The sequence below is a fragment of the Aphelocoma coerulescens genome, chromosome 1 (genome assembly GCF_041296385.1).
Source record: "Aphelocoma coerulescens isolate FSJ_1873_10779 chromosome 1, UR_Acoe_1.0, whole genome shotgun sequence".
Taxonomy (NCBI): domain Eukaryota; kingdom Metazoa; phylum Chordata; class Aves; order Passeriformes; family Corvidae; genus Aphelocoma; species Aphelocoma coerulescens.
The window spans coordinates 8595343-8666734 of NC_091013.1; the positions used below are offsets into that span (position 1 = coordinate 8595343).

Below are 71392 nucleotides of genomic sequence, written 5' to 3' on the forward strand. Positions count from 1 at the left end.
TCTTTCTTCATTTTTTGGCAAACAAGGTGGTCAAAACAGATTATTGAACCCAAGCATACTCAGGCAGCACCTGCAGTGGGCAGAGCAACTTGGAGAACAGTTTGTGCTGAGGCCCCAGTGCCCACCCAAACCCATTAAGTATTTTACTCAGAAGGAGCTCTAGCTTGGCCCTGGGGATGTAGGAGATGCACTCCTGTGCACATTTCAGTCTCAGACACCAAATTAGTGAATCCGAGTGGGGAGGTATCTGGGGGTACTCCTGATCCAGAGGAAAATTCAGATGAGAAAAAAATGCTTTGGAGAAAGCTCCCAACACAGCACCCACACAGATTTTTATTCTAGCTGCCAGCAAGATCACACTTAGGCCACTTTGGTATAGCCACCCTCAAAATGCGGCAGAATTGGCACCTTTTTCTGTTTCCAGACTAACATTTCCCCTTGAGATTACTCTCTCCCCTCTGCAATTCCATGTCCCTTATTTTTAAAGAAGTGTTCCTTTCCTGACTAGGTGGTATTTCCCTCTTTGTCCAGGAAACAGCACAGAATGTGGGAGGGACCCTCAGAACTCCCTGGGCTCGCTCCCCTGTACTACCCCAGCACACAAACTCTGGCTGGGGCCAGGGCTTTTCTCACACTTTCACCAGTTTAGATTGCACATTAAATGCTCATGGTAGGAAGTGCAAAAAGACATAAGCCCCAAATCTACCCGTAGTCAAGCTGCAGGGTTGACAGATGTCAAACGTAAAAGCATTGGAACATATGATGCTCTGCCTGAAGCCTCCACTTCCATAAGCTTGGAGTGACTGGGGAATTCGCTTTCATGTGAAAGGCAGGAAAAAAGCCTCTAGTCTTTGTGGTTATGGAACAAAGCCTGAAAATGTAACCCCACAACACTTTGGCAGCTCAAAAAGTAAATGAGAAATGTGATGACTCCAGCCTTTTTTTTTTCTTACTCTCATGACTTAGGGATTCTTTTATTAACATTTAAAGCTGGCCATCTGCAGACTGCTGAGCAACCAGAGCAGTTCATCTTGAGAAGTGCAGTCTGTTTCCTTGCATCACTGCCTGCAAAACTCCAGGCCTGCGTGGCAGGCATGGCCACCTGGGATGGGATGGGATGGGATGGGATGGGATGGGATGGGATGGGATGGGATGGGATGGGATGGGATGGGATGGGGGCTGTCAGCAGAAGGTGTCCCCACAGAGGTCCCACCTCGCCAGAAAAGTTACTGGAGGGAGCACGAAGGGCTCATCCTCCCCATCCTGCCCTTGTTCACTGGCAGCCTCCGTGCCTCGGAGGGACAGATGGGAGGACACCGGTGACAGACACACTGTCCCAGCCAGCTCAGTGCCCTGGTTGAGGTCGGGGCTCATAGCACCGAGCAGGGACACCACACCTGGGCTGCAACAACAGCAGCGTGGGCAGCAGGTCCAGGGAGGGGATTCTGCCCCTCTGCTCTGCGCTGGTGAGACCCCACCTTGAACAGTGCATGCAGCTCTGGGGACCCCAGCGCAGGAAGGACATGGATCTGTTGGAGCGAGTCCAGAGGAGACAGCGGGTGTGGAACTAGGCGATCTTTATGGTCCCTCCCAATCCAAATCATTCTGATTCTGTGATCTCTCTCCGGGCCAGGGCACCACCGGGCGATGCCCGGAGGCCGCGTCGGAGGGCAGCGGGCGGCAGGAGCCCCTCGGGGGACAAGGCGTGCAACAGGCGACACCGGAGCCCCGGCGGACCCCAAGCACCGGAGCGCCTTGCCGGGAGGCGAGGCGGGGCCGGGCAGCGGGAGGAGGAGACTCCGGCGGCGCCCGGGAGCCGCTCGGAGAATGTCCCCGTCCCACTCCTCCTCCTGCCCCTCCTGCTGCTCCTGCTCCTGCCCCTTTGCCGCGCCGAGCCGCCGTGTGGAGCATGGGGAGCTGCTGGCTGCGCCTCGCCGCGCTGCTCGCCCTGGGCGCCCGGGCCAGCCTGGAGTACGAGGGTAGGGCAGGGGAGGAAAGGGCAGGGCAGGGCAGGGGGGAAGGGGCGGCGGGGCCGGGGCAGAGCCGGGCCAGGGAGCGGGGCCGGGGAGCGGGGCCGGGCCGGGGGCGGTGGCGGGAGCGCCGCGGTGGCCGCGGCAGCCCGAGGGGCCGGGGGCCCGTCCTGCTCGCTCGCTCCCCGCCCGCAGCGCTTTGTGCCTCGCTCTGTGTCTGGTCCAGCCTGCGGCTCGTCCCGGGACGACCGTCAGCGCGGATGAAACCGCATCCTGGGTGGGGAGTGCCGGGTTATTGCTGGAGTGGGTTCGATTAAAGCTTCCCCCCGTGCCGGGTTTAAGCGCTGCTGGTGGCAGCCCGGCGCGTTCCCTCACCGGGTGTCTCCTCTGCACCTCCGTGCCGCCACCTTGGCGCTGGGAGAGAGGAGGTGACACCCGCTCAAAGCTGCTGAAGGAGAAGAGAGGTTCTGTGCTGTCCTTAATTGTAAAGGAGCGGCGAGGGTGAGTCCGATGGGCCAGCCCTGCCCCTTGGACCCTGGCACTTCGGAGCCTTTCACCAGTTTTTGGTGCCCGGGTGAGACTGTGCATGCAGCAAGCTAATCTCAGTTTTCAGTGTGAAAAATGAATGGGTGAATCTGGCTGGGTTCTTAGGCGTCTAGTAAATAAAAAAATGTATGCTGATGCTATTTCACGTCTAATTGTTTGCATTTCCTGTGGCAAAATTGAAATGAGCTCAAATTTATGTTCCATTTCCATGCAAAAGGAAAGGGGTATGTGGGTTTGCCTGTTCTAGAGCAGCTGTGTCTTGTCCGATTAAACACGTCTGATTTGGCAGACATTGCAAGCAAAGCCAGTGTAAACTGTCATGCCCTGGTGGTGGTTTAACAGGTGTAGTCTGTGAGAATCTGTGGTCAGAACAGAGCCTTCCAAATAAGTGGGTATGGCTTCAAATTGAGGTGTGTTACTGTGGGTTGAAAGGGAAGAGCAGCAGTGAGCAGGAGAGAAAGGTGTCTAATACAACTCAGTTGCGTGTTGGTGATACCCACTTTTTGTTTCCTGGAGCTGTCCCTACTTAAAACATAGTTCTGTCCATGGAGGGGTGTAAAATGGCATAATGGTGGTATTTGTGAGTTGAGGTTTAGCTTTCCTTATTTTCGTTGGCGGGCTCTAAGTGGCTTCGTTCCAACATGAAAAATGTTGGAACACACGTTTATGCTCTTTCTTTACCAAACACGAAGGTATTGGACACATCAGTTGCTAAATCAACAAAGGAAACAGAAGTTTCTGTCCTGGCATTTCTCTGAGGATTATTGTACTGCCAAATTCTCTTTATTTTCTTAGGAAGATGAGTGAATGCTTTAGTTTGCGGTTCATGTGAATGTTAGTGTTCAAGTAGTTTATAGAGGATGCTAATATCCTATCCTCTGTTTTCCTAAAAGGCCAAATGTAACCTCTCTAATCTCAAAAGTCTAATTTTTGCATGTAATCTTCAAGTGGGCTGCACAAAAGCCTGCTTGTTACGTGTTTCACTCATTTGAAAGTCCAATTTCCCCCTTATGCTTAGTGTCAAAGGCTCCAAAGAGCTTAAATCATCAGCAGCTGTAATTGTAAACCCTAATATAAAGTTAATGTTTCCAGTTACTTTTCTTCTGTTTGTTTTTAGTAGAGAAATGTGATATTCTTTCAGATCTTTATTCCCAGTAAGAAATCTAGTGAAACTGTAAATAGATATTTTCTCTAATGGTACTGTGTTGGTATGTAACCGTGCACATTAGGTACAGAATGCCATTAAGTAAACTAAAATAGACTCAAAAAAAAAAAATATCTACAGCACGTGTGTTTGGGGCCCTCTTGATTATACAGGCACAAGCTTATTTAATGCTTACCAAGATGTTGGCACTGGACTACTTTGTAGGCAAAGCCAAGCAGGCTGTTTTGGACTGATGCAAAATGCTTGTATTCGATAGTAGATTGTTCTTTAAATATCAGAAGTAGTCTAATCTGCTCTTGAATTCATAATTTGGTAACACTGAAATTTTTGGTGTAGGACATTTGTGCTCCACAATCCAAAGACTATGTTAAACACCACACCAAATCGGTATAATTTCCATGCACTAAGAGTTCTGCTACCAGTTTTTTGATGGCAGGCAAGTAGGAATCAAGCCAGTATTCCACCTGTGAAAATGTAATTGAACTAATTATCTGCTTGGCATAAGGAGAAAAACTGAAAAATATCCAAGTAATTAAAATTCTTAAAATACTTAAAAGCCTTTGAAGCAGCAGCTGTTTTAACTGTAACTGTATTTTCAAATTTATAAAGGATGCTGTGGTATTCTCACGTTGGTACGTTCAAAGCTAATGAGGTACTGACAGAATCTCTCTGGTGGCACAACTCAGAGGAAAGTCTGTTTTCTCTTCAAGAATAGTTTAGAGATGCACCTTTTTGGAAGTTAAAACAAGCATAAAACCCTTTTCCTAAGGACTGAAGAGGGAGATGTGATCTTTGAGCTCTTCATTGACTTTCTGTGGTGTTGAGGAGGGTACAGCTGCCCATATGTACACATGGAGATCACTTGTTCAGTACTTTGGGTATGTGAAGGTGAAATCAAATGACACTGTATGATATAAGGTTCTGGTATTTGTCTTACACTTCTGGTAGATGAAAAGAAGAGCTTATCTATGAGAGAATGAATGTGAACTGTGCATTGGAACAGGGTATTGGTGTGAAGGGGCCATGAACCTTGAGAGAGATGTCATTAAAATCCCTTGAAGACCATGTAGTATTATGGAACTGTTTTCAAAGCTGTATGGGATTTAATTCAAAGAAAACAATATATATATGTGTGTGTAGTATGCTTATAATCCATGTATATTATGGATTAAATATGAGTAGATGGAAGTCAGACTGTGAAAAGGGTAGCTCTTCTCAAAGCTGTGTTCTTGATCAAGGGTGCAGCTGTGGGTGAGACTTCTGAGTGCTTCAGCTGTTCAGAGAGAGGCAGTCCTTGCCCAATAGTTTATACCATAAATAGACAAAGGATAGGAAGATGAAACTGAAGGAAGAAAGTATTTAAGATTTCTTAAAGTCAAATGGCAGACTTTAAAAAATATCACAATAATTTGATTTCTACTGGTAGCTCCTCTCCATCAGATCAAGCTGCAGAATGGTCAAGAGGCAGTCTCCAGAGCCCTGAGCAGCTGGGTGCTCTGCAGTGCCAAGGGTGGGGCCTGTTGTGTCAGCTGAGAGTCCTTTTGTTGTGTTTTTCTTTTAAACGCAGCTTGCTGGCTGCCTGTCAGTCCTGGGTGACAATTTGTATGTACAGGATCCATGTGTGGAGCTGCAGGTGCCACTCATGACCCGTGCTGGCCAAATACAGCACAAAAGCCAGCAGGTGAATACTCTAAGGAAAGGTGCCCCTGTCCACAGCAGGGAGTTGGAACTAGATGAGCTCTAAGGTCCCTTCCAATCCAAGGCATTCTGTGATGTTCTGAATACAAGCAGGTAAGTGTGTTCTAAGGCACAGCTTTACCCACAGTTGTGCTTTGGATGGGCTGGCTCTGTCTAAACAGGCTCCAGTTAACCTGGATAGTTGCATATGAATAAGACTTCCAGCAGCAGAGAAGCCCAATAGAAATGACATTCTCAGGTGACCTCAGGCATAACAGATATGTCATGTTTATATCAATCAATGTTAACTCATCTCCTGACACTGCTTTTATGTATTCCTGTGTGAAGTGGACCATTTTCATGAGCTGTGGTAATTCCCTACTGAAAACTCCTTGCGGCTTTTTAAGCATTATCAAAGCACTACATTTCTGTCTGAGTGGTCCTTAAATAATCAGGTCATTGCATCCTCTGTGCTCGGCCTGCTCACTCTTCAGCAGCACCTGGGGTCTTCAGTGCAATCTCCAGGGTGAGATCACATAAACAGAGTGAAATTAAGGATATTTCAATGAGTTGTTGAACTGCCCTTTCTCTCACAGTGGAATACACCTTGCCAAAAAGCACAGACAAACTAACTGCATTTAATGCCTTGGGTAGTTAAATCTGGGGAATCATTGGAGGTGGTACAGGAGGTGCAGTAGAACCATCAATGACAGGGTTTTTTCATGCCTGCAAGCTGCTGTACCCCTTATCTTCTTGGTCCGCTGCAGTAGTAAGTGCTGGCAGATGTGACATGGGCTTCCCAAACATCTACAGTGTGGAAACACTGTGTTTATAAAAGCTTGCACTTGAGATAGCCATCAGTATGTGTGGGGTTCTTCCTGTGAAAAATATGAATGTGCTTATAATTTGGGTTATCAAAAATTATTCTAAAAGTAATTTGGAAGTGTTGTTTTACTTTTGTCTCCTTGTCTCTCTGACAGTTGAATTGAGTAGTTAGAAAGGAACATTAGTGAAATATGATTTTATTCTCTCACTCTAGAGCTATGAATGGAATGGGTGCTGACTGGTCAAATTTGTGGCTGATGAAGGTGCAGGGAACAAGATTTGGCAAGTTCTTGTGTTGGCATTCAGTTGAATAAGCCACTGATTTGAAAATTCACACTCCATACACATTTTACATCTAGCCTTAGGCAAGCTGCTTAGACTTTGCAGAGTTTGGAGATGGGCATGGGGTTAAGCCCACACTGAGATGTTTTGGTGCAATGTTGATAAATAGGAGTATCTTTGTTGGGAGAGACTGTTCCCAAGGCACAGATCCCCAGTCCAGCACTGTGATTGTGAAAAGCAGTGAAGAGGCAACCAAAACCCATCCCTCCCTCCCTGTACCCCCATCACACTACTAATTTTTTGCCCAAAAAGCATATCAGTAATCTAATACTTCATAAAATTCTAATATGCAGTGCACTGTAATACAATTTAATATTGGCAATATTTGTGTCTTTCTTGGTACATCTGTAAAACCTCTGAAAGTACACGTTTTCCCCTAACTGGCATAACAAGTTACATGTTTCTTTAAATACTTGACTAATTTTTTCTGCTTCTAAAATGGCTGTTATGATTGATTTGGGTTTTTTTTTCTTTGAATTTGCTGTTTCAATTTATGTTATAAGTTAAAAATTACAGTGTGTGTGTATCACCCATTTCAGGAGGCATTCACTTAAATTTTTTTAACACAGTAAATGAACATCTCGGCATACAGGACATGTCTGGCACTTCTCTGCCACTGTTTCTAACTATTGATTGTATTTAAAGGGCACTGTTAAGTTTATTCAAACTGAAAATTTGTGCTGCAGTACCTTGAAAATGGCTCCAAATTATAGGTTTTAAATTTAACTATTTTGATCTTTCCTGTAACTTGAAATAGCCACTTAAGATCTCTGCCTGAGTTTGAAACCACTTTGACTTGTCATTTGGCATATCTTCATGTGAAAAGAGTTTTCTGGTTTTGTATATGAGACACCCAAGGAAAAAAAAGTATGTTTCTCCAAGTTAATACATATTGCAAGCACAGCTTTGCCAATATTTTCCTTTGAATTGCCTGAACAATCTTGACGAGATTTGTTGTGCCTGAGGAAATAAATGGTGTCTTTGGCATGTACATTACACACAGAAATGTGGAAGGAGTAGTTACATAGAGAGTAAAGCTCTGTCAAATGCAACATCAGGATGATAAGAAATCCCTCCCCAGCCCACCATTACCTCTTGGCAGCTTTATTTCTTGGCAGCTGCAGGGATTTTCCCTGAGAGAAATGTCTAAAATTACACTCCTTCTTCATTTCTCTGAAGATGGAGGGAGAATGCATTTAGCATGGGAGCACGTTAAGAGCCTGCTACCAGCCTGCAAAAGCGAGTCTGTCCAAATACCCTGGTGCTTGGCTACTGTTAAAATGAAACCCTTCTGCTGAAAGGCTTATTTGGGGAGAAACTGTTGCTGGTGAGTTTTTGCTTGTTTCCTAAATGGAAGTTACTGGACTGGCTGACTGGGCCTTATCATCAATGTTCTTGATTTTAATTTTAGTACTGTTCTTGTGCTTTTCCTCTAGCACTTAGCAGATGCTACTTGAAAATGCAGCTACTTTGCCTTCCTTCATCCTGTCATTCTTCTTAACAGTATCTCTTAATTTGATTGCTTTTGGGAGTTGAGTGTTCCCTCCAGGAAACATTAGGCAGCTGTGGCCTGTTGCTGATCCTGGTGGACTCTGTATTGTCCTCATGGCTGTCCTGGGCCTCCTCCTACCCATCCCTGCTGCCTCTTTCCTGGCATACAAGACCTTGGGCAGGATCCTTTGCCTCAGTCTCTGTTCAGGTACTGAGACTACATGGCCCAGGTCCAGACCCTGACCAGGGCTCCCAGCCATGTCTGCAGTGTGGGGAAGATTTCCAAAATAGCTTTCTCCCAAAACTATTTTGCACTGCTGGAAACATCCCCTCTTCTCTCACCTGGGCAGCAGTTTTCAGCTCTTTGCTACTCTCCTGTTTGTGTATTTTAACTCAACCCCTGGACTGTGAGGTGGGCTGTCCAGCTGTCCTGCCTTCCCCTGGGTGAGCATCCCTGGCTCCCTGGGTGTGAGTGATGTGGTGGTTTCCACGGGATCACAAACCTCTGGGGAGAGGGAAGCCTGCTAGTGAGGCCAAATCAGGACATGATGCCCATAAATTTTTCTAGGGTGTTCTCCTGTGCCCTCTTGGACTATTCGATGTGAAATAAGCACTGAGAGTGGAACCCATCTTGCTGCTCTGGATGGTGCTGTCTCTTCCAGCTGGGCTTCTGCACGTCTTTACTACCCTGGTTGTGGCTGTTGAACATTGGCTCAGTATTTGGGAAGAGCTGCTGTCCCCTCCTGGCAGCATGCAGGGCAAATTACAGGCTGGGAAACACCTCCAGCCATGTCAGGGTGCTGAGCTTCTGCCAGTCTGTGCAGCTCAAGCTGAGGGCAGCTGGACATTTTTGCAAAGCTATTTGCCATTTGAGCAGACAGAGTTTGTATAACTTCAGGCTTTTTGCTTGTTCAGTGAAAACATGTTTTCAGCTGAAGGCAGATGACATCTATGGGGCTCAGGTAGGCTGCTCTAAAAGACCAAGTTTTGCCTCCTGATGCATAGACCCGAAAAAGAAAGGAGAATGCTTGAAATTATGCATATTTTGAGTTGTTCTTGTGGGACACTAGCACGTCATTATGAGCTGTTTTCAAAGAGAGAAAAGAAGACCCACAACTGAAACATGCAGGATGTGTATCATAAAGATTCTTGATTGCATTCGTTTGAAACTGGTGAGTCCATATGGGTGTATACATCTTTGATTTGTGTAGTCTTTGATTTGTGATGTGCAGCTGTGTCCTTCAGGAAGACACAGAAAAACTTCTGCAGCTTTGCAGTAAGATGTATAACATTAAATTTTATGTTAGCATTATCACTTGCTTCAGATCTTGCAGTGGATAAAAATATGCATGTGTGAGAGTACTGCACATGTGCAGTTTGGATGATTCAGAAGTTTTATAAGTTAATCTTGTTTTGAAGATTCTGAAATTACTGTGGTGTTGCTATAGAAGGAAACCCTTTCTTTCCTGTTGTATAAAATTAAAAATTCGTCAAAACTCTAAATAGACACATTTTCTTATAATTTGAGCAGTGTGACTGAAGACATCTGATCTTTTCCTTCCCTATTTCTCGCCCTCTTCTTGTTCTTTTGAGGAAATGCCATTGTTATTTAGGGTACTGGATTTAGATGTGTTGCACATACATTCACTAAGAATAGCGTTGCAGTTTGAAAGTAGTCCTGTGTTCAGGCTTCTGCAGCCATGCCTTGGGCTGCATGGTTTACCCAAAGCCTACACTTAACCACTGTGGGCTGGCAACATGAATCACTCAGCAAAGTCTGTCTCCTTTTAGGCTGTATCATGAGAGTTTTAACCTGCCAGGGTCTGTGGTGCATCCTGGTGTCCCTCAGAGGTCTTTTGTCAGCCTTCCTGATGCTGACTGGCCAGACTGGGCAAGATGCTGCTTCCAACTCCTGCCCCAGTTAAATTATGAGCCTGTGCCTGTTAGAGTTTTCTTAGGAGTTGTCAACTTCAGGGCAATGCACTAAAATATAATTACTCGGTTTGAGTCTGCTGTCTTGAGTTCATCCATTGTGGCTTTCTAGTTATACTGTGTGACTTGTAAGTAAAAGAGCCCAAAATTAACTTGCCTCTGTACAGCTCTTCCTGAAGATTAAAATCATGTTGGTTTGCAGACATTTTCTGTTCTAAACTGCCCGGGGACAGATATCAGAAACAGTACACCTGGCACTACGTTACAGTCATACTGAAATGTGTAAATAAGAAAACCAACCCAACAAATAATATAAAGGTCTTTCCCATACTTTTCTGGGAAAGAAGTGGATGTGAGTGCCGTGTGCTGAAAGCAGGTACCTTTCCTATTAGTGTAGTAAGAAAAAAAAAGGGATGACTTGCTCAAGGTATTTCTTGTGAAGGCATCTGACTGGTAGTTTGCTTCAGCTTTGTACCACTGAATTATTTTTTTGTCACATTAAGGCAGCTGGTTGGCCTGTGTCCATCCACTTTGTAATATGGTTTGTGCAGAGAGCTTTGACTGAAGACATTTATGCATCAGCTGCAGTTACTGCCATTGCACGTGCAGTGCACCATATCAATTAACACCGTGTGTATTTTGTTATGGAAATGCTGCAGGTGGCTTTTGTGTCTCTTTGGAGCTCAAAAGGGGTGATCTGGACGTGGTTGTGGCTCTGGGCATTCCTGTGTGCTCTTCTGGCTTGTCTTTCCATTGCTCTCCTTACTGCCTCAGCTAAAGCTTCTGCATGTGCATCTGTTTCAGTGGGTGTTGAGAACCATATTTTGAGTTTCTTGCTGATACTTAATATTTGTTATAATGAGATAGGAGATACATGTCTGGGACAAATGGGAGATAACCATAACTGGAAACTTGCTTTGACTTAGAGTTTAAGGAAATTTCCAGTCAAATACATCAAATCCTGAGGGGTTCTGTAATAACAGAGGGCAGCTTTTATAGGAATGCCAGCAGTGCTGTTGGTGTAACACTGGTACCTCTTTGTTTCACCAGCACTCTGGAAGCTTGCAGTGTTTGACTGTCTGACAGCTTGTCATCTTTTTGGAAATTGGAACACCTGAATTGTGTTTTGGCTCTGTTTTTAGGAGAAGTGTTTCTGATTGGGGATTCTGTACCTCTCTCCAACTGCATGTCAAAACCAAGAATATTAAACTGTACTTTTAGATGTCTCCAAGGCATTTCATACCTCTTGGATACCAGTAACAGCACAAGACATGCACTGCAGCCCTTTAAATTCTTTTGTTTTATTCTTATCCAAAACATTCTTCTGCAATATTTTTGTCTGCCATATTGTAGGCAAATTGTTAATATGTGTCATACTTATAAAATCACTCAGACATTTTAGCAGTAATATGCATTAAAAGCCATAAATATTTTGTGTGTAATAAAAGGCAACTTTTAACTCATCAGAAAGATAATATTGATTTATAGCTCACTGCCCTATCAGAAGAGTAAACCAGTTTGCCAAAACAGATCAGTCCAAAAGAACTAAAAGTAAGTGCTCCATCTGAGTTAGAAAATACTTCCCTATTTGTAAGCCCATCACAAGGAAAATGGGGTTAGATTTATTTGCAGTGGGTGAATGTCATCTCTAAAGCACAGTCCTGGTCTCTCTTTACTCTTCTGCCATTGACAAAGCTTCTCTTACTGCACAAAGACCATGACAAGGCGGGACAGGGAACAGAAAAAAATCAAGCTTGTAGTATGTGACTCATGAAAATAAACTAAAGTATTAATAATGGATTTTGTAGTGTGGAGCCTGATGGTGCTCAGGGTTCCAGTTCACAGAAGCCATGCTCTCCAAAATGTTCTTGGCCTTTCTTGTATGAAGGCACCATGGTAAGTGGGACTGACAAATGGCAACAGAAGTGCACAAAGGGAAAACATAAGTAAGACCTTATGGCTGCAAAGATGAGTAATTTAAATAAAGTTCAACTGGCAAGCCCTGTGCACCAGTTCCATTCAACAAACTCCTTCCCTCTTCCCAAGGCCTTCGCAGAGCTGATGCAGCAACTCGTATTTTGTATTATAAATAGTTCTTTTAAAACCGTGCTATTCAATTCCAGGTCACCTCTAATTTCCACTGTGGAAAGTGCTGTGAGGAATCCCTGCCATCACAGTGAGGTACTTTTTGTCTGTGTGTTTGAGCAGGGGAAGGGGAAAGTTTGACAGGCACCACAGTGCACAGCAGCTCACATGTTCAGACAGGATTGCAGCTCTTTTGGGCTTTAACTTGTCAGACACCTGCAATGAGAGTGCTCCAGCCCTGTAAGAGGCTCCTGAAAAATTCTGACAGCTGGAGCAAGCTCACATCAGGCAGCTGGCTGATGGACTGCTCCTGCTGACAGCTCCTTGCCAAGCTGGCGGGTTGTCAAGGGATGGTTGAAACAAGCCCTACTATATCTGCTTTTTCCCAGAAAATGTTTCCTGTTCCCTTAGTGAGCTGGGTTACTGTCAGATGTTGCTGGAGGTTTCCCTTGGCCTGTTTTCTTACTGGCAGATGTTGATTTTGTCTCATGTTGGTGTTGAATCCTTAACAATAAGAGCCTGTGACTGCAGAGGGGCAGAGTGGCAAGAGGCAAGAGACTGAGGAGCTGCCATGTACAGCTTGTCTGACCCCTTCTGACCCTGGCCTTCTGCCAGGACTTCCTGCTCAACAGAACATCCCATTTTCCTCGATGTAACAAGGCCAGTACAGGTCTGTGATAATAACAGCAAGGGAGTGATGCTGATTGTCTTTTGCACACAAGACACACCACACTGTGGAACTGACTATAGAGTATGTTTCTAGTTTTTTTATGTGTTACAGTAAAGTTCCATAAGAAGGGAAACTTTAAATCATGGAAAGGAATCAACTCAGAAGCGCACTTTTAGGTAGGAACTGTGTGTATCCTTTGGTTATTATTTGGTCTGTCTGCAATGGAAATCCATGTCAAATCTTTGAGAATTTTTAATGACATGGGATCAGATTTGCAAAGGGAAGGTTAAGAGCATTATATCCAGGAACGTGAGCACTTGATTTTGTGTTTGTATCTGCATGCTCCAAATCATTATGGCTTTTTGCAAAACCTGTGTAGGTTCCTCAGCTGAAGAGGTTATTTTTCTATGAAATGTGGCACCTGGTTGAGATATGTAGGAAACTGCATAACTTATATTTTTCAGTTACTAAAAAAAAACAAGCAGGAGGCTGGAATTCAGATTTCCCATTTCTACCCAGAAGACTTCAGGGTTAGGTCTGTGCTGGTTCTGTGAGGGCTGGTAGTGAGACAGGGATCTCTCCCAGTAACCCAGAGGAGGGCAGGGATCAGCTCCAGCTGCAGGGAAAGGGGCACCTCGAGGCCGAGCCCCTGTCAGGGCTGGAGCTGGTGTGAACATTATGGGTAGTGATACGTCGCACGTTTGGGTAAAATTCCACATTATTTACAGTGTATTAACTCTCAGTAACAATTTAGGCAGTGGTTTCATTTTTCCCTGAGAACTATTACTAGCTTTGTACCTTTTCTGTGGATTTTTTTTCCCCAGTGTGTTTGACATGCTCCCTTTTTGCATCCATATCTCTGGTCCACATGGCAGATCTGTAGGTTGTCAGTCTGCTTTTAATGGCAAGCCCTGAAACCTCACAAGTCAGTTTCTCAGACCTTGATGCTTCTGTGAGGAGGAAACCGTGAGAAGTACAATGGCATCCCAGTCCTGCCATTATGAGACAAACAACTGATCTTTGGTGTAAGTCTTCAGTGTCTTTGACGCTCAGTAATATTTTTATGCTCAGAAGAAACTGGTGTAACAAGAATACCAAGAAGTCTATACATCTGTTATTTAAAAACATCTATTCTGCTATAAGTTTCTCTTGTTTTGTTTTGTTTTTTTTCTGACAGCCTTTAGTTATCATCTTCAGGATGTTTATGAAACCTGAGCATTTTTTCAGTACTAAACTGATTTTGTGGACAACTAAAATTCATAGAACAGGCTATTAAAGGATAATATCCTAACTATGTTAAGTGAACCCTGACCTGGATAATTTGAAGCTGTCTGCCAGCTTTGCTTGCTGCAGCTGGTTGTTCCTGCCAGGTGTTGTTCATCAGTCCATACATATCAGCCTGCCCTTAACGAAAGGGACCTAGACTGTGGCCATCCTTAAGTCATTAAGTTGTTATATTGGTATTGCCAGGTCTCCTTTTGCCTTCAACCAGCAGTTAGGGTTCCAAAGGAGGAGAAAATTGAGTATTATTTTGATTTCTTTTTATTTACTTACTTTCTTTCTAGTTTGGGGCATTTGAAGTTTCTGAGCATTGTTTTTGGCACTATGGCTTTGTGTGTGTGTACATATACATATATACATATATATATATAAAGACTCACTATGGCTTTGTGTGTGTGTATATATACATATATATATATATATAGAATATCCAAATTAGAAAGGACCCACTAGGATTATCAAAATTCAACTCCAGGCTCTGCACAGGACAGCCTAAAGAATTATACTTGAGAGCATGGACCAAACACTTCTTGAGCTCCATCAGGCTGGTCCAGCGACCACTGCCCTGGGAGCCTGTTCCAGTGCCCAACCACCCTCTGGGGGAAGAACCTTTTCCAGATATCCAACCTAAACCTCCCCTGACACAACTTCAGGTCATTCCCTCGAGTCCTGTCAGTGTCCCCACAGAGCAGATATCAGTGCCTGTCCCTCCTCTTCCCCTCACTGGGAAGTTGTAACTGCAGTGAGGTCCCCCCTCAGCCTCCTCCAGGCTGAACACACCAAGTGCCCTCAGCCTCTCCTCATATGGCTTCTCCTCAAGGCCCTTCTCCATCTTTGTAGCCTCCTTTGGACACTCTGTAATAGCTTTATATCTTTTTTATATTGTGGTGCCCCGAACAGTGTGTATCATTAGTGAAACTGGATCTTCTAAGCCAATATCCTCTCAAATGACCTTGGTAACCGCTCTTTCAGAAGGAAATTTGTTTACCCTATTGATTTTGATGGAAGTGAGGACATTGTTCTGATGGGGATTTGGCACTGACATGAATATTAATGAAAAAAGAGCAAGGGTTTGGAGGGACTGTCTCAAATGTTCCTTTAAAATCTAATCATCATTATTTTATGCTGGCTCTGTGAAATAACTTTTGACTCTACCTTAGGATATGATTAACATTGATTATTTTGAACAAAACGAGCAAGCCACTTCTCATAAATTGGTTTATACAACTTCTCTGCTTTTGGCTATATTAAATATTGTTTGTCATGAGGCTGTTTTTAATACTATTCTTTGTAAATAAATTAAATTCCTATCTCCTGAGTCTTTTTCCTTCAATTATTAGTTTACTATTTAATTTGAAGTTCCTTTACATCTTATTTTGGATTTTGGCTTCCACATGTTTTTCTGTAGTCTTTGCTCAGTTTTTGTCCTGTTTATTGCCCTGCATGCCTCAGAGTTGTTCCTTCAGCTGTTCCTCACTGGTGTAATGCCTGCTTTTTCTCCTTTATGCTACCCATACAAAGCAGTAGTAAAGCAAGAGTAGTCCTAGACTCCTTAAAGTCCCTATTTTCTTCAAAGAAGGGTGCTCACTGCCAGCTTAGGGTTTGTAGTATTTCAGTGTTGCTTCTGACACACAGTGACTCCACTTACTAAAGAGCAGGAGGAGATCACAGTAACATCACATTTTCCCACTTCCCTTCTGTTTTCTAGGAACTTGTTGGAGAGTTTCCTTTGGATTACAGGCAGCTCCTCCTGCAAGTTTTCAAGTGTTGGTGTAGGGTCTGACACTTGAAGCTGAGATTTTTTTCTTAGGGAGCCTTTCTTTTAGTCTCCTCATAAAATCTGAAAAACCTTTTAAAAATGGCAGAGCTTCAGAAATAACATGTGTCTCAGGCATAAAAAACCCCAGTGTATCTGGTACTGTAGTATTAAAAGTTAGAAACTGAGATGTGCCAGTTTCCAGTGTCAGCATTACAAAAAAAGGAAAAAAATTTCTTCATCTGCCACCAGTTCAGAATAGATCAGGATTAGTTTTCAATCTCCTCCTTTGGAAAGTTATCCCAAAGTCCCCTGGAACTTGTCAGGGAGACTTTCAGCTTAAGTGGTCTTTATTTAATTAAACAGTTACTAGTAGTTCTACCTCTTTTCTGTCCCTTATTGGTCTTCTATAGGTGACTTTCTGGTTTTCTGTCTTTTCAATGTGCTCCTAAAATGTAGACCTATGTTAAAGACTCAATATAAGGGAAAAAAACCCATATTGAAGTGTGTTCACAGGAAATATTTCTCTTTTTTCTGCCCAAAGTCACTCCCTTCTTCCCAGAAGTGAAGTCCCTTACTCCTGATCCCAGTGATGACATGTGTGGTATGGAATAATAATGAATAACAACATGCCCACACTACTCCAGGCTCTGTCCCCTCAAGGCCACTGTGGAAAACAGCCTTTGCAGAGCCTCTTGTAGTTTGTCACACACAGAGTGCAAAGTCTTCTATAGAAGACATTCTTTTATATCCATGGACAACCCCATAATTGCTGTACCTACTGAAGGCTTAGCCAGAGTTTAAGCAGAGCAGGAAAGCACAGACACATCTGTGTTCAGGATAACAAATATATTTTGCAGTATGCAACACTGTAGCTGTGTTTTGTGTAGATTTAATACAGAACTTACCTTCCTTAAACCTGTCGATTAAAGGATGTACATTTTGTTCAGCTGAATTGATTTGCATTTTAGTGTTCATGACACTTTTTGTCCTTTCTCTAGTAACAGCCTGTGACAGTTTCTGACCATCAAGAGAGATGCTGCCACTAATTTTTTTTTTAGCATTATTTATTGAGGAGTGCCTTAAGCAAAAATCAAACTTTGAATTCTTCATGGCCTGAACAAAGGAAACATTTTTTTCCAGCTTCCTCCCTGTTAGTTTTCTGCTGGCATAAGTAAGTGCCTTTGCAAATGATCAGCGACTTCTTTTGTTTGCCTGTCTTTTTGGAGTTTTTATTTTGTTTTGCTGTATTTCACTTTATTGAAAGATCCTTATTCAGGTGGAGCCCTTTAAAAGGGAGGAAGGAAGCTTCTGGGCTTTCTCTTGACAGCTTAAAAAAAATCGTGGAAGCTAACCTCTTCCATTTTCTTTGTACCTCATTATTTAGAACTTTGATTGGGCAATGAGCCAAAACAAACAAAAATCAACTCATGGTCGGGCTGAAAATCAGTATGACTTGAGGGCCCTATTAAGGTATGCAATGGTCAGATTTTTCCCTTTGAGCCAAGCTCCCAGCTTCCTGGTGAATCATTGTGTCACCATTGTGGCTCATACTGCTCAGCAACCAAGGGAACATGGCTTATGTGGGAAACATGGAACAACACAGCAGAGGACTGATGCTTCTCTTGAAGTTGTACCAATGTCAGCTCCCAAGTGTATCTTTATTGGCCTGTTGAGCTTCTTTTTTTTCCCCACAGTAATAAACACTTTATTTAATAGCAGAGGCCTTTCATCCATATATTTCACTTTTTTTTTGGTCTAGATTTTCTTTAACTTTTTGTTGAAAGCCCAATATGTAGATGTATGTACATTTGATAACTTGAAATTAAATTAAATCCTCACTTTCTATTGAATCACCCAAAATGCCACATCACGAGAGCAATTCAGGGCAAACCAGAATTTCCAGAATTAGGATTCTGGAATGCTTTAATGAAATTTAGAATTTCTGGAATTAGTATTCTGGAAATGCCTCATTTGTTTTCACTGAATATAAGGACACCATTTTCATGAAGGGTATATATATTTTTTTTTTACAGCTTCAGGTAAATAGTATTTCAAAAACAAGTGCCCAAGACCTTTGGTCATTTAAGTGTGTAAACTGCAAGCAGCATTTGAACATACTGCTCATTCTATCACTAAACACATGATTATAGTAAAAGTAAATGGATTTGCAATGGAGAAAGGTATCCAGGAGCAGCCTGGGACTGCACTAAGGTTCCTGGATCATTTGGATGTGTTGGCAAAGGGGTTTGTAGTTTCTTGTTAGGTCCGCCAGCTTTCCCTTGACTGCAGCTGTGTTACAGGACTTCTGCCTGCATCGAGTCAGAGCCACTTGAGCCACTTCCACTTTATATTGCCAGTCTGGAGTGGGAAAAATAAACCAAAATCTGTGGTGGAAAGTGTTTTGCTTCAGTTTTGCTGTCTCTAAGATGGCTATGTGTGTCCATAAAAGGAAGAGGAGTTCAGTTGTATTTTACAGAGCTTTTCTGGACTAGCACTAACTTGTATATCCATGCAGTTTCCATCCCACCACTAATTTTTCTGAGAGTAAACTGCATGGGCATGGCTACCTGCTTCTGGACATGGGACTTCATTGAAGTGAAGCAAACTCCTTGAGCCAGGAGTAGTGCTTTTTTGTTGCACAATATTTGCCAACACGTGAAATGAGTTTTATTTTGTTAGCTGCCTTCTGTGCAAAGCAATAGTTTTCTCAACATGTAATTAATCTGTTTGCAAACACCTTCACTGCTTGGTGTCAGCTGCAGCGTTTCTTCATAGTCACACTGGGTCACAGATGGCAAGGGAGGAGGAAGATTATCTTTTGAGAAAAGAACTCATGCCTGCATTTTCCTAATCAGATTCATGATTTCTGTGTAATTTGGTGGTTTTATTTCACAAAACATAAGCTGCTGCTGGCATGCAAACTTCAGGCATTTCTGACCTCTTTTGAGCTTGATAATTCTGAAGTTTTCTGTTCTGCATTTCAGTTGTGCTTTGATTGTGACTTTGAAAGAACAGTTCTTTGATGGGATCTTGTATGAGGCATCTCTCTTGAAGCAAGTTAAAACCTGTGTGTTAAAACACGGTGTTTGCATCTTAATCAATGGTGAGACACAGTGAATTAATCTGTGTACAGCCCTGGGGGGATCTTCTTGGTATAGGATTACTTTCTGTGCCTGAAAGACTGTACACCTGCAAGGAATAGAAGAACAACTGTGGACTGGAGCTTGTGGCTGTGCATGGAAACTCAAATCTGTGCTATACACCTGTGTATTTCCATAAATATGAACAGAGAAATTCCTAAACATCTCTGGAAGTTAATAATTTGGGTTACTAAACTGCACATAGGATTATTAACTTGGTTGGCATTCAGGAACATGCCATGATTGTCTTGATTTCCTCTGCTTCTCAGTTGAGCACAACTCTTGCTGAGTGGTTGTGTTGCAGTGCTTTAAGGTCCATTCCAACCCAAACCATTCTATGATTGTAGGATTTCTATAACAAAACAAAATGTGTGTACATATATTTTTTAACTTCACAGACCAGATGCAAAAAAACACCTAACTATGCATGCAGTTTCTAAAAAAATACTGAGATTGCACCAAAGCAAATGGTTTTTAAACATGATCTTTGCAGACTTCTGGGGTGTAATGTTCAGCCAGTAAAGAATGAGATGAAAAACCCAGCTTTCCGTTTTTAATACCATCATAAAATGAGTGCAAGTATTTTTAAGCACAAAATGTGAGCATCATGACCATTTTGTGCCTTTTCTGCCCCCTCATGTGCTTCTTCCAGGCTTCTGAGGTCTTAGAGTGACCTTAGCCCTGCAATACTCCCAAGAAGCTCTTCAGTTTGCTGCAGTAGAGCTAAAGTTTTAAATTCACATATTTGATATGTCTTCAGGTACTATGGAATGTAAAACTCGGAGGAAAAACATTGGAGGAAGTAAATCCAGATGTTGCAGACTTATTGGTGGAAACTGGTTATTCTCTTCTTACACATGCTTAAACTTTTGAATATGAACTTTTTGAATATGAGAGGAATTCCCAAGCACTTTTTCTCTGTTTTGAAGGATAGGTTAAATGTGAAAGGAGCTTTCTTTTTCCTCCCAGTATCGAGTAGCCAGTGCCCACAGGCTACAGAAGATGCTGCCTAGATTAATTTAATTCATGTAATTTCTGTGAGCACAAGACACTGTGTCATAATAGCTTTGAGGTGGGTTTTGTTTTTTTGTTTTTAATTTTGTTCTCTTCTTTTTGTTATTCTGTAAAATCTGCCATGCAGCTGAAATTGGTTATTACTGCTGTATTTTTAGGGTTTTTTCTGTTCTCCATTTCCCAGCAGTGTTCAAAAGTTGGAAATGTGGTGATCTTTGCACTACAGGCTAGTCTCAGAGTAGCTGGAAAGGTGCCCGGAGGAAAAGCACCTGGAGGTGCTGGTCAGCAGTGGCTGAACATGAACTCAGGTGTGCCCAGGTAGCCAAGGAGGCCAATAGCACCTGGCCAGTATCAGCAGTAGTGTGGCCAGCAGGACCAGGGTAGTGACTGTCCCCCTGTACTGGGCACTGGTGAGGCCACACCTCGGGCGCTGTGTCCAGTTCTGAGCCCCTCAGTTCAGGAAGGACATTGAGCGACTGGAGTGAGTCCAGAGAAGAGGGACTGAGCTGGGAAGGCTCTGGAGCACAAGTCTTGTGAGGAGTGGCTGGGGGAGTTGGGTTTAGCTTGGAATAAAGGAGGCTCAGTGGGGACCTTATTGCTCTCTACAACTCCCTGAAAGGAGGGTGTAGCAAAGTGAGGGTTGGTCTGTTCCACCAGGCAGCAAGCAATAGGATGAGAGGACCTGGTCTTAAGCTGCACCAGGGCAGGGACATTTGGAAGAATTTTCTTTCACAGAAACGGTGATTAGATGTTGGAATGCCCTGCCCAGTGAGGTAATGAAGTTGCTATCCTTGAAGATGTTTAAGGAAAGACTGGACGTGGCACTCGGTGCCATGGTATAAGTTGACATGGTGGTCACAGGTTGGACTCGATGACCTCAGAGGTCTTTTCCAACCTAGTGTGATCCTCTGAGCAGACACCTGGACAGACACACTGACCTGGCCTGCTCGGTGCCCTGGCTGAGGAGGGCCCGGCGCAGCAAGTCCGGGGACCCCACACACCTCTCCGGGCCAGGGCACCACCGGGCGATGCCCGGAGGCCGCGTCGGAGGGCAGCGGGCGGCAGGAGCCCCTCGGGGGACAAGGCGTGCAACAGGCGACACCGGAGCCCCGGCGGACCCCAAGCACCGGAGCGCCTTGCCGGGAGGCGAGGCGGGGCCGGGCAGCGGGAGGAGGAGACTCCGGCGGCGCCCGGGAGCCGCTCGGAGAATGTCCCCGTCCCACTCCTCCTCCTGCCCCTCCTGCTGCTCCCGCTCCTGCCCCTTTGCCGCGCCGAGCCGCCGTGTGGAGCATGGGGAGCTGCTGGCTGCGCCTCGCCGCGCTGCTCGCCCTGGGCGCCCGGGCCAGCCTGGAGTACGAGGGTAGGGCAGGGGAGGAAAGGGCAGGGCAGGGGAGGAAAGGGCAGGGCAGGGGGGAAGAGGGGGAAGGGGCGGCGGGGCCGGGGCAGAGCCGGGCCGGGGGCGGGGCCGGGCCGGGGGCGCTGCGCTGATTTGCAGTGTACGAGTGATAGCACTGAGCTCTGCTTTCCCCACGAGTCGTGTTCACCGCCGTTTTCTCTGCCAGAACTTTGAAGTGGCACTAGGTCATACTTTCTCAGAATCTCCCTTCAAGGCTTTTATCGGGAATATTAGAAGGCAAATTATCCATTAGTTTAGCAGCATAAAAAATACATTAAGGTGGACAAAGCGATGAGTTACCAGTCCTGTGTCCTGACACACATCCTTTCACATTCTCAAGTGCTCTTTGGGGTAAGGTCAGTTTACAGAAGCTGAAGATATGGGCTTATACTGCAAAAAATGATTGTTGTAAAATGATTTTCCAAAATGTGTCTTTTTAATACTCCACTAAACCATGTCTCTAAGGTGCCACATCTTGGTATCTTCTAAATAGGGATACTGACTCAACCAATTCTCTGGGCAGCCTGTTCCAAGGCTTTTGATAGCCCTTTCAGTGAAGAAATTTTTCCTAATAGCTATTTTAAGCCTCCCCTGGCCCAGCCTGACGCTGTTTCCTCTCTCTCATCCTATTGGTTATTACCTGGGAGAACAGACCAACCCCACCTGGATACAGTGTCCTCTCAGAGACTTAGAGAGTGATGAGCCTCCTTTTCTCCAGGCTTAATAACCCCAGCTCCCTCAGCAACTCCTTATAGGACTTGTGTTCCAGAACTTGTCCTGCTTCCAGGCAGTAAACTGAAAAGTTTCAGGTTGGTTTAATGAACTATACTGTTGTTATGTATAGCTTACTTTAAATTGATCAAACTCAAATAATTAAATAATTCTTATGTGAGTCCTGGGAAAGCATGTGTGCATAGCTGTTCTGCCTCGTACGAGTCACATTCCTTCTTTTTCTCAGTTATAAAGGATTTATAGCACAATAGCATGTGAAGTGGTGTTCATGTACACACCCGTGTATGCATGCCTGGCTTGGCACTATGTTCTTGTGCCCTGATCTTGCCATCAGACCTGCACAAGTGAACCTATGCAGTGGGGACAGAATTCTATTTTGTGAATGAAGAAATCTTTTTTCCTGACATAAACAGAATCATATAAGTCCATAGGTTAGTCTTAAAATGAAGGTGTTATTTCGTGCATTTTTGCTTGACATCTGCCAGAACAAAGTCCACAACTGTTTTTTTGCAGGAATGTGCTATACTCTGAACTGTGGTATTTTTAGTGCTTCTGACACAGAACAATGCTTTGTCCTTACATGGCTTGGTAGCCAATTTTGAATGCATGTGAAGCAGAAACACTTTGATTTGTGGCTGAGAAAATGGAGATGAAATGGCCACACTTCTCCCGTGGCTCCCCAAGCCAAGCCCGTTGTGGTTATTAATGAAACATTGCTTGTTAGGAAAGAGACCTGACCCGCTTCTCATTTTGAGCTAGAAATGAGCTGTAAAGGGAGATGTTGAGCTCCATTAAGAGAGCCTTGTTTTAGGGCAAAAGTAGGGAATAACTATTTAAGGCCAGTTTTTCTTAGAAACCTTTCAAAAGCACTTAATTGTTTTCTGTGTAAGGAAAGGCAAATACGTAAGAGCTCACATAGTTCTAAAATTTACTTATTTTAGATGCTAAAGTCACTGCACACTAAACTTTGGACAGTTATTAGTGATAACACTGAGGTAACAGTTTTATAACTCTCGAAGTGAGTAATTAGCTAAGAGTATCCCAATCTCTGGCTAATACTGATACTTAGATACTTACTTAGATACTTTGATACTTAGAGAGGTATTCATTTACATATCAAGGTCTTCCTGATGCCCTTGGGGTTCACAGCTTGCTCTTTTTGCTATGCAGTCAGACTTCAAGTGCAAGAAAGTTTGAAGTTTGTTTTTATGTTCAGAAGTCTCTCAGATATCAGTGTTTAGGCATCAAAACTGAACCTCAGCAATAAATATAACAAATCCAGATAAATGATTCTGATTAATAAAAAGACTTTGTTGTATATAAATCCCACCATTTCAGAGGAGAAGTTGTTTGGAAATTCGCTTCTTCAGGTCCCAGCTCAAACTGGTGGAGGGATTCCCAGTGATCCAGTGCTGGGGCTGGTGCTGTGGAAGGTACTGTGGAGCAGCTGGAGATACTTGGGCTGGGTTTTCTTGAGTCTGGTAGAGTAAGAAATCAAGTTTCACCATTTTCTGGGCAGATTATTATGGGGTTTTTTAATAAGAAATCGAGTCTGTTGACAGATGTTGACAGAAACTCTTGGGTTTAATTTCTGCTGAACAGTTGTATGCTTTGCACATGGAATCAGTAGTTTATTGAGGTGCTGAATTACGTAATTTTACCTAACTTTAAGTAGCAGCTTGTACAGACCATGGTCCCAAATGTCAACAAATGTCAATGAAATAACCCCAAATGCTGCAACTTGAGATCCCATGTGAGAAGCTCCTGTAGTCCCTGAGTATGCCTATCGCATGCAAGGTTTTTAAAAGGATGTTTCAAGGGGGAATTCGTATGAGCCCTTCTTTGTAGAAAAAGTTTATCTAGAATTTAGACTAGACTTCATGCTCTGAAGTTGCTAATTTTAACTAAATGTTGTTTAGGGATATTTTGAAGGCTTTCTTGCCAACTGCTCTGTTTTATTGATGGATTATTTGAGTAGCAGTGCTCCAAATGGTTTCTGGTTTTTAGAAGTACGTTTTACCTTTATTTTAAGTTTTTAGCCATGGCTCAGGGGTTTAAAAGTATAGAGCTTTACTGTCTCTTTATTTGAACAATGCCAGAAGAATGCTTGAAGCCAAACTGTGTTTTTGATTTGAACTTGTGTTTGCAGGTAATGCACCTTGATGTCTTGTTCTTGGTGTGAGGATGTTACAGGTCGTTAAGGAGGGTTGTACTTGAGTTATTTACATTTTACTTTTGCTACTTGGCCTGATGGCTGTTAACAGCCACTGACACTGTGGAACCACTTTATAGTGAAACCTCTGATGTGCCCCTTCACCTGTACCTGCTCTGCTCTCTGCTCAGTAGATCAACTACATTGTAGGTGGGCTCTCCATAACAGAGGAGCTGTGACTTGGCATGTGCATCTTAACATTGCACAACACTGCTCTAGGAGCACTGAGAGAAATTTACTATTTCACTTGATTGTCAAATCAATTTGTCCCTTCCAAATTCACTATAAAGTGGGTCTGCTATGACTGAGCTTCAGAGAAGCCCATGCTGATGACATTGCATAGATTATTGCATCCTAATCTTGCATGTCTTTTCTCAAAGCTTTCTTTTATTTTTAATTTATATTTCCTTTCTTGCTGCAGTGTTTTTTCTCTTATTTTGTATTGTAGGATCGGGATATTCACCCCTTGAAGATGATGAGGATGTTTATGCACGCAATAGATACAAAGGTGAATGCTTTGCTTATGTGCTAAAGAGGATCAACTGCTTGCTGACAGAAAGCTTCATTCTTTTTTCTTTTTATGGATTATAAAATCTTGGTGATCCAGCTCCATGGTTTTTCTCATGGCTATTTAGATCAAGATTTAATTTCTGCTGTTTTTAACAATGGAAATTAGACCAAGTGCTGATCACAACTCTTTCATGCACCTGAGTAAGTAACTTTTGCACTGCCTTTGCTTCTGGGAGATCAGGTTGTTGAATTGTGAAAATCAGAAAGAGCTTCTCTTTCATCTCCATACATGCTAACAAAACCATCAATGATAAGCTGACTCAAAACCTGGGCTTACTGATGGTAATGTATTGAAGTACATGCAAGAGAACTTGATTTTCATTACTTTTTTCTTTCCATAAAGTTGATTGTGTTTCAGGTTAACCTGCTACCTGAAGTGCCAAGTGAAATGTGTTTAATGAATGAATGTGTACATTTCAAAACCAAATTACGTAGCTGGATGAGTGAATGGACTGGCATGTCTGTAATGTAAATTCAGGTTTTCTTCCCTATTCTGGAAGACTTCACTATTCAGCAAGTGAGAAGTGTTTTGCCACTACCAGTAAATCTTCCATTTGCTATGTCCATTTTCAAAAAAGTCTGCTTCTGTTTCAATATTGCTCTCCTCTGCCACAAATCCTCAGAAACCTGGACATTAAAGAGACCTGGCATTTCATTTGTCATTTCATTAAATGGTAACTGTGTTTCTTTTTAGTAAATTAGTCTATGGACATGCTAGAGTTGCCTTCATTTTGATTACTTGAAAATACTGGCCATTGGTGTCTTGTTGTACATTATTGATTCTCTGCAAAGAATCAGTGGGCCATATGAGGTAAGTCATAAAATAATTCAGACATTTATGAACAGCCAAAGGGAAAGCACAGCTTTTATGGCTATGTTGCTGTTTTCATAAATGTCTCATCTTCATCCCAGTAAAATACTCCAGTATAAAATTTTGCTTTCAATCACGTGCACAAATAGTTCTCTAAAGCTTTATTTAGGTTAACTCATTTTTCTTTGCCTTTTAACATGTGACCCTCTGCAGACACATAGAAAAAGCATTCAGAGATCATGAAGATAAATCAATGCCAATTCATGCCAGGGCAGGCAAGCAGTTAAAATATGGGTTCTATATAAATTCCTTTTGTATGGTGATCCAAAATGGATTATACTCATGTCAGCCAAAATGTCATCAGGGTAAGTGAAACATAATGACTTGTTCACACAGATATTAAAAACTGCCTCAACTTTGGAAGCACTACTGCCAAATGCTGAAGAACAGACAATGTGAATCTAAGAGTATAAAGCATTGGAACAGAAAAGGCTGACTCTTCATTAGCATACTTCTTTATGTTGGTTTTGGGGGAAAGGGGATGAAAAAGACAAAGCAAGGAAAAATGGGCTGTGTCGCAATCTTCAGAGCTTCTTCTCAGATGTGCAGTCCAGCATTTTGGGTGTGGCCCATTGCTTAGCAAATAAAATTTGCCAGTAACAGGACTTAAATGGATTTTTGTAATTGATGTTCACATTATGTAAGCAGCATTGGTTTTTTTCTTTGCACACATGTGCAAGCGAGCACACAGATTCATCCCCTATGACATCTGCAAACAAAGCATTGCAGTTTACTGGGAGGGGTGAAAATCGACCTCCTACTAAACCCTTCTGTCTTCATCTGGATGTTTTCCCACTTGCTTAGCTTTCCAGATAAACATTGCCAAGATTTTCTGTGCCTACAGCATTTTTAAGGAGTTTTTCCCTGCCTCCCTGGTGAACTTTCAGCTCTGTTGGCTGGTGTAGCAGCAAGCAGCAGTACAGCTGGTCACTTTACGTGCTGCTTGTGAAGGAAGGGCTCAGCTGAGGCTGGTGTTTAAACAGGACCTAGGGGCTGGGGGAGATGATGCTCTAGAAAGTGCTTTCCTTCCTGCCACTTGGCATCTCTGATCATATTTCCTGAATACAGCATTTCCTGTGTTCATCACAGCTCCATTGACACTGCTCTGGTGATCCTCATCCCTAGTGTGTTCTCTCAGATACTGTAATGACCAAGCAGGAGCCTCAGCTCTAAAGGCAACATTGGGGCTTCAGCCATGTCTGTTTGCTGCCTGTTTTCCCGTGGTTTCAAACACAGGATTGAGTCTCTTGAATGTTCTACTCACAAGTGGTAATTCAGGCTATTACACTGCTGAGGGTCTTTCCAGTTCTTTTAAGTTTGCGCTGAGGTGCAAACTTTCTGTTAAACAAGAAAAACAGTATATAGGTCTGGGTACCTAAAACTTAAATTTCATTTGGGTGAATAGAGCCTGGTATGGATGGTGAAGTTGCAAAAAAGGTGTCTAGAAAACCTCTAGGTTTTATAATCCTCAAAGTCTTAGGAACATGGCTGATCGAGCCTTGAGGCAGGGAACAGCTTGTGTAACCCCTTGAGGCCTCACACAAACCTAATATTCCTCAAGTGCTCCGTGTAGCTGCTTTGCCTTTGAAAACCAGTATGTGCCTTCACTTAAAAATAAACAAACTTTGATCTAAAACTTTTTTGTATAGTTTGATGTGCTTTTCAAGTTAGCTGGGTTTTTTTCCAGTAGTATCAGTTGGTTTAAACCCTGATATTTGTAATTAGCTTGTAAACCCTGCTTCACCCATTTTCTTCTAATCATGATTAGTTCTAGAGTAAGCATATAAATCAAACAGATGTTCTTCCTAAGCTCTTGAAGTTATCTGCATCCAAGAGCATATTTGCTTTTGTTTTTCTTTCTGGCAGAATCATTTGGTCCAGTAAGATGCATTTTTCCCCTGCTTTGTTTCTCTCTGTAAACCACTGTAGCTGCATTGACACTACAGGAAAGGCTTTTTCTTTTTCAGTATTGTGCTTGTGCATTAATCTGCATTTCTTAGCTGTTAGCCACTTTTTTTTTTTAAATATATGGGCAGCTATTATCTTCAGTGTGATTGTAAAACCACAAAAATTTGCACAAAAGCTCAGGCAATTTGCAATACCTGAAACAGCTTCTTTGCCCTCTATTTTATTATTAGCCTCTTTATCATGTTGCAAAGCATGTTTGTCTTAACACCCTTTACAAAGGAAGTCAGCGATGTGCATTTGGAGTTTATACATGTGGAAAAGCCGAGGCATAAATATCTTGAGCTGATTTGCCAAAGGATTGTGTAACTGGCTGGGGTGAAAACTCAGCCCAAATGAGTTTTCATCCCCCCAGTCCTGCCCTTTCAGTCAGTGTTGTCTTAGTAACTTCAAGTTTGAGCCCTTCTGCAGGAAAACCAAGGCCTCATTCTTAGTTAAGGAGGTCTTATAAGCTTGGGCATGTAAATAAATTGAAGTTTAAGATCTCAGGGCATGGGGAAGAGAAAGTGGGACAGAAAAGCTGGAAAGTTTGGGCATGAAACCACTGAAGAGTAGATTATGGGAAAGCTCAAGAGTAGGAGGATTCCTCCAGGAGGTGAATGAGGCAGAGGCTGGGAATCAAGATGTGTGGCTTCCCCCAGAGAGTGGTTGGAGATGGTGCCTGAGACTGCACCAGCAGCCCTGGGCTAGCAGTTAAGGAGGCAGAGCTGGCTGCTGGCATCACTCATCAATTCCTCAGTAGCTGGTTGACTTCTGTTCCCATTAGCTCACACTCCTCATCTGTTGTCTGAGTTTTAATTTGGTGCACAGCAAGCATGAAAAATGGGAGCCACTGTGGTACAGCCCCTCAACAAAATGGCCCAAGTCAGTGGATGTGGAGATTTTTCAAATGTCTTTTGAGAGCTGTGGGATCGAGATTAGGGTGAAGGACAGGAAATAGTTCTAAAAAAATCAAACCCCAAACCAAAACCCACTTTCCACCAAAACACTTTGCATGATTGTAAGGTAAATAGCAGAGGATGTATTTGACATTCAGAAAACAGGCTTTTAGGTGGGAAGAAACAGAGCTGGGATGATTGTATGGCTGAGCCAAAAAGCTGAACTGTACTCTACCCTTAACCTGAGGGGTGCTGTTAGACTGGTCTGCTTGTGTCCTGTGCCTCAGCTACTGTGTATTTGCTGACACTGGGAATAATGTCACTTACACATCTTTGTAAAGGGTTTTCACTTGTAGTGGTGGAAGACAAAAATAAGCATATCACAGTACTACTGCTTCAGAAATGGACTAGTCTAGAGGAAACGTGCCCTTGGTCTAGGCAAAAGATTGATAATTAGTCTGATTTTAATTTGCAGATGCTATTGTGTTGACTCAGGAACAGCACTGCAAAATACAGATGTAAAGTGTAGTTTCCATTGGAAAAGTGTAAATATGTCCTAGAGACACAGTACACTGTATATAAATATCCCATGTATGAGAAATGCTGTATTGACTTTTGTTTATTTATGTGTGGAGCTGATCCAGCTAGTATGGGAAAATGTACTTAATAACTATGGGCATTAAGAGCTAGAAGTGAACATCTGCCAAAGATGATCTAGAATTTTTTTTTATTGTTGTTTGTGACTTTGTGAGTATGAAGGCTAAAACTCGTGTTTTGTTTGTTTAGGGGTTTTTTTCCGTCCTTCTTGCAAAATTAAAAAGTTTTTTCATGCCCCTCTCTTGTGTAACACACTGTCACACAGGATTTCAGGACTTGTCATCTTTCTCTTTTTGCTTTGCAGTCCTTCCCTTTTCCCCTCTCTCTTCTCCTAATATGTTCTTTTCAAATCTTGGAGCTGAGAAAGCAGCAGGCTTAGTCACTCCTTGTGTAGGAAACTCCTACTGAGAAGCTGCCCATTTTCTTGGTGTGCACCCTATTGTCAAAGCTGAACAAAGTATGTGAAACTTTGGCTGGGAACAGAACTCTCTACTTGATACTGTGCCCATCAGTGGTGGTAAATTCTCACAAGGTGGGGGTACCCATATCCTGAATATTTTACAGTGTAGCCCTGACCAGTTAATAAAGGTTCAGTTTGAGCAGGTTCAACTTGACATACTGGCAATATGATTTGTGTAAAGTGATACCTTATAACTGTGGGAGAGCTTGAACCATCACTGAGTTTTGCAAGGCACAGATTATTATGGAATAATATAATTATTATGGAAGGAGAAATTAATTTTTTTTTAATGGGCACTAAGAGAGCTTCATGGGGAAAGCTGACAACTGCAGGCAGACCAAGGTGTTCCTAATGCAAACTTCTCTTACCAAAGAGCAATTCGATGGGTCTGCTTAAAAACGAGGGAAAAACGGCCCAGTTGTCATCAAACTGCCCACATGGTGGCACACTTATTCCATGGACAAAAAGCATAGTAAAAACCCACCTGCCCTCCCACCCCCTTCAATCTAATGGCTACAATCTTTAATGCTTGTCATAAAAAACCAGAGCTGCCAGTCTTTTAAGGGCTGACCTCCTCGTGTGTAAGTGCACCTCTGCGGTGTTCTCCACTTTCAGGATTGGCAGCTTTTTAAATAAGAGGTTTATTTCCTTTTCTTGATTAAGCAAAGTGGTTTTATATTTGTGTATCAACTTTAACGTTTTTCTAATTGCTGTGTGTGGGGTTTTTTTCTTCTCTGTGCCAGAAACACCGTGGTGCTCCCCCATTAAAGTGAAACATGGTTATGCAAACTGCAGGACACCTCAAGGGGAATATTACAAGAATGTGTTGGGCACAAGATGTGATATTCGCTGTCAAAAAGGCTATGAACTGCATGGCCCTCACCAGCTAATTTGTCAGTCAAGCAAACGTTGGTCTGGGAAGGTGCTGTGCAAACGTAAGTGGCTACAAAATCTCTGTGTGTGTGACTTGTGCTCCAGGTTCAGCAGACAGTAAATTCTTGTTTGCCTTTGAAACTGATCTTTGGATTGTTATTGTTGTTTTAAAGGTTGACAGTATGCTTGGATATGTAGATTAGTTTGTTGAGGATCTCACAGGGGTGCATGTCATGATATGCATCTGAGTGGTACAAACACTCTTGGCAGAGAGGGAGTATTCTATGAATGTGGGATTTTGATTTGTGGGAATAGTTTCATGACAGAGCCATAAAGCTGTTTTAAAATATCGCCCATCTTAGACTTCCTAAGTTGACACAATTTGTATCAGGTGTCTAAATGGGCTCTTGGAGTAAAACATTTTCTGAGAAGAGAGGAATCCCTTGTCATCCCTCTTCTCATATAAATATTGTATCAGGCCACTAATGCTTATGTAGAGTTAAATTTGAAGTGCAGCTAATAAGAACAGTGTGGAAAAACCTCACGTGGAACAAGACTTTCTCCCACTTGTTTGCCAGCTGTGTCTTTATTTCTGTGTAATACCCCACATTTACATTACTCTAAAGGGAGGTTAACAGGTTTCCAGAAGTCTGTCTTTGCTTTTCCAGAAAAGCGTTGCCCTACCCTGTCCATGCCGACCAATGGGGGCTTCAAGTGTTTGGATGGTGCCTACTTTGGCTCGAGGTGTGAGTACTACTGCTCCCCAGGCTACCAGCTGAAGGGGGACCGCATCGTCACCTGCATGGACAGCAAAGTCTGGAGTGGCCGGCCAGCGGCCTGCGTTGGTAAGTGGGGTGTTGGGTCTGCATCCCAGGAAGTCTGCATCCAGAGGTACCTGCCAGTGCTCAAGTTCTGCGTACATAAATCCCAAAAAGCCTTTTTTATCCAGTTTATAAGGTGAAAAAGCAACTGTCCCTCTTAAGGAAGCAGAGAACAAGGGTGCAGTGTTCTGTCACTCAGTACTTTCAGTCCAAAGTGAGTATCTTTCTTACACAGGAGCTCCAGGCATTACCACTTTATTAAAGGTGAGTCTGGTATAAATGGCCAGCACTTTACAAAGCTTGTAACAGCCTTTGCTGACTCCTGAGTAACTCCTTGGTAGTCTGTGCTGCTCTTCCAGCATGTTCTGTGTGCTGGAGTCTGTCATACTCTCTTCTGCTTAGTGATTAAAAACAGGTTTAAAAGTAAACCTGTTGTCTGAACTGTTTTTCTTCCTTGGGATTGTGGTCTTCAAATGTATCCAGAGAATGCGAATGGATTGTAGTTACCAGTATGGCTGCAGTAAGCTAATTTAAATTTCATCCTAGTTCACTCTAGTTATGCCAGCAATTTTCATTACATAGTCAGTGGTCTCCTGGGAGCCTCACTGGAAGAAGTGTTTCTATATACATAAAACCAAAAGAGAGATAAACAAATACTGAGATTTAATTTTCCTGACTACTAATGGAATTTCAGCACATAGTGAAGTCTCAGCCTGCTGCCCTTGATTCTGGGAAGCCTCTGATAAAAGCTTCAGCAGCCACCCACAAAGGAAAGTATTTTTTGGCCATCTGAAATGGCTACCAGTAATTTAAAGCATGTGGGTGGTAGAATGTTTGTGCTTAGTGTTTTGTGTGTATGATAACTTGGTTTTCCTCAGAATGCCTGTGGCTCAGTCTAGGTTGGCAAGTGGCTTTGGAGCCTCTCCACAGTGGCCTGATGTTCGTAAAATGGTCTTCAGGTTTCCTGTTATTTGGTGTTGTACAAATGTAGAAATGAGCTGCTTAGGTCTAGACTGTTTGTGGTGTCGCTCGTTTTTATATGCAAAAACAAGCTTTGTTCTTCTCAGTGGTGTGAGCAGAGGAAGAACAACAAACCTTTTAAGTTGGGAAATGATAAAATACTGTCCTCTGTATTTCCTGGCACTTTCAGCAGCTTGTCTGTTTGCAGAGATGGTGTGCTTATTACAGAGGATGCTGTCTTGCAGAGTAAAGTAAGCAAGTACCTTAAGCTGCAAAGAAAAGAGGCCAAGTTACCACTAACGCTTCTTTTTATGCCAAAAATGCAGAGTAATTGTGGCATAGGGTATCAAGTCCCAATTGGTGCCTAGGATTACAAGTCCTAAGTAACCCAGTAAAAGTAATACTAAGATTTAAGTTATGGTAATACCACATAGTTCAGAGAAGGCTCCTTCAAACCTTGTGTGCACACAGTTCCTATATGCACATAGTGAGATCTGCTGTTAGCAGACTGTTCAATAAGGTATATGTATTTTGACATCTTGATAGGTAGGATAGAGAGTTTTTTGTGACCAGACATCACAGACATAATTGTGACCAGACATAATTCTAACAGTATAATGAAGTTTGCAATTGAACACTTGTTCCTTAGTGTAATTCAGAAGTTACAGAACTGCAGCCTACACAGGGGCCAGGAGACGAGTGGCTGAACAGCTCACTTTCAGCTGAGAAGTGAAATTAAGGTGAAGGCAGCAATGAAATACAAAGGTAAAAAGGCTGTCTAATTTCTTCCTTTGGTATGCAAACAATTAGTTGCACTGTGCACAGTGTTACTTGTGATCAGGGCATGGGCTGGTAAACTTCATGTCGTGGAAGTGGCCTGGGTATTCCACAGCTTTGGGCATTGAGTAGGGCTAAAATTACTTCAGACCTGAACTTAAAGTGCTCTTAAAAACAAGGGGCTTTCCTCTACCCCTTTACACTGCAGTTGCACTGCTTAGCATTTTTGCACTAAATTATGTGGGCTTTGCAGTGCAGCAGTGAAGATCCATGTAGGAAAGGCAAAAGGCCTTTCAGTAGTGAAGCAGGTATGCATTAAAAGTGGTAAAAAAGACACATTTTTAAAATTAGGTATATTCTAGCAGTCACTTACAGAAGTCCTTATAGTTAGTGCATATTCTGTCCTAACAAAGCAGACTGTCTCCTGTCCCCACCCTATAAAAGGAAGGATATCCCTCATGTCCTGAAATAGTTTTGATGGAAAGAAAAATCAATGTACAGCTGGTTTTGGTTATCAGTTAGCTAAAAATGCCAATACTCACTTGAATAATATTTCCATTATATCTGTAATGCACTGTAACATATATTAAAATAGATACTTTCCTGTAGAAGATTGAAAAATGTCACTGTCTTTTCTTCTGGAAAGATTGCCTTTGCTGATTGTATAACAGAGGTTGTGGTAAATGGCTGTCACCAAGCTAAGTCATCCTTTTGTCACATCTTGAGGCTGTATTGATAGGATGCTTGTCCTAGTAGTGCTGACTACTGATGTAAGATGTTATTATAAGAGTTACTAGGAAAAAATCAAATGCAGCATTGATTCTCCACAAAATGGTAATTGTGCCAGTCTTCTGTTGTTTCTCATTTTGCCATTATTGCAGGAAAAATAACCAGCATATTAAGAGTAACATGCAAAGTTACCATGCAGAGAGAGATTGATTTTCAGTGTGCTTTAAAAATGCTCGTAGTCACATTATCTACTGTACAGATGGACAAAGGAAAGAATGCAGAGAAACAGAACATCCTTGGGTAGGATCTTGGACATCCCTCCTTGGAGTTCAAAGCCATCCATTTGTCAACATTACTTTTTAGCTGAACTGTGTAAAGAAATTTACAGTAACTACTTTTAGTTGGGTTTTTTGCATTGTAAAGGGCTGATCATTGTCAGCTCATGTGCCTTCACTGGGATGAATCCAGTGCTGAGGAGGCCAGCTGGAGGTGGTCCTGGGTTACCCTGACAGCAGGCAAGGAGCTGTGAAGAAAATGCACAGCTCTAGCAGATGCTCCAGTGCCCTTTTCTGTGACATTTATTTCAACAGATACTGAACCTCCAAGGATCCAGTGCCCGAGCGTGAAGGAGAAAACGGCGGAGCCCAACAAGCTGACAGCCAGAGTGTTCTGGGACACCCCGGAGGGACGGGACACTGCAGACGGGATTCTGACAGAGTAGGTGAACATCTCTACATGTTTGCATTTTCTCCTTCTTACTCTTCTGTTAGCAATTGGGCAGGCCAGGTACCTTTTTCCCTTAATTCATCCAAGATGCTTTCGTATAGCTGTCACATGTCACTGAGCTGTAAAGAATTGCATGTTTAACTAGAAAAGCTGGAAGTTTTGAGGTGAATCGTTCAGAAACTGGTTAGCCACTTGTGGTTATTTAGAGCTGGTAGAATAAACAACAGCATTTTGACTGCACCTGTAACATTTTCCAGAGCTTCTTTACGGTCTCATAGTCAACAAGTTTTCTTACAGCAAGTTACCTTTTGTACATAACAATGAAAACAGAGTAGTGCATTGGAGGTGACAGAAGAGGTAAGTGTGACTGTCTTAAAAAAACCAAGGAATGTCACAAAATCATCTGCTGTCATCTTCAGGCTTCTTCCTGAAGTAGTGCTGGCTACTGATGTCCCTGGATTCTGCAGTTACCTTTAAAGTAACATTTCGTGTTTGTAGCCTTGATGGATTTAAACATTGGATTTAGACATTACACTTCAAAATTTCTTTGCCAGTTTGTGTGGTTTCACAAACACATTTTCCAGAAGAACAAGGTGTACTTGTGTACTGTCACTGATTTTTCCCATTTTTATCATGCAGGACTTAGGTCAGTCTATCTAGGTTATTATAATGATAGGAGTTTAGAAAAATCTGCTTTTTCAGTAAGCAAGTTACATCATTACATTAGTGGACTGGTTAAGCTTAAAAGCTTAAGCTTCAAGCTCAAAGTTGAGCTTGAAGATGTTTACAATTTCATGTGAATACAAAAAAAAAACCTGTTGAAAGACACAATGATATTGCCCTTTTATTGCTATAATTTAATAATTTCATAAAGAAGAATTCATTGCATAATTAAAAACTTAATTGCTGTTAAGGTCTGTTGTAACAATTTGGTGACAATTATCAACATTAAAAGTTACACCTGGTAAAGTAAAAACTTGGAAAATGTCAGAATAAAGAAATTCCTAAGTCTTTTTGACAATGGGATGTCTGATAGGCAAAAAAAAATGGGGAATATCCCTTGTAGACTTTGTCATATGAATAACTGTTGCCAGCTCAAAAGAGCCAAGCTCTCAATTCAGTGAAAGCTTTTCCAGAAACCACATCTCTATTTTAATAAAATGTTGCTAAACTGTGCTGTTTTATGGACTATGCAGTGCTTTTCTTAAATGCACGGAGTCCTTCAGTTTCAGGAAGACAAAAGCTTTTCCATTACATAGAAAGCTCTTAGGTTACCCTCTGCTTCAGTACTGAGGATATGTTTAACATGTCTAAATTCTCCCACCTTGTTTGCAGGACGGGCAAATTCCAGGTGAAAATGCTGTTGTGGATCACCACACCCTTCTGCTGTGACACTGAATCTCCCTTTCTGTTCCATTTCTGTACATATTAACAGTCACAAATGACAATCACAGGAGCAGTTCAGAGCAGCCAGATGGGAGTACATGCCCATTGTGAGAGGCTGGAAGTTTTCTTTCCTAATGTTGGCTTTTTCTTACATAAGGAAAAGGAAGCTTGAGTTCCTCTGGGCATGATGGGCTTGGCTACACTATGGATTGTTTTATAGGAAGGGAGCAGACCCTGCCCACTCTCACCTCCTTGTCTCAGCAGGGTGGGCTGTATGTAGCTAATTTAAATACTCTGGTTGCTGCTTCCCAACTTCTTCCTTTGCTTACTCTCAAGTCTTCAGTCCTGCAGTGCAGCCTAGCATGCCACAAACATCCCTCTTCAGGCTTTTACAGCATTGTCAGTAAATAAATATGGGTGAATTTCTGAACATCTGTCCTGTTTTATCTCCTGTTTTAGTGTTATTTTGAAAGGCCTGCCACCAGGGTCACATTTTCCAGAAGGAGACCACAAAATCCAATATACTGTGTATGACAGAGCTGAAAACAAAGGCACTTGCAAATTTCTTGTTAAAGTCAGAGGTAAGAATGGTGCTTTACCCTGTAAATACAGACACTGATTTGCATCTGGCTTGGTAGGCAATTTGAAAATGTCCTAATTTCTGTGTTTATCTGCATATTTCTGTGTATATAAACTCCTGTGATGATGCTGAAAGGGAGAACAGTCTTGCTGAAGACCCTGGGGGCCAGGTCTGCAGCATTCCTGCATGTCCAGGAAGAGCTTCTTTGATCAGCCCTGCCTCCAGTTCCATGCCCCTTCCCTTCTGCCATCTCCTCCCTGATACTTAAGGCTTGTGAGCTGCTGAAACAAGGAGGTGAAGACATTTTTTCAGCTGAGGCTCAGGTCTGTCAAGCAGGGCTGCCCTTTGACAAGTCCAGATCTTAACATCTGGAGTTGAATATACAGAGATGATACCTGTAGGTTTTGGCTTCAGCTCTTTGTGCTCCATGACCTTTTGTCACATGCATACACCTACACACCTTTTCATTTTACGTGAGTGAGGGGTGGGGGAGTTCAAGCTGGTTGGTTGGTGTTTTTAAGTGCATGACTAATGCTACAGAAAGCAAACAGAAAAATGTCTTTGGTACTGGTAGTCCCCTGACCCATGCTACCTTAATAACAAGTGGTGATTCATGCTGTGTCTTATTTTGTTGGGTTTTTTTTCTCTTGCTCAAAGTCAGGCGCTGTGTGAAGTTAAATGCCCCAGATAATGGCTACATCAAGTGCTCAGGTGATGGAAATAACTATGGTGCTACCTGTGAGTTCTCCTGCATTGGTGGCTACGAGCTGCAAGGAAGCCCAGCTCGAGTCTGCCAGTACAATTTGGGGTGGTCAGGAGTGGAGCCAACCTGTGCACGTAAGTGAGTATTTCACCACCTTACCAGGAGGAATCCAGTGCAATGGTTCTTAGGGCATTGAGAATTTGGGAAGGGGGTGTGGGGTGGAATACAGCTGCAGTGTAGCAGAGGTAAGAAACTTGCCATCTTTGTCTCCCCTGCCAGTTTGCACTTACAGCTGAAGCCTTTGCCACCTCTGACTTCTCTTTCCTCAAGTTTGTCTTAGCTCAAAGCTTTCTACAAAATGTGATGTTCTGGAGTCAATCCAGTGTGCAAGCTAGAGCAGTCTGCAGTAAAATTGTTGGCTTCAATGAGGCCAGCATTTCACCCATGTCTTCTTTATTATTGTTTCTTGTTCTTGTGTTTCTGCTGTCTAACTCTGCCTCTAGAAATAGATCTGTTTTCAGTATGCTCCATAACTTTTGTTTTAATTTTAATTCTAGCCATGAATATTAATGTGAATGTGAGGACTGCAGCTGCACTTCTGGATCAATTTTATGAGAAGCGGAGACTGCTAATTATTTCAACTCCTACTGCAGCCAACTTCTTCTACAGGATGCAGCTGGGAATGCTGCAGGTAAATCACATTTAAGGGGGATGTGCAGCTATTTTTTTTCTTCAAAGAAAGACACGAGGACAAGCTCCACTGTTTGATATAAATACACAAACTTCAGCTGTTATATTGTAGCCACTGAAAGATCTGGCTGAAACAGTCATGGTTCTTGATTGATCATTTTCACAGGGGTTTGAGTTGAAATATCTCCCCAGTCTCTAATTCAGCTCCATTCTGGATTGTGCTGCCTCTGACTGACCAGTCACTGAATCCCAGGCTGTTCTGGCCCTTCCATCCTCCCCAAATTAATTATAATAACTTGTGTTCAGTAATAATTCCCTATCTCAGCTGCTAAAGAAGTTGACAAAAAACCCAAACCCAACCTCCAACACTTAAGCAGCTCATGCAGACCAGGCTGAACAGAATTTACAACTATAAGCAAGGAAGTATGAATAGCTTCAGACATACAAAGTGCAAACAAAGGACCAGAGACACAGGAGAGAAATTATCCAGAGTGCTGGAGATAACACTGTGGGGTGTTTTGTTCCAAAAAACCCAAAACTTCTGGTAATTTTCCTTCTTGTGTATTGTAAATGTGATGCCCTTGTTGGCTTCTTGCTGGACTTAGGGATGTATCTCCAAAATGTATCTGTGTCCTCAGGGAAAGGAAGGAAAGGAACCTGTATCCTTTCACAGCTACAAGTGCTTTTATCTTGTTTTTTTCTTCTCACAACTTGTAACAAAATGCAGTATAAATAATCATTGAGATATGAATGTGATGATGCTTTTAACTGCTGGCTTAAATTACAGTTGTATTTAAAAAAAAACAAACAAAGCAGCGCTTTTTCCCTATTAGATAAACTTGGCAAGAAAATTCAATATATTGATCAAACTGAATTTAATGGCTGTAGTACATTTTCCACTTCTTGACAGTGGGCAAATGAGTTGGCATGGAAGATAACTTCCTGCAGTCAACTTCTGTTTCACATAATTTGCTTTGATTGCCAAATTAGATTACTGGTACAATGCTTAATATCCTGGCACCTTTTCATATGACTACAGAGACAAGTTGATATTTCTCCTAGGTGGTCCCTGTCTGTTGGTTTTCTTAGAGTAGCTGAGAATCTGTTACTTAACCTTCCCTGGAGTCATGAAGCTCCAGTTCTTTGCTGTGAGAATTTGAGTGTTTGCAAAATGTGCTCTCAATTCAGTTTAAGACATTTAACCAACTTAAGGAGAGGGGACTCTATGAACACTTGCTGCACACTCAAAACACTCCCCTGTTCTCTCAGGGATGACTAATACCCCTCTTTCTCCTTCTAACCCTTGCAGCCGGCACAGTGTGGGTTAGACCTCCGACATGTCACCGTGGTGGAGTTGGTTGGTGTCTTCCCAGCACAGATAGGAAGAATAGGAGTGAAGCTGCTGCCCCCATCACTTGCCCTGCAGCTCAGGTAAAGGAAGCTCTCACTGCTGTTGTGTTTGCACCTTATCCTACAAGTTGCATTGCTTTTGATTCCCTGCATCCTACTCTCCAAATACATGTATTCTACTCTAATGTACATAGCTACACACTGGAAAGTAGATATTGATGAGCACACTTTAGGGTTCATTTGCTCTCTGTGTAAAAGCTACAGCAAATTTAAAAATAACAAAAATTTATTTAATTTATTACATATTTAATATGCCTATGATCATAGGGATGTGAGTTTGTATTTTTGGGTGCTGCCACTGAAAACACTTCAGAGTCTGTCTGTATTTGTGTTGGAGTTGTTCTTTTGCAAGGACAGCCCTGGAGCAGCTGCCAGGGCAGCCCCAAATGGCAGCAACAGCTCATCCTCTGCTCCAGGGCTGGTGGTGGTTGTGGCCAGGCCCAAAGGGGAGGAGGCAGTGAAAGGGGAAACTCTTTGAAGTCCCACTTGTAGGAATGAGATGGGCAGTATCTCAAAGAGGAAATTATCTCAGCCTCCCCACCCTGACTGCAGCATCAGCAGTTTTACTGAGGTGCCTAAACTGTTTTGACTTGGGTTTAGACTGGCAGAGGGTTGGTTTTCACTTGAAAGGGTGCCAGCATTCAAGTGCCAGCATTTCCTAGGGACAGGAAAAAAACAAAAGCTAAAAGTGAAGGCCTCATTGGCAGGAAGAGTTGTTTAGAAAAAAGTCAAGGAGCATTTTAGGCAACATATGCTGTGATAGGCCTGAGGAAAGGGAGTAAGTTTTAATTGAAGACAATGAAAATTGCTGGCACAGCAGAGAGGGGATTTTTTTTCAAATTATTAAAAAAATTTGTTCTCAATAAAAGAAAAAGGAGAGCACAACAACACTCTCTTTTTCTTTTTTGAATAAAGATACTTCTACTAAAGTTGAAATTATTTTCTTGTGGCTCTGGAGAAAATAATAAGCTCTCTTAACACCTCATTGCCTGCTCCCCTTCAACCTTTAATGAAGCTACATTTCAGAAATTGGTATGGTATGACCTGCCCTGCACTCAGTGAAAGTTAGTTTTCCATTGATTTTTTTCTTTGTTGTTGCTTAGTGTGTGAATTACAGCTTTTCAGTTCTGCAAGGTGCTCAAATCAATATGAAATGCACTCTTAAACATCTCAAATAAAGATGTCATCCAGACTTGGCATTTCAGTAAGCTGATGAGCACAGGTACCCCATTTAAAACTTTGGAAAGCACAGAAGTTTAGCATTTGGACTTTTAGAAGAATTTTTTCCTAGGTGATAAAAGGCACAAGATGAATGTAGTTTGCTTAGCTTTAATCTTTATTTTAGTTTGAATTTAATGGCCAAGCTCCCTAATGGCAACAAGACTATGCCAAGAGCACTCAGATTTGGTAGGAGGCTGCGGAAGGCCAATTTTGGTGCTTCACACCTTTCCAACATCCCACCAGACTCTTCTTCATGGCATTCTTCTTTCACCATTCTCTCAGGGCTGCCTGAATTTATTTACCCCACACTAATGATATTGACTGACTGCGTATCTAAGGATCTTCTAGTACATTAGTCCTTCATGCAAAACATGAAAAGAGCACCAGAGATAAACTTTTCATACTTTTGTACCTTCAGAGGAGCTTAAATGACCAGTTCCACCACTTTGGAAGAAAAGGACTCCTCCATGATTAGCACTAGCTTTTGTTCCTCTAAAATTAGAGTCACACATGATTGTTATTATTAGGTAGCAATGAAAGCAGACTCCAAAAATTTTTGTCCTGCTTTTCTTACTGTGAGTTTTATACCAAGGAAAGCCAAGAAATGGAAGCCAAGAAAGAGAATAGTCTTATTTATAACTCGAGCTTCATCACAAGGGTTTTCTTTAGGCACTGTTCATACTACCTTTTTTGTCTAACCTTTTTTCATTCTTGTGACAGCAGTGGGTAATGGCAGAGAACAGAGCTGGGTGCAGTTACCTTGACACTCCCCTAATGCAGAGGCAGCGCCTGCAGCACATGCAGGCCCCTGCTCTTTGTCTGGCTCCTTGTTAATGCTGAAACCAGGTGGACTCTGTGTAGCCCCTGTGACCATCCTCACCTTGCTCTGCTCAGACTCAAGAGGCTGGTGCTGCCCTTTAACAAAACCAGTTCCTTGCTTTGCAGGCTGCTGCTGAGGATCCCCCATTACAATTTCAACATCGTGGTGATGGACAAGCACGGCATGGACAAGGAACGCTACCCTTTCCCAGCAACACCAGCTGAGCTCTTTGCCCTTATTGACAAATTTCCCTTGAGAAAAGATGAGATGAAACTGCAAGCAGAAATTGGTCAGTCGTGTCCCTAATTCAGCATTTCAGGGCCTACAGTTGTCAGTGAATTGTTTTTAATCCTCATAAGTCTCCCCTTGGTGCTACACAAAGCATGGCTTTTTTAATCACTCATGTGATTTTTTGTGTATTGGTAAATGTGTCCAGCCATGTAGCTGCTCTGCATAGAAGTGTGCACAATGCTCTTTTGTACTTTCAGTCATCTTTAGATCACAGAATGGCTTGGGTTGGAAGTGACCTCAAAGATCATCTAGTTCAAACCTTGCTGCCATGGACCAGGTTGCTCAGAGCCCCATCCAGCCTGGCCTTGAGCACTGCCAGGGATGGGGCATCCACAGCTTCTCTGGGCAACCTGTGCCAGTGCCTCACCACCCTCCCAGTGAAGAATATTTCCCTAACATCTAATCTGAACCTGTTCTCTTACAAGTTGAAGCCATTCCCCCTTGTCTGTCACTCCAGGCTCTTGTAAAAAAATCCCTCTCCATCTTTCCTGTAGGCTCTGTTCAGGAACTGGAATGGCCACAATTAGGTCACCCCTAAGCCTTCTCTTTTCCAGGCTGAACAACCCCCATTCTCTCAGCCTTTCCTCACAGGAGAAGTGCTCCATCCCTATGATCACCTTGGTGGCCTTCTCTGGACTTGCTCTGACAGGTTGATGTCCTTACTCCTGCTGGGGACCCCACAGCTGGATGAATGTGGATGTAGGATTTACTACCTAATGGAATTTCTTGTACAGAGAGTGAAGAACTGAGGCACGTTTCTGGGAGTTTATTATGGATTTTTCATTCAGTGTAAAGTTGGGGGTTCTTTCTTACTGTTTATAATTCTTTTTATTAATAAAATATTGTTTTGCAAACAGATAGTTGTCTGAAATTCCTCTTGGGGTTTAAAGTTGGTCGATTTATACAGAAGTTGGTTCAAAATCTCTTTCTTCAAACCATTACAACAGGCATTAGCCTCACATTGAAAGTGTACAAGCAACCCACTGGTACCTTTTAGTTCCACTAAAAATATGGTCAATCACAGACAAAAACAATAATCCAAAGGCAGTGCAAGCATCGATTTTCATCAGCAGCAAGGAGAAAATTGGTGATAGCAGGAGCATGGAAGTCATTGCCACAGGGAATATGATGAAGGAACAGTGATCAGTGTAGAGGATGGGCAGTAATTACTAAAGCCCTTGTACTGCAGTGCTTAATAGACACAGATGCTCTTACCTGCTACGCTTCTGCTTCTGGCTTTTAATGTCCAACACTCTTGGTGTAGCAGATTTTTTTTCCCCTCTTCATCTTGGAGACAGACCAGGCTGTTGCTTCAATGGCAGGGAAACATTACTCCAGGGAAACTTCATCAAGGATATGTCACTGCCAGAGCTGTGAAAATACTTGTTTCCAAGCCATCACTTTCAAAGTAACAAAAAAAGTTCCCTGTTTAATAAAAAATACTAGGAGGCAGTCAAAACAGGAAAAAATTCTCATTTGTTTTATTATAGCCCACAATCTCGACAATCCACTGCAAAGAATACACATCATGCAAGAAGAATACAAGTATCAAAGGAGTGAAAACTGAGAGTTACAGCTTTGGATGCCTGTTCACAGGGTTTGATGCATAATTTGACATCTGAAAGCTGCACTCCAGCACCTGTGCTGCCCCTCAAGAGCACAGTCTTTTTTCAGCCAAATGCTTGTTTGCCTTTGACCATAAGGTAAGAGTTTTAAATTTTACACTGCTGTCAGCAGAACAGTTTTACCAGCATCTTTAACGCAATCCGTACCAGAATTTGGTCTCTCACATCTTATGAAATTCAAAAAAGAAAAAAAAAAAACAGTAAAAAAAAAATTTCTTTTAAAAAGATTGGTCCTGCAAGTGAGTCAGTGAGGGAGTGGATGTGAAGAGAGGTAAGTCAGCCTTGACACCAGCTACCAAAAGCTAATCTGTGGCCTGAAGTGTGACAGCACCAAGGAGGAGGTGTATGAGGGTAAGCCATTTCTTCTGAACAGGATGATCTGCTTCCCAGTGTTAGGAGAGTGTTGCTGAACACCCAAGAGCAGCTATGACAGCATGGCTTGGCCCTCCAGTGCTGATGCCAAAGGTCAAGAAGATCAGGATACACCCTGAACTCTGCAGGTGGTGGTGCCAACTTTGCCAGGATGGGCAGCTGAGGGGCAAGGAAGCCCTGAGCCATTCCAAGTGTTGCCCTTAGGAATAAGGGGCAAGGACAGGATTGGTGAGAAAAATCACAGAAATACCATTTCTCTTCCAGACCTGACCAAACCAAGGATAAAGTCAGTCTGGAGCCCACTGAACAAGGAGGGTAAGAGCCCCTGGGGTGGTGGACGCAGCTGTACCCCAAGCTGCCTTCCCTCTGCTCCCTAAGAGAGTCAATGGTTTAGGAAATCAGGGCTGGGCACACCAAGGACATGGACCTCTGGGAGGAGCCCAGAGAAGAGCCACTAAGGTGGTCCAGGGGCTGGAGCACCTCTCCTACCTAGACAGGCTGAGGGCTACAAGAGAGCTGGAAAGGGACTTTCAGAATGACATGAAGTGACAGAAAAAGCCTTAAGCTGAAGGAGGACAGGTTTAGATTAGATATTAGTAAGAAATTCTTCACTGTGAGGGTGGTGAGGCACTGGAATCTGGAGGTGTTCAGGGCCAGGTGGGGTGGGGCTCTCAGCAGCATGCCTAGTGGAAGGTCCCCTGCCCACAGCAGGCAGGTTGAAACGAGATATCTTTAAGGTCCCTTCCAACCCAAACCATTCTGGGATTCTGTGATTGAGCCCAAGGACACATCCATACACAGGCTGCTGCAGCCCCAGTTCTCTGGCTCAGGTCCTTCAGCATGCACGTACTTATAGCATGAATCACAGGTGGACAGGTTTAGTGGATTTTTTCTCCTCACTTTCCTCACTGAAAACGCAGAGCAACTGATTTCCAGTGATTTAAAACCTATTTAAAAAAAAAAACCTCAAATGGGTCTGATTTTTCTCCTGTATTGCTGTAATTCCAATCTGCTGCTGTTCCATTTTGATTTAGGTACAGAGTCAGTGCATCCAGTCATCTTTCACGACTGGGTGAACAGGAGCAGGGCTTTACAATTGCTACAATCAGTAAAGTGATTGCAATCACTAGGCTGTTACAGGAAATTGAATTAAGTGGAAGAGAGTGCATGAGTGATTGGATTACTAGGTATATTTTGCACAGAACATCTATTAAAATCCTGTGATTAAGAAAAGCTGTTCTTGATTAGTAATACAAGGTTTCTGGCATTTTCTGTTGTACATTTTTGTGGGGAACAGTGAAAAATACCATGTGCAGTCTCTTTTGGAGTTAAATCAGCCTGCATGTATGGTATGCAGGGATTTGGTAGAATGGCCTTTTGGGAAAGGAGTGTTTGAACAAGGGATTTAGTATTTCTGGCTTTAGCCCAGCATTTATGTATGCAAATATATTCCAGTAATTCATCCTGTACACTTTTGGTCCCAGAAAAATAACGTGGCATAAGCAAGGTTCAGTATCTACATCAGAGCACTTTTTATATTAAAGGTTTAGCAGAAAATTCCCCTCCCTCAAAGTTACACTGGCTGGAGTCTCTCTAGTGCTACCAACACAGCTCTTCTTGCCATAGCTCCAATCCTACTACTGCAGTCAAAATGCAAATCTGATTTAGAACATGAATATTAGACCTGCCATAAATCTTGTCCTTTCCATCCCGCCTCCAGGCTGTTCATTGCAGGAGATGTGACACATCACAGTGTGTGGATACAGTCAAGGCCTGGAGGTTCCTACTTCAGTCTGGAGTTCTGAGTAAGAACCAGAAGACTTCAGTTGTTTCAGATGAGAAAAGAATTACTGTTCCTGACATCCAGTATCTTTTACAAACAAAACTATTGAGATAAATTGCGGAAGGCAGCAATTTCTCAGCAAAAATCAATTTTGTAAATGGCCTGATTTTCCCCAGTTTCTACCCACTAATCCACCTAATTAGATGCGAACAACCCCTGCTGTCACATACCTCCTCTACAGCTGCAGAGGAGAGGCAAAATTTGAAGTTGCACATCCCTGTTCTTGAAGTTCAAAGCCCTCTGGGACAGCAAGTGTTACATTTTAATGAAAACACCAATGATCCTTTACAGCTCTGCACTAAACAACCACAACATGGGGCTTCATTACAGCTCAGTGCTTACATAAGAGCATGAGTCAGGCTGCATCACATAATTAATGAAAATGCAGAGGCTAAAGAGTAACCTGGAGTATATTTAAATCCTCTTACGATCACAACCCACTTTTTAAATTGTGGTGGGGGAATAATAGAGCTCAGGCTGTGCAATCTCAGCGCTTGATCGCTTCCAGCCACTCACCAGTCTCTGCTCTGGCTGTACATCCACAGAGAGGAAAAAGGGAGTGAGTGCTCCACACCATCAGGAGGTGGCACAGCTCCTCTTGGCCATGTGCCTGCTGCCCATTTCTCTCTCCCCATTTGTGTCTGGAAGAGATTTTTATGGCAGCTTGCTGAAGGGAAAAGTGGGAAACCATCTGCAGATGCTGCAAGGCAGAGAGTAGCAGCAAGGCTGCCTGAGCTGCAGGAGCCAGTGAGGACATGGGCAGCTGAGGAGAGCTCATGCATGTTTTCTCTGGCCACTTTCAAGCAGTGATCGAGCTGCTGCATGCTCTATGAAACACAGAGGAAACAAATGGGAATGCCAGTGTCCATGCAGAACGTGCTGGTGTCTTATCTACCAACATATCTCCCATTGCCACCCACGCAGCCAGAAAGTACCAAGACCTGAATTTCAGTAATTAAGATGGCCCATAATTCAAATTTACAAGGAGAATTTGTCATCTATCACCTCAAAGAGAAGGGGAGGAGGGACTGCAGTTCAGTTGTGTAGGAGTGACAGAGGTGTCTTCCAGACCCCAAAGCAAGTCCTTAAGTACAGTCTTGAGCAAAGGTACAAAGGGCAGAGAAATGGCAGGAGGGCTCTTCCCTACCTGCAGATGCTTCCAGTTTTTGGTTGTCTGACCTGCCCATAAAGGCCAGAAGCAGCACAGGGACGAGCTAGACAAGGGTGGTGTGAGGGCAAAAGAGCCCAAACCACACCAAGAGACCCCTGAGCCGTGCTGAGGTTGTCTCCCTGTAACCTGGGCACCAGAACTGAGCCAGACTTTGGAACTGCTCCAAAGTGAGCAGAGGCAGCACAAGCCCAGACCAGGAGCAGGGTTTGCCTCCTTTCTCACTGGGGAAGCCACAGCTAGACACAAAAGCCCAGGGAACTAGAGAACCACAGGATGCAAGAGAGCCCTCGGCTCTGAGGTAAGTTGAAGTGAACATGACTGTGCTGAAAGTGTAAATTGAGGGGTCAAATGCTTGTTTTTTCTTATAATAATAATAAAAAAGAAATCAGAACTAGCAATTACAGAAAAGATGCATTTTGAACATACCTGGATTTTCAGATAGGCAGGACCTTGAACTAGGGAAGAGGCAGGAGATTCAGGGATGGAGGGAAGGTCTGGTGAACAGGCAGAGTTAAAGCACATGTAAAATAATTTTGTAGCAAGAAGGAAGAAAACACTGCACTTCCCTATTTCTTAGAATATTAAAAAAAAATAAGATTTAATGCTTCTGAAATAAAAAATAGCTGAATTTCTATACTTTTAAGTGCTTTTAGGACCAATAAAAACCAGACACCATCAATGAAGTCCCACCTCTGAAGACCTGCTAGGCCTCTTGCATTAGTCATCACTTCAGTGAGATAATACAGGATGTTCCCAGGAGACATAGTTTGCTGTAATTCATTTTAGGAGAGACAAAGACACAGCAACATTTCAGTATTTTAATTTAAGACATAACAGAAATCTTGACAACAGCTGAAAACAGCCACCTTTGTCCACTAAACAACGTACAATGCACAGTACAAAAATGTTCTCAGCAGAAAACTTTGCTTTGTCTTAATTTGGGCAGAACTTAACATACTGCAATGCCATTTACTGCTACTACCATTCATGTCCAGAAGAATAATTAAACACATTGCTAGCAACAGATTTTAAGCAGAACAAAGGCAGCACGAGGGATATGTGACATTCTCTAATTGCTGCAGCAAATGACTATGCTTGGCTTTAGGCAAACCTCAACAATTAGAACTATCCTCAGGAATCTACACAGAGCTGTCAGGAGCAGTAGCACACAGCCATATACATGTTATTGCCACAAAGTAGAACTGTTGAAATAAATAATCTAAATAAAAAACCTAAAAAAAACCCACCTAAAAAGCAAGCTGAGATTCAGTTTCCAGTGTCAATATACACAGTATAAGTAACACTGTATTATTATCACTTACTAAACAGCATTTGCAAACATGAAATCACTGGGTAGGAAGTTCATGGGCACAGTGGTAAGGTTCTGCTAGCATGCTTCTCAGCATCTCCTCCTGAGCTATGGTAAAGGCCATTACTGCAAATAGATGTCTGCATCCTGTTCTGGAATTCACCACCATTTCTCTAGGGTTCTCAGATGTTAACACTTCTGGGGGTAAAAAATAAATTTAAAAAAACCCATATTTTTTAAATCACTTTTTAAAAATAAGTTTATAAAGTGCATGGGCCAGGTCTCAGGAGATGCTGGTTTCTGTCATGGTGGCAAAGTGCTGAAAATCAATACTGTGTGTTAGCAAAGGAAAATTCCAGTCTTAACCTCATATAGAAGAAAATGAGTGGGGCTCTCCCTTCACTTCTGCATGCTGCTGCCTCCCAGACACTGGGGATCAGTGTCCAGGGAGAACCTTCTGGTCAGGGCTGCTGAACTGAAGGGAGGGATGAAGGGAAGAGACCCTTGCAAAGACTCAGGTACAGCTCTTATTACCTTGTGTGAGCCCACAAACCAGACAGCTGTGCAGATAGGACTCTCATCTCTTCTCCAGAGGTGTAAGAGATCCAAGCAGCCTTTTTCTTCATTGATGCTACAGAGCAGACTGCAAACTTTACATTCCTGAAGCTGGGAAATGAGCAGACCCATCAAGAAGTCAAAATTACGCCAGACTAAATGCAACCCTCCTGTTACTTCTCCTTATCAATTAGGACCAGTGGATGCTCAAAGGCTGCTCTGCTGTTATAGTTGAGTTGATATTTTGCAGAATACAACTTAGAATAATTGCATTTAACAGGGCTAAACCAGTCAGGAAAAGAAAAATCAAAGATTAGTATATAAAAATGCTTCATTCATGCTACCTCAGCATAATCTGTATTAGAAGAGGCACAGAAGGAAAAGCTTCCAGTCTAATGCACAATGATCAAAACATGCTTGCCATCCCAATGCTTTCTTTCCTAAACCATTCCAGCTGGGAAAGAAAGATGAAAAAAATGTGGCTTCTTAAAGGCATCCAAGGGGGGCAGTAGCACTTGGATTAGCACGGAAGATGGCAACATCATCCCTCAATCTTTGCAGCTTTCCTCTCATTTGTATAATGTGGTGGAGGTAGAGGAGATGGGGAGGACATTTCAAACCTGTTTTACCCTGCTTTAGGTTTCTCAACATGCAAGCAGGTTTGGAAGCCTAAAGTCCCCACATAGCTGGTAGAGAAAACCACCAGCGTGCAGGGTTGGGTACCAAAATCTGTTGGCAGGGCTTGGAAAGCCCATGGCATCAGCTCTTTTTGATAGATACTGGCACTGTCTATTGGTGTATTTACTGGCCCCACTTGACTTTTTACAGCAAAAGTTGTACTTTTATTCTTCTTTAATGGATCAAACCCTCAAAATTTAATCACAAACCTTGCTAGAAAAATATCTATCAGTGCAAAATGTGTTTTGTAACACATTTTCCAAACCCACCATAGAGCTGATTTCTTCTCCACTGATGCAGCTTTAGTTGTTCAGGTCTGTGTAGAAAACAACTTCAGAAACATCCGCTCTACTGTATTTACATACTCAGGGCAGGAGTTTATGAATCAGTGTTAAAATTGTGGCTATTTCCTCCTAAAAATTAACTTTGAATAAACCATTAATGCACCTTCAATACCATAAACACACATAGAAAAGGAAGTCTTTGGTCTAATTCCTGGCTTTCTGTCTTTCTGTTCAGCCTGGTAACACACAGCACATGATAACGAACAATTATGGGCAATTAATTCAAATATCCGGGAAACAAGAAATCAAATCTGCAGTTAATCATCTTGTGCTTTTTCCAAACCATAAACCATCTTTACAGAAGAAGAGAACAAAGAGGTGAGAGACATAATTAAATGTGACATTTCCCATAAGTCAGATGATTCCTACAAATGAGCTGATAACATCAGAGAACAGCAAAACTTTCCAAGTTGCTCCAGTGTTTATCTGATGCTCGTCATCTCCGCGAGGCTCTGGTGGGTGTGACACCTTTTATATTTTATATTGACAGCCTGCTGCAGCACTGTCCCTGCTAAGGCAGGAGGTAATTTCACTGTTCTACTCCAAAGCCCATCAATGGCAAACCCCACCACCTTGGCCAGAATTACTTCCAGGTGAAACTGTTCCCTCCATGTGCTGAACTTCAGCCTGTTCACAGCCCAGCCTGTAATTTCAGGTGTGGGCTCAGAGCAACATTTTGACCCTTTGCAAGGAAAGGCAGAGCTTAAAGCCCGTGTATGTGCTGGGTGGCACTTCCCAGATGAGACCATTCATCATGAACTCTGCCTTAAGACCAAAATGGGCAGAAGTTGAAGCAGTAAAATACAAACTTTTTTGTTTCAAAGGAAAACATGATTTAGCTGAAATGCTCATGCTTAGAAGGTTAGGAAGTGCCATTCAAAAATTAGGCAAACACTTGTGCTCCATGCAAAAATAAATTCAACTTAAAATGATTTTAAGTTTTTCAGTTTGGCAAATGAAAAGATGCCCATTCCAAGCTCCAACTGGGAGTTTTTGTGTTATTATTTTTGGCATTTTCACCATCAAAATGAAACAAAGCAAACCATTCAACAGCACAATGTTCCTCTAAAACTCCAGCTGGAATTTTACCTCAAGGAACCATTTTCTTTAGATTCAACAGCTTTAACTGTTTGAAACAACTTCTAGCAAAAGCAAAAAATCAAGTTCATGCCTACATGTCAATGTAATATCATTATTCCCGAAATAAATTCAGGTTTGTAGTACGAACAACCAAGGCAATTCAGAACAGTTCTGTTAAAGAGAGAGGTAGTTTAGGTGTCAAAAGTTAGGTTTAGTTTCACTTTGGAAGGTACTGATAAAAAAATAATACTTAAAGACAGACTATTGTGATAAGAATAAGGTCATAAAATGTTATGTGCTTGATATTTGTGCTCTAATTTATCAGCTCACAGCATCTGCAGCACAGAATTGTAGAATGACAGAATCATTTAGGTTGCAAAAACTAAAAGTCAGCTAAAACCAAACTAGACTTCCCTCCCTGCCCAATTTGAGCTGAACTTCAGAATAAAATGAAGAAAAGATAAAGAAGGAAAATGAAATCAGTTTTCTTGAGTAACCACTGACTTTCAGTTCCCAATGTGAGATTCTGTAGGAGAATTTTCATTTTCAAAGATGACTCACTAATTCCTGAAAATGGTGAGTCTCCAACTGGGCAATAAGTACCTCCAGTGACTTTTAAAAGTCATATCAGAATTTTGAAATAACTTATGCATAATGAAACAAATAATTTTATTAAAACTGCTATTTTTAACACAAATAAATACTTTTTATCCAATAATATTAGGACTCTAGAAGACTGGTGGTAAACTTCTCTGCAGTTTCCAGCCACTCCAACAAAAATCAGCATAAAATATCTTAAAAGGAAAATAATTTACATCTTAAAGTTTTGAATTCAGCTCTAAATACATGTACTTAATTGTACACTAGGACAGCTACTGATATCAAAATCTCCAGCTGTAGTTGCTTAGCTATCTGTTCACATTCTGTTGTTCAATTTTGATTTCTTGCAATAAACTTTGGGGGGAAAAATAAAAATGTAGGAATGGCTATAGATTAATTTACCAGTGCAAATAGAAGGCTGTGTTCTAATTGTGGAAAATTCAGAAGAAATGTTGTTCACTCAGTTTCCTGATCTTCCTTTGTCTTATACCTTGAGGAATCACAAAATTACTGTTGCACAATTGTCATGGTTAATAAGATTAATGATTCACTTGGCCAAGACCCATTCATCATTAAATCCACTGGGGGATCTTTAGGAGAAAAAAAGTCCTACTTGGGTTATAATTAATGTGCATGGGCCTGAATGGGACCCCAGCCCACTGAGAGAACATTTTACAGTTATGCAAATCATTTTGGCACATGCTTTAATCTCATTCTGTTCTACACAATCTGTTGAATCAAGTCTTAGCTAACTCTGTCCAAGCCTGGTGTGTGTCTCATCTCAGCGACACATCAGATGGGGACTGGCATGTGGACATATTCCCTCTGTTCAATGACGTCAGAAGGTCTTGGCTAGAGCTGTCAACTGAATCCAAACCACAGTAGCATCCTGTAGCTCTGGACACTGTTTGAGGATTTGTTATGATTTATTTTCATAAGAGGCCTTTTGATTTCACTGAACCAAGTATTGGCCCTCCTTCACTGGGGTTTTGGTCCCAAGCCTGTCGTGCTGCACCACTGCACAGGCCAACAAGCAAACACGATAAAGAAACACTGTTTGTTATCCTTCAGAACATTATGGCTTCTTGACTACAAACACCAAAGCACAGACTTGCTCTGAATCTGTTTGTACTGTGCCACTGCTGCCTTCTAGGCCATCTCTGAGCCAGAAGGAGATTCATAAATGTGGCATTACTCACTAAATGACCAGCAAGAGAATTTGCTCACTCTGAGCAGCCCTCAGACCAAGTGTTCATCACCTGCACACCAGCTGCCAGAAGGGACAGAGGAAACCAGTCTGATCTCTGTACAAGGTCCAGTTCTCACTGGATTCAGAAGAAACAATTCACACAAGAAGCTTGGGTAAAAAACATGTACATGAAAGTGCAGAATGCATTAAAATCTCTCTCAGAGCCTTAATATCCAAGGCAAAGAGTACAACCCTTCTCACATTCAAATGGACAAAGTGACACGAGCCTGGACACCACTGAAGCCAGGAGTACTTGTGGCACCCCCAGCAGTTAAAGTCTTTCAGAGTCTGCGTTTCCCCATGCTGGATCTCAGCATTAACACCCCTTCCACTGCAGCTCCCGGATTGTCAATCATCTTCTGCCAGAGGTGCTGCTCTTCCCCTTGAGAGTCCATCCAGTCAACCTCCTTGCCATTGCTTACACCTGACAATTGTAAAAACATGAGACATTTTGCCATTTTAGGAAGCAGTTGGGTAACATCACTGCTCGTTTACTACAACAGTGTACAAGAGAAATGACAAGCACTTTACACTTCACCTGTACAGGGAGTTACACTGAAAACAGGCAGCTCCTAGAGAGCACCAGTTTGTCATTGAACTCCTTCAGGTGCGTGGGCAGAGGCTCATAGACCTCCACACGCTGCACCACAAGCAACTTTTTCCCAACACAGAAGGAATGGATTCACACCTCTTCCAGGTCACACCATCATCAGCAGAAAGGCTGCTGCTGGACAGAAGTAGTTGACTCCTTTTCACTGGGATGCTAAGGAATACTTCCCAAGGTATTCACAGTTGTTTTAGACCATGCTGAAGTACAATTGGGCACACAGTTTTTGTGTCTCACTCAGTGGAGGAAAGAACTAAATAATCTACAGATTATCTACATGTTGCCTTTTCTCCATTTTCAGATTCCACAACTTCCCATACATTTTCAAAGCACTCAGCAACACTTCTGTCCTTCATACACGTGAATCACGTGGGTAAAGAAAGAGGAGAGCAGAATAAGAAAAGCAACGTGAGTCAGATGGGATCTTACCATTTCCAGTGCTCAAACGGACACCTCCCAGGAAAATATTACTGGAAAGAGACTCCTTGTCCCACACAGTCAGTTCCAGGCAGACATTCCGTATGTCCCTTGAATTCAAGCCACTGAAGGCAAAGGTGTGATTCCACTGGGGGTTCACACTCTTTTTCACTATGGGAGTTTTGTGTTTTGTAGCTTTGCTGTCATCTGGGAGCAGGTATCTAGGAGAGAAAGAAAAGGAAAATTAATATGGAAATGGTTTGTCACACAACAGTCACAATAAATGACAATTACGTAGGGACTCAGATGGGATCAGGACCCCATCTCCCCACTGGTATTAAGTTAAGCATGTGCCTGAATTGCTTATTTTGCATTTGTGCTCCATTTGTTCTCATTGCTACAGTGTCAGTGACCACAAGCAGGAACTGGAATTAGGTCTCCTTGCCCCAAGCCTCAACCACAAACTTTTTGTTTCAGTGAGGCTAAATATAGACAGAGTCATAAAAACTTTGGCTAGAAGGGGCCTCTCTGGAGTCATCTTGTCCAGTGTCCATCTCAAACCACAAGAAGAGATCGTCCAGAAAAAAATGAAAATTACTTTTTCTACTTGAAATGTATGAGCTGAGTGATAGTTTTAAACACAACAGAAGATCAAGATAAATTCTAAGCTCCACCAGGGAATTAAAGACAGGATGTTTCCTGTGGTCCCCATTTAGTAACAACATTCAAGCCATTACTATGAACTCGAAGATAGCTAGAAATCAGCAGGCCTGAAAACTAGCATTGAGAGCAAAAACTGGCAAAGAGAAATGTTGTAAGATATCTATTACTTCCTAAATGTAACATTTATAATGCATAACCTACATTTATGAGAAATCCATTATACTGACACATGCAGGATTATTTTCACTTTTTCAAACACAGGCATTCTGTGTAATTTGGATTTTGAATGTCCAACATAAAATCCTGCCTATCTACTAAAAACATGCATATATTGTCATACTATGTAAATTTTTTGTGTACCCACATGCTTATAAGTATGTTACACAAATCTTAAATTAGATCCAGTGCAGTCATTAAAAAGGGGGAGAAAAAACCCCCACAAACCCTTTCACAAAAGTATCAGATGTGCCTCCTGATTTCACTGCTGTTAAATTCTTTGCTTCTTTGATGAGGACTTCTAATATGCCTCCAGATGGCAGATGAGAATCTCCTTTTTTTCCTTTTTTGAAGCCTCTCTTTCCTAAGCATAGAACAAAGTTGCAAAATTACAATCAGAAATTATATAGACACTGTAAGACTGATTTGGAAATGTAAATTGTCTTGGCTAGATTTTTAAAAGTAGTTTATTGCAATGGGACTAAAGCATTCCTTATTAAGGAAGGGGCAGAAAAGTCACTCCATATTTGATAAAGAACTTGACCAAGGACTAACTAGCTTGTCCTTGCAGGACACAACAGCATGCCCTATCTGAAGTCCTGTTCCATTCTAAGTATTTGTGGACTGCTGTGCTGAGCACAAAAAATTGCCTTCCCAGTAAATCCTGCCCTCTTTTCAGAGTCCACTTCCAGTGCTGATGTTAAGGCAGCCCTGGGCCACAAAGGAAGCTATAAAACCTCTGTCCCAAAGCTTAAAGTCCAGAAGTAAGCCAACTGTATCCTGCATGTGGGATGCACTGCTCCCCAGAGACCATGGCAGAGGGCATGGTGCTTCCTGACACGCTGCTGCATTCAAACAGCAGCACAAGGACATGGGCACTTGCTGCTGCAGCTTCTAAGGAGCTTTTATCAGCAGAGATTGTGCAGAGTGATTCAGGCTGAATACATCCAGGAAAGAAAATCAGGAGTGATGTTAAAATGTACTAATTTTAAAAAATGCAGACAGTGTATCTGGACTGAGCTGATAACAATTAGCTTTTAAGAGAACAAACCTTGAGAAAATGTTACTGCTAGCAGGGGGAATATCATCTGTCTTAAAAAAAAGAAAGGAAAAGAAAGAAATCTAATCTATCAAACGCAAATGCTAACAAGCAATACTGTCACTAAGATGATGATATATGTGTGTCTGGTATAGCCAAGTGCACTCAGGTGCTACCCAGTGATTGCTCTCACTTCAAAGGATTGCTGTTCCTCATGCTACTACAATGCAAAGAGATAGTAACTCTTTTCCCTTGTTCATTGCTGATGAAAATTGTGGCTCACCCTAAAGAACTCAAATAAGCTTTTACAGGACTAAACTGCAGCAGTAATACAGTAAGACTGAGCAGAGGAAAAGCAGTGTGAAAGAAAGGGTGAAAATGAGGAGGCAGGTTAAGGCAAATTAAGCATGAAGAACTAAGTGAAGTCCATTACTTGATCAGCTAAACACTGTATCTAACTAGCTGAACAAAGAACTCTCAGACTACAATGTGGACAATTTATTTCTCTGTGGCTGCCCTTGATCATGTTACCTAATGTCTGGATTTTTTTTTTTAAAATTAAGTCAGAGCCATGCATCAACCATTGACTGCATATTCCTCTTCCTTTCTCTCTCCTTAAGTTCAGTGTAAGAGAAAAGGATGGAGCAAAAGAAACATACACATGGTTCAGAATTTTCACAGATAAACACAACTGTGGAAGCCAGGTTGGATAAGGCCTTGAGCAACTTGGTCTACTGGGAGGTGTCCTTGCCCATGGCAGGGGGCTTGGGACTAGATGGTCTTTCAGGTCCATTCCAACCCCTTAACATTCTGTGATTCTATGAACGAGCATATTTAAGTATGATTTCAATCTTCACCAGTACCATTACTTCACCCTAAGTGAGGATTTTTAATACATCATCATCACATGATTTTTTAAATCATCATCATTAATGTTTGTTTTACCTTGAAACTGCCCCAGAGGAAGCATTAGGTTTCTGTCTGGGGGAATATAACGTAAAACCACTGTCAGTTCTCCTTTGTATTGAAGCCCAAAATCTGTCACAACCTCCACCTGAGGAGAAAACAAACAAACAAACAAACAAACAAACAAACAAAACAGAAATCCAGTCAAGGTTAATCATTCACCTTCTCTTTTTGATTTTAATTCTGTTGAAATATATCAGTACATCAATAAGTGTTTTAAACACTTAAACACATCAAGATTCACCAGCTCACTTTCAGATAATTAGACATTCCAAACTGGAGGCAATCACATTTTAGAAAACTTTCTGAGCTAGGGAATGCAAGCTCTCAGAAAAATAAACCCATGTGGAATTAGACTCTGTTCAGTGAGCACACAGAGGAGAGAGTTATCTAGCATGAGTCAGTGAAGCAAATCAACAACAAAAAACCCTTCAAACTTATTTCTGAGCATATAAACTGTAACTGATTTAAGCTGATAGCCCTTATTTAAATCCAGTCAGGATTTAAAATGTAATTATTTTCTTGCATTTTAGAGGAGTCACTCCTGAGTCACTCTTTGCATAGATGTGTGGGGAATGAAGGTGAGGGAGAACAGAGTGCAGCTTTGAAACAGAAAAACTTCTTAAAAACTGTTATTCCCAGTGTCCTTTTCCACACAGCTACTATTTCTGCATTTCTACATATTTTTTTATAAATGTTTGAATTTTACCCAGAAGAATGCAATTGGTGCTCTTCAGACCATCTTGTTAAAATAATATTAGGCCTTCACTGGCAGGGTGCTGAACTTCCATTCACATTGCAAGAAGTTGGAAACTTAAGTTTTAAAAGCATTGGATGTAACACAGAGAGATCTAACTTCACTGATGGAGGTGGCACTACTCAGATGCTGTCAGCAACCTGGTCCAGTGAAAGGTGTCCCTGCCCATGGAACTTGATGATTTTTGAGGTCCCTTCCAACCCAAACCATTCTGTGGTTCTATGATATGATTTCTGTACATGCTTCAGTGCTGAGGTTTTGGTACAAATGAACAAATCTTCCTGATCTCTTTAGAGGGACAAAGGACATGGATAAAGGGAGAGGATCCTCCAGCACAGCCCGACACACACCGAGGCACCACATAAGGCTTTAAAGAACTGTTTGTAGATGAAGATCTGACCTGTGAATGTATTTCTCTGAGATGCATTCAGCTTGTTTCCTGACACCCCACCAAGGTCAAAATTCTATTACCAAGGGAAAACAAGCAAAAAAAACCCCACCAGAAATCCATAAGGTGTATGCAGAGAGTCAGCATTGCCTTCACCTCACCGACTCCAGGCTGAGCATTCACTGGGGCTAAGTCTGCACCCAAGGATGGCACAGAGAACAAAGCAATTTTAGTGATAGCAACACGGCCCCTTTGTGACTTTGAAGCATTTTTACAGCAACACAGGCACTGCTGTGCTGACTGAGAAAAACAGTCCTGTCTCACACCAGTGCCAGTGCCAGCTGCTACAACAAAGGACTGAAGAAAACCGGTAGTAAAGGGCTGTGGAATCATTTGCACATCTACATTTTGCCAGTCAGGCAGCTCACTTGTGGTCTAAACTAAGCAAGTTTAGGATCAAGTTTCCCATAAAGGCATCAAAAGTTATTTTTTATTTAATTCTACTAATGGATAAGCAATGGTGTAAAGTTCTAATATCAGAAAAGATTTGTCAGCCTCTCCCCCAAACCCACATATAACATGACTCTATACTCCGTCCCCTCTTCAGCCACAGAACTATTTTCTCTACTTTTTCTGACTTAGCCACACTCCTGTTGAAAACAGATCTCTCAATGCTCATAGAAAAAACATGCCTTTAAGTCCCCAATCTTTTCACTAAAGCAGCTAAATGATTCATGATAAAACAAGCCTAGCACTGTAATAAAACCCAGAAAATGTTTGATTGCCATTCCTCCATTCCTGTCTCTATCAGGCAGTCCACATAGGAGAATAGCATGTATTTTGGGTGGGTATTAACCAGTGAGGTTTTTATGTTAATTGAAACAACAATAATTGGTTTTTTCTTCAATATTATCCTTGCTGATCAAAAAACCTTATCAGTGTTTTAAGTTTAGAAACATTCTTTGTAACAACTTAGGAGGCAGACAAGACCAATTCTGTGCTTGCTTTCTTTGACATAAAAGAAGTAATTTAAAAATCCTTTTAATGGGTTTGGAAATAATCAGATAACACCTTCCAGCTGGACTGACTGAAGTGCTTAGTGCCTCATTACTTTTTTTCCTGAGCAGAAGAGCTTTGTGACTTTTTTGGTTATTTTCCCGTTAGGATTAAAAGAAATTACCTAGAAATTAATTACACAGCAATCAGATCCATCTCCCACCTGATAGAAAGGCAAAAATCAAACATACTCTCCTGAAACCCCAAATATAATACAATTTCCTTAAATGTAGTGAACATAGAAAAACCAAGTCATCTAGTTAATCTTGACAGTGTTTGCTGCACACCTCATATTTTTTTGCAACTAGAAAAATGCACTTTCTTAAGTGGCAATCTAAACCCCTGAAATTCCTGGGGATTATGGCTGCTGCAGGAGCAAACAAGGCAGAAGCCTTTAATCCTCTAGTTTACAACAGCTCTTTGAATCTCTTCCAAAAATAAACACCTTTGCCAAAGCAGGGGTGCCCTGGGCACAGAAGTCACCCTATCCTTCACTAGATACAGGGCACACCCTGTACAGACCAATTTCACAGGCCAATTAATTTGCTGTTTTAGAAGCCCTATCTTGTGCCTTTCTAGTTGAGGTGAATGAGAGATTGAGAAGTCATTTGTCACGTCTGAAAGGTGCAAACCACTTTGAACTGAAAAAAAAAAAGCTTGTTTCTTTAATAACCCGTTAAGGATTGGGTAGGGGGAATGGTAGGAAAGTTCTTTGGTTTATGTGCTATTTAAAAGAATTAATGTATATTTACTAGGTAATTTTTCTATTGGAGTTTATTATGGGATGAACTTATGGTTTATTTAAAAACATTTTTTTTGCTACTGTTTTTAAGTAGCCAATCACGTGTGAAATTTTCATGAAGAATTCAAAACCAGTAAGCTTTTACTGAATTAAGAACAAGTAATTATTATTTTTTGCTTGTCATATTAGACACTTATAAAGTCCTGCTTTATAAATAAGTTCCAAAGGAAAAAAATAACTAAGTCTTGCTGAATTTGTTTCACAGCCCTTTCAGCAGTCCTGGAAACCCTTACCTTGGGCTGGAGCACAAACCACTGATAGCCCTGATTTTCAAAGTTCCAGGAATCAAATGGAATTTCCACTTCCCCAAGGAAGCTGTTGCGTCCAAATCTGTCGTAGTGCCAGACAGAAAGCTGAAGGGTCCTGGTTTCCAGCTGTGAGTGACTGATGACATACTACCAACAGAAAGGGAGAAAAAGAAACTCTCAGAATAAGCAGAAATAATATTTTCCACTGAGCCTTTTACATCTCTAGCTCAGTTTCACCAAGCCTGCTGCAGCTAACAAATGGAGCATGAAAGAGAGATTTGTTTTCCTTGCAAAAAAGATTGATCTAGCCAGAAAGCTCATAATGTTAATGTGAAATCTTCCTGTGCTGTATGCATCCAGTAATAATTTATGTTACTACCAGGATTGTGGCTTTTTTTTGGTATTATTTACTGGGTATTTTTGGCTATAAAGTAAATGATGATGCTTAAAAATATGATTCTGTTAATTCCCTACAAGTTTATGTAAAAGAAGCAGATCAACATCTAGGTTGATGAAAAGAAGAAACCAGAAGAAACTGGTTCTTTCATCCCTAAAGGGAGTCTGCTGAACGTTGCTTTCCAGAAAGCATCCTCTCATTTCCAATGTTGTCTTTGTAGCCTACGAAAATTTGTTCTTTAAACACGTACAACAGCATCTGTAAGGCATGCACTGAGTGAATCAGAAACCATTGTTGGGTTTGAAAGCTATAGAAAAACTCATCTACAGCTATTAATATATCAAAGCTATTAAAAAAAACTAGCATTGTAGTCTAGCAAATACACATAAAATTATAAACATCTGGAATTCTGGCTCTGCACACTCTACATTTAGCAAAAAGCCCATTATTTCCCTGACATTCACCCTTCTAGTGGTAGCTGAAGAGACCCAGATGTCTTATTTTTGCATCAGTAACAATATCTGTACATGGACAAATACTCTCCAAAAGCTGAAACAGTCAAGTCAGTTTGGTAATTATGTACAGATATATCTACAATGCTTAATCCTAGATGCCAACTGCTCCACTGTGAGAAACCTCATATTCTGCAACAATGGGGTAAAAGTCAAAGAGGGAAGATACAAGACAGATTTAATTATTTTTCTTTTTAAACAGGATTTTCAGTTGTGGTGAACAACTCTTCCTTACCTACCCACATTTCACATAAGCCTCTTTTGTTACAATTTGTGTTTTTGAGAAACTTCTAGGTCCTATCCTCACCCAGTAAACATGTTTAGTGCTATATTACTTGATAAATAAAGTCTAACACCTTATTTTTTTCCAGTTCCAGGAAAGACTTAATTTTACTCTATACCATTTAAAAATGAGGCTATAAAAAGACTCTCCCTTGGCAAGCAGTCTGGCCAGACCGAGTGTGTGCGCCTGCAAAATGGTTTTGTAGCCAGGCTAAGCCAAATAAACTGGCCAGGGAACATCTATTTGCCTCCATTATAGGAAACTTATTTAAAACCTAGCTGAAATTTAAAAAAAACCAAAAACAACCAAACAAAAAAATCAGGATTAACTAAAGAGTTTCTGGCCTCTTGGCAGCCTGCTGGATAACTCCCTTCAGTTGGTAGGAAAGGGAGTCACCAGGAGCCTTGAGGTCAAGATGCCAGAGAGGCAGTGAAGGGGCAGCAACTCCACCATTCCCACTTGCACCACAGAGCCAGGGAGGTGAATAAGCAGCTTGTGAAGAGCTCAAAAGAGTTCAGTCTCTCTACTGGGGGTGGGTAAAGGGCAAGGGGGTGGATAAAGGGCACTGTGTCCTCAAGCACATCAAGTCCATTGCAACAGAAAATGAAATTAACCACAGCTTTTCAAGGAGACAAAGAGTGAAGCAGTTGTTGGCATTTTATCAAAGTTATTGCTGCTTTAGAAATAAGTTAAACCTTCCAGAAGAATTCAGATCTTACTGCAAAATATTACTTTCTCCTCAAAATTAGTTTGACAGGAGGTTTTAATCTAGCTTTACTTCAGCATCAGGCATATAAAATCTTTAAGGTGCTTTTAACAACTCTAAGCTCAGGCTAGATGGGAACATCAACAGTTTTAAAAGAGCTCTATGGCAACTAATAGAATTTTTAACTGTAAAGGGGAGAACCAAACAAAACCACTTCCTTAATACTGAAAGCCAGAAATTGCAACTCATAGGTTTAATAGATGCTTTTGCTTAAACACCTTCCCTTTTGAGGCATCTCTTCCAAGTTCTACTCCCTGTACTGGAACACACATAGAAAATACCTGTGAGCACAAGTGAAACATTCATCACAACCTGAGAGAGAGACTGTTCTCACCTTCAGTGTCTCATTAAACTCCGGGTTGGTGCTGTTACTTTTAATTTTGGTCTTGCGCTTACTTTGGCGGGACTTATCAGGCAGAAGGTAGGCCTTGACATATCTGCAGAGCAAAGAGAAAATTATTAGCAAGGAATAGACAATGACCAATTTGAGCAAAGACCTGACATTGCTGCATCAGCAACACATACAAGGAAATTAATTTTTGCAGTATGAAGAGTGTAAACATGTAACAGAGAATATACAAAACATGGAGAGGTATGGCCTTTACCTACAAACATAGTGGTGTTAGTCAGATAAGATCAGAGTAACAAAAGGCAGAGCTTTTTAAGTGTACTAAGTATATATAAGTAAATTAATTTACTTATCCTCAGAAACGCAACAAGCTTTCCTAACAATTTCCCTTTTGCTATATATGATTACCGACTGGTTACATATGATAAAATATACACTAAAAATACAAGAGAATGAAAAACTGCATAATTTATGTACCATAGATTAATCACGATTAGAGACACTAATTGGTACTTTCTGATGAGGGAGTTTACATGTTATACTGAAAACTATGATGAGAAACTCAGAAAACATGGTACTTGCAAAGTGAGTCTATGGATACTTGGAAGCAAAGTCATCTCCATCAATCCCTGCCTCCAAGATATCACTCCTCTCATATACTTCAGTTTTGATTATAGAAGTAAAAAAACCCATGATGCTGCCTGCCTATTCCTTCTTTTTTTTTTTTTTCCCTTTTACTATCAAACAGGTTGGTAATTTAAATAATCTTATTGTTTCCCCAGAACAGGCACATGTTGCCCGAAGAAGCACACAGAAAATGCTCTTCCCACAGGGAACACAAACCCAACCATCACCAAAATGCTGCTTGTAGCAACTGATCCTGTGAATTCCCAGGCTCATATCCCAACCCCTGGTTGCAGTCAGGGTGGGATGTGGGGAGGGGACACCCCTAGCAGAGCTGCAGGAAATTCTTCTCTGTGCTTACGGATCGGTCCTTTGCTTCCTCTCATCTGCAATGGCCAGGTTTCTGCAGCTCTTCACCAGGATGTTGAGGGCACCTGTTTTGTAGATGTAGTTGATACTGAGGAGGATTTCACCACTGACCTTCACGTTGCCATAGTCACCAGTTTCACTATATACACTCATCATGCTGTTAATGCTTGTCTGGAGAAGAACAGAAAAAGTGCTCAGAGGCTGAAACACATTACTCTTTTCCAAAATCTGCTTTTTTTTTTCATAACGCTACAGCCTTGCAATATTGTCCCACTTGTTAGGCCTTCCTATGGAAACAGATATATCATAGAATAGAATTGCCATGATTTGTTATAAAGAGAATAAGAACTGTAGTTAATAGTAGTTCAAATGTCTAGACATGATTTTTCCATGCAAGACTCAAACCTATTTATAAACATGAGTAAATCTAAATTACCTTTTAATTAATGTATGAACTGAGGAGCAGACAGGCTACATAAATTGTAAGCTCATGTAAGTTCCAAGCAGGAAAAAAACCCAAAAAACAATCCCTTCTCTGGCTCAGCTGGTCACTGAGTAGTAATTTTTACTGAGTCTCGTAAGACAACTGCCGACAGAGCCCTTAGGAAAACTTAAAAGGATGCTTCCCCTAATGGAGGTAGTATAAAACCATATTTATTTAAAGTGACACCTGTCTCTCATTAACAATTCTAAAAGAAGGAGCAAAATTCAACCCCCACCCCATTTCTGCAAATTTTGTAAAGTCCAAAAATTTTAACAATAATACAACAATTTTTTCCACTACAACATAATATATCACCCCTCAATCCCTTTTCCTTCACACTCATAAAATACACAGTACTGCTATGAGGATTCCCTCTTCCAAAAGTTTACAATTAGGAAAGAACTGAATATTTTTTAAAGAAAACTAGAGAAATATGCTCACTGCCAGAACAAAAATCATTAAGAAATCTAGTGCATATTTCCTTCTGAGTCCTTGAACAAGGTTGCTCAAAAACATATATCACCATCTGAATTCTGACACACAGGAACCTTGCAAGACACACAGGTACACCTGTCAACAAAAAGAGAGAAAGGAGAGAGAAACCTTGAAAGTAAACTAAAGCAGAGGATTCAGGAGAACTCACAGTATCACCATCTGTTTCGGGCACATTTAAATACGTCCATTTTCTGTCAGAGCCTTCTGGGGAGTTCTTTAAGTAAGGCAGTGCAAAAGATCAAGAGAAAAGAGTATTAGATTGCTGCAATAAGAAAGAATAAGTGCAGTGAGAAATCTTTATCTATATAGAAAGGTAAAGGAAGTTTGTATTGCAAAGCCATAGTGAGAAAGAAAGTAAGAAAAAGGTATCACCAAATCAGAGAAATGCTGTGTTTTCCATACACTTCAAATATTGAAGGATGAGTGGTTCAAGGTAATTAAACAGAAATGAGATAACCTCTGTATCAAAAAAAAAACAAGTTATATTTTAGAACAGCAGCTCAGCAGGTTTGGATTAATATTGGAATACATTTGGATTTGTTCTCATTTACATGTGCATGTCCTTCTCAATCCTCCCTGAAGCCAGTCAAAAGCTAAATATTCCTCTATTTGCAGCATCAGTGCCTTTGTAAGAAATGGCAGTTTCTCTGTCGAGTTAACAAGAATAGATGACAATTACACTAAAATGTTGAAATATGCCACTCTCTGGGAAAAAAAATGCAGTAGTTGATTTTTGGGGACACATTTTCCCTCCTCTGCTTGCTAGAGCAGGATCTCACCAACTCCTGTCTTGATCCATCTCCTTCCTTGCCAGCTGCAGGGAAGAGCACAGCCCAGGGAAAGGACCACACAGAAAGAATTGGTTTGTGGCAAAACCCAACTCTCCAAGCACCCTTCCCAAGGTGCTGCAGCACAGAAGGCTCAAGGGATAAACAGTTCTGCGTCAAAGTGGTAAACAACAACAGACAGAAAAAATTGTTTTTTATATAAGCAATTATTACCCATAAACTTAATTTTATACCCCATGTAGGAAAAATAAACAGCAAAAAAAAAATCAGTATTTCTGCTGGCTTTCTTTATCCTTAATTAAGAAAAATAAAAAGAAAGAAAGAAAAAAGAATGCTTGTCCTTTTAATCCTTTTTATAATTGTCTGAAATTTCTCTAACTAGACTGATTAGAATTACTGGAGAATTATCAACACACACCAACCAATGTGTTGTATTTCCTCCAGTTCCTAACATGCCTTGAGCTAAATTTCAGCCTTTACCATTTATACATTTCCACCTCTCAAATACATGAAAATAACCTTGGACACTGTTTGGGAACTTAACCAGTCCAGTGTGTGCTAAAAAATGCCTGAATTATCCCTGTAACAATGCCTAAATTATCCCTGTAACAAATGCCCACTTCAGAAAAAACCACCAAGGTTATACCAATACAAGGAGGTAGATGAGTGGTTTTCTACTCCAAACACTTCTTCCTCTAATGCAAATACTTTTTCCTCAATCTTTATGCAAGCGGGCAGTGAGGGATAAATGACAGAGGGAAAAAACCCCTTGACAGAAGGTCCTAAACAAATAGATGGCCCCTGACCCTTGAATTTATGCAAACACAATTTCTGAATTTCTTACAAACCACAAAGAAAATCATACTAATTTAGTAGAATTTGATATACTTCACTTTTTGCCCCCACCCCCAGACTCTGTTCTGTAGCATTTACACTGGACATTGCATACACTAAATGTAAAATCCCAAAGAAACATACTCATATTCCTGTTTTGTAAGTAGCAAAAAACCTATGAAGGATGCTGAGTCTCATTTTGATACCTCACAAAGAATTATGTTTGTTTTGTATCATATCGCTGCAGTAGAGCACTGGAACATTTTAGTCTCACTGATGTGGTGGGTCTTGACAACACCACATAAATATGTGGAGGATGAAGGATGAAGGGAAAACTAAATTCACAATTCATGCATTAGCATTGGGAAAACACAAAATAAAACAGTAACACTGAGATACAGTTTCTCTTCAATCCCACTTTTCACTTCTGTTTTTTCTCACTCATGTTGTAGGTAGATTTCAAGTATCTTTTACTCTTTGTGATGTTTCTTTCTTTTCCTCAAATATTCATTGTAAGACTAGCCATACTTATTTTAAATTTTCATATTCAAAAAAAATAAAGAGAAAAACATAGTTAGAGTCTACTGTTCATTAATAACATTATTTCAATGTGACTTAATAGCTAGCAGTTGTTTGACAAGATAGCACATGATAAAAAACATACTGTGCAGGAAGGCTCAAAGGCTTAAAACAATCAAAGTGAAGGTAAAAATATGATGGGGAAATGTTAGCAACACATTTAAGGGGAATAAAGAAATGAACCTTTAAAATTGACCTGCTCTTGCAGGGAGAAGCAGCTGGCCATTCACAACTTTGCCATTAACATTGCATGCAGTGACATTAAAAATCATGTCATGGTGAATAAGGAGAAACAGGAGCATTGAGATGTGAGATGTGAGCACTGGAAAAGCTGCACTTTGCTTAAGAGAAAGGTCAGAGGGAAATCTACAGCAAAGGACAGAACTCAACACATGGACAGAATGCTGCCTTAAGCACAGAGGGAAGGATCTCTAAATGCAGTTCCTTAAATAGTGGCCTAACAGAGAAAGCACTTAAGCCCCTGCAACCCTCCTATCAACATTCAGAGGAAATGAAAATTATTCAGTGTATAAAATCCCTGGGACCAGCAAGCATTGGAGGCTGTGAGTCATTGTCAGCCTTGGCTAAGTGGATGTAATTAGTCCAGTGTCAACAGGCTGCAGGTGCTCAAGTGGGATTTGGTGAGCAGAGCTGCACTCTCCTCTGTGTCTGTTTCTGTGAACTACAAAAATCAGAGGGAAAAATGGTCTGACATGGCCAGATCTAAGACATCAAGATACTCTGTGGTCTTAATATTCTCAGCCCTTTCTCCTCCCCTTGTAAGCCAAGTTTGGATTCAGCCAACTCCTTTTCTTTGGAATCAAGAGCTTCATTGGGGATTCCCTTGGCCTTGCTTGCATGGAGACTAATGGGGGTACAGTCTAGAAAGGACAATTCCTTGGTTATTTTCATGGACCAAATTTTCTCTCCCTTTGTAGTATTCAGACTCATCATCCTTCATCCTCTTTGGCACTAATGCACTCTACATAGAGTTTGTTGCAGCTTTGTGCAGTCCAGAGCTATTCTTAGACACAAGTTGTAAAGAGGGGTGGCCAGAGAGGACTCTCTGAAGATATTATCAGCTGCCCACAGATCCCAAAAAGGAGGTACACATCAGATAGTAATAACCTAGACAAGTTAAGGCTGCTTTTATCATCTATTTTCTTTCCCAGTGAATAACAGACTGCATAATGAACAGCAGAAGGCTTCTTATTCCAATTTTGTTTTCCAATTTTCCAATTTTCAGGTGCAGCTATCCCTTTGTTGTTGCCAACCCAAATACCCAAGCACATCTGTCCTGCACTAAAGGAAAATACTTTCCATATGTGGGTGGTTTAGCAATCATGCCATGAAAAATGAGAGAAGCTGAGTTGGGGGATGGACAATGATTCCATGGAAGTGGGATGTATGCAAACACACAGACAAATGTTTGTGTCCCCAGAACCTAAAAAATCAGAAAGCAGTTTGAGAAGGAAAATCTCCCCCCACAGCCTTGTTCTCTTTGTTTCAGTTTAGTTAAGATCAAGTGCTCTTCTGCAAAGCTGAGCAGTGACACACTGCAAACACCTCTGGTTTGCCTTCTCCACATGTGAGCTTGGTAATAACCCGAGCATATGAGGAAGCCCACTAATGAGTATGCAAAATAGTTTTCTTTCCATACCCTACAGAGAACAGCATTTTAGCTTTGAACAGCATTAATAATGTAATAGAAAATCTTTCTGAATGTTAAAAGATGTTTCTCAAGCGTAGGATGGAAGATGAATGGGATAAGTGATATGAAGTTAAATTCCTTTCTGGAGGAAATACGGTCTTTTGTGGAAGGACAGTGCATGTTTTCTACTCAAGATCTTACTGTTGATAATCCACTTGTCATATGTTCATGTTTTCTTGGATAACGAGAGGCCACTATGTCATCAATATCTTCTTCTGTTTCATCCAGATAGCCCTAAATGACAAACAGGTATTTTAGTTGTCGTGTTCTGCTATGTATTTGGTCAGCCTCTGCCACTTAATTTTGTTTCTTGAGTGTTCCACTTTAGGAAGATGGTGCTGGATGCATTCAAATTCTATTCTGTAGAGGAACTCTGATTTCCATTTTCCACATCTTTGCACAGACACAGAGCATAAGGGGAAGAGACAGCTGTGGTTTCAGGATCAATTGTTTAAGAACTGAAAATCTTCACATATACACTTCATGTCTTAACAAGCCAGTTTATAAGCATTAAAAAAAATTTAATTTCTGATTGTATTAATAATAAAAAGGTGGAAAATCAGTAATTGCACAACTTCATATATGTGCTTGAGTTCTAATAAGCAAGACTGAAGTTTAGCATCTTTAACCTATATACAGTAAAAAATTAATTGTTTAAACACAGCTATAAAGTAAAACCTAAACTGAATCTTTAGATCTGATTGATGGTCCTAATGGGACTCCTAACTTTTACTTAAAATAACGTGAAAAAACACCAGCAGATAATTATAGTCACATTAGATATAGCTTGGAAATCTCAGTGTTTCCATAAGCCATATAGCAGGGATATTTTGAAAGACTTTGCTTTTAGTTTTAATGAGAGTCAAATGCTCAGCTTCCTTGTATCTACTTTGCAGCTACAAAAACCTCACCCTTGGAACTACCTCATTCTCTATTGCTTAGTTGCTCTCACTGTTCTGAAACTAAACAGAGAAACACTGTATTCAGATTCAGAAGTCTCAAAGACTTCTGTGCTAATCAGCAAAAACAGAGCGGGGAAAAAATGCTGCTGGAGCATTCAATTCACAGTTTACATAAAGAAATCTGCAGCATATTTGCCTTGGTTTACATAAAACTGGCTGTTACATCTCTTCTCCTTTGCTCAGTGACTGAACTGATATGAAGCCACCTAAAAGTGATTTTCTATTACTGCTTTTCAACTGTAACTGCATATTTAATATTGAGTAGAGGGAATTCAGAACAAGCTATCACCAAAATTCACACACTGAAGAAAACACTTAGCTACATCTTCTAACCATGAGCTTTCTCTGCTGGTCTCTTATGGTTCTAATCTATTGAAGGCACTGTTACCACCCCACAGAAGAAAAAAAAAAACCAAAAAACAAATAAGAACTAATAGATATTTTATACTAAAAGAAAGGAAATATCCTTGGAGACCTAGGCACAACAGAGCAAAGTATTTCAGGGAGACAGGCAGCTGAATCATTCAAAAGTAAAACCTCCCAAAAACCTGAAATAAAACCAAAAAAGACCTCCACTCATCATTTATACTCCCCTCATTGAGTTCAGATGTCAGGTGATGTAGTCTGGTTTTAAACTTGGAACAAGAAAACAAAGTTTTCTCACTTGTCATGGAACAGGACGAAGCAATTCTAGTAATACATGCAAAATGCTTTCCTTTACATGGTTGTTTGCATACCAGTGAACATGGAAATAAACAATGCTACATTTTTATTGCTAAATAATTAAATACAGGGGGGAAAAAAAGTAAGGCAACATCTTCAGATTGGGGTGTTTCAGGTCTAGACACTCAAATGCTAACAGTGTTTCACAGAGTCCTAACAACTGCTGAATACCAATTTTTGTCTGCAAGCAGGTATCTAAAACTTAAAAAAAAAGGTTAATATTTAACTTATGCTCTTAATTTATTTTGCACCATGATGATTATGTTTCTCAGGAGGTGTTACAGAACTGCAGCTACATAATTGGTTGGTGTTATTAGCTTATTAGAGTTAGAGCTAGTAGGTTATTAATCTCATGGTCTCCAGTGTGGGCTATAAAATAAAAATCGTCCAATTTCTCCTTTAAAAGCAGCTGAGCAGGTAATGAACACTATTTGGTCAGGAGTTCAACAGACAAATCTCTGCATAAGGTGCTCACACTTGAACACAACACTGGATTTAGCTGGTTCCCCATGTTCCTCGATAAATTTGTACAACACCATGTGGGTTTTGGGGCTTGTCCCTTTTCACTATCAAAAGCAATACTAAGTTAGAGAAGCAAAATATCCATTCAACTTTCCACCTGATTTCTCTACATATGTAATGGGTTTCCCTGATAAAGGTGGGAGCAAAGTAGCTAAAAGCCTTTTCCCATCCTTTCAGCTGATAAATTCCAGCAATCTGCATATCCTATTGATGTGTGGCATCTCCCATACCACTGCTGGCATCAGTGAGTAAGATGATCACCAGGAGTAAGAGCCTGGAGGATCTCAGCTGGAAGAAACTGAGGTAAAACTCCAGCTTTTCTCAGGCTGCAGGAGCTGTTGTTACCTTCATTAGATACCTTTCTTTTTGTCTCTTACATGCAAGCATCAAATAAAGTAAATTCCAGCAGGAAGACAGCTTTTATCTCAAACCACTGCATCCATAATGAGTATGGAACAAGACTCTGAAGGACTCCTGTGAGACAAACTACCCTAGATAAATGTGGTAACACAAAAGCTGATGAATGCAATCAATTCATTTCATAAGCCAGGAAAAGCGAGGATATGGGTAGAATCAGAGATCTGTGACTCTTGTTATGAATGAATTTTAAAGGAGAATTAGCACTGTCACAGACTCCAGAGCAGCCCAGTCAAGGTTATGCCACAAGAGAGGTTTCCTGTGCTAGCAAAGAAGCTACAGAGTTGCAGAGATGCAATCTGAAATTTCATTCAGAGTCAGCAAGAAAGAAATACAAAATAAAAACTCTGATTAAGAAGACAAAAATCAAAGAACAAAAAACCTTTCTGGATTTGTCATCTCTGGCAGCTGCCTCAGAGAAATATATAAGTTGTAACTGTCAATTAGAGCAGAGAACAGATATAAAGAAATATAAAGTCTGCATTTTTTATTTTGTGCTTTTCTTCTGCAATATTTTCCACCAACAGTTTTTCTTCCACCAACATCTGACACACAGGAATGCCTTTTGTTAATTAGTCAAAGATTATCCCAAAGCAATGCTGCAGGCACATTATCTGACTGCTAGTAATACCAGAAAAGATGGAAATTCCAACATATTTTTTTCCACCAAGACTCAAATTTCTATACTACAAGAAGGGGAGACATCTGCCCTGGCCAATGCTCTTCTGGGAAGAGCAGATGGAAGGGAAGGACTCTGACAACAGGCAAAATTCAAAAGCTGCAAGCACACATTTGGAAACTTTAGTACAAACTCTGATTATATAAAGAACTATTTAAATAACTTTTTTCCCCTCTTGCATATTTAATAATGTTGGATGTTATTTTATAAGACTGATGCACATCTGCAAATTGCCTGTCTTGAATATGTGTGTAAGAGGAGAGGAAGGTTGTGAATCACTTCAGGAAAAGCAGTCCATAGAATATACACAACAAGGCATGGACATGTATGGAAGAATCAAGAGGAAGA

The 71392-nt window shown here is 41.4% G+C and overlaps 2 protein-coding genes across 14 annotated transcripts in view; one reads left to right on the top strand and one right to left on the bottom strand.

Annotated features, from left to right (window-relative positions):
• Window positions 1-2257: 2257 nt before the first annotated feature.
• SRPX (sushi repeat containing protein X-linked) lies at window positions 2258-42421 on the top strand. Of its 2 annotated transcripts, none has more exons than XM_069028392.1 (10): window positions 2258-2544; window positions 24686-24745; window positions 30322-30513; window positions 31120-31296; window positions 34329-34455; window positions 36310-36431; window positions 37088-37267; window positions 37691-37824; window positions 39133-39254; window positions 41400-42421. In XM_069028392.1, exons 1-10 carry the CDS (start codon window positions 2481-2483, stop codon window positions 41578-41580), a joined length of 1359 nt encoding a protein of 452 aa, XP_068884493.1. In that variant the 5' UTR covers window positions 2258-2480; the 3' UTR covers window positions 41581-42421. The 2 variants fall into 2 exon arrangements, with proteins under 2 accessions (XP_068884493.1, XP_068884483.1); XM_069028382.1 differs by lacking the exon at window positions 2258-2544 and adding an exon at window positions 21173-21257.
• A 4959-nt stretch (window positions 42422-47380) lies between these two features.
• Window positions 47381-71392, bottom strand: part of SYTL5 (synaptotagmin like 5) — an 80170-nt gene continuing 56158 nt past the window's right edge. For 10 of the 12 annotated variants that reach the window (XM_069029776.1, XM_069029461.1, XM_069029390.1 and 7 more), the window contains 9 exons: window positions 67883-67975; window positions 63978-64043; window positions 62843-63021; window positions 61843-61945; window positions 59536-59697; window positions 56279-56387; window positions 54523-54658; window positions 53428-53636; window positions 47381-52815 (listed from right to left, as the gene is read on the bottom strand). In XM_069029776.1, coding sequence (XP_068885877.1) covers window positions 52673-52815; window positions 53428-53636; window positions 54523-54658; window positions 56279-56387; window positions 59536-59697; window positions 61843-61945; window positions 62843-63021; window positions 63978-64043; window positions 67883-67975 — 1200 coding nt within the window. In that variant the 3' untranslated portion in view covers window positions 47381-52672. The remainder of the gene's footprint in view (window positions 52816-53427; window positions 53637-54522; window positions 54659-56278; window positions 56388-59535; window positions 59698-61842; window positions 61946-62842; window positions 63022-63977; window positions 64044-67882; window positions 67976-71392) is intronic. The other 2 variants (XM_069030088.1, XM_069030175.1) reach the window with 2 other exon arrangements.

Excerpts from the sequence above, each read along its gene's own strand:
- SRPX (XM_069028382.1), top strand. The coding sequence starts at position 21,188 with ATGGGGAGCTGCTGGCTGCGCCTCGCCGCGCTGCTCGCCCTGGGCGCC. Across the intron at positions 34,456-36,309 it reads GCAGACGGGATTCTGACAGA|TGTTATTTTGAAAGGCCTGC; the intron begins GTAGGTGAACAT and ends CTCCTGTTTTAG. Across the intron at positions 39,255-41,399 it reads TCACTTGCCCTGCAGCTCAG|GCTGCTGCTGAGGATCCCCC; the intron begins GTAAAGGAAGCT and ends CTTGCTTTGCAG.